This window comes from Trichomycterus rosablanca, chromosome 6 (assembly GCF_030014385.1).
Source record: "Trichomycterus rosablanca isolate fTriRos1 chromosome 6, fTriRos1.hap1, whole genome shotgun sequence".
Classification (NCBI taxonomy): domain Eukaryota; kingdom Metazoa; phylum Chordata; class Actinopteri; order Siluriformes; family Trichomycteridae; genus Trichomycterus; species Trichomycterus rosablanca.
In genome coordinates this window covers 3,945,368-4,017,456 of record NC_085993.1, presented here as the reverse complement: position 1 = coordinate 4,017,456, position 72,089 = coordinate 3,945,368, and the positions used below count along the sequence as shown (strand labels likewise).

At 38.7% G+C, this 72,089-nt stretch overlaps 4 protein-coding genes across 4 annotated transcripts in view; 1 reads left to right on the top strand and 3 right to left on the bottom strand.

Annotated features, from left to right (window-relative positions):
* lrrc41 (leucine rich repeat containing 41) overlaps positions 1-3,949 on the bottom strand; it is a 10,153-nt gene extending 6,204 nt beyond the window's left edge. The window contains exons 1-3 of the mRNA XM_062996529.1: positions 3,821-3,949; positions 2,558-2,644; positions 1,121-1,191 (exon numbers count right to left, since the gene is read on the bottom strand). Coding sequence (XP_062852599.1) covers positions 1,121-1,191; positions 2,558-2,644; positions 3,821-3,899 — 237 coding nt within the window. The 5' untranslated portion in view covers positions 3,900-3,949. The remainder of the gene's footprint in view (positions 1-1,120; positions 1,192-2,557; positions 2,645-3,820) is intronic.
* A 4,708-nt stretch (positions 3,950-8,657) lies between these two features.
* LOC134316205 (cytochrome b-c1 complex subunit 6, mitochondrial) lies at positions 8,658-13,300 on the bottom strand. The gene is made up of 4 exons (XM_062996528.1): positions 13,187-13,300; positions 10,876-10,902; positions 10,540-10,701; positions 8,658-8,873 (listed from the first exon to the last, which is right to left on the bottom strand). Exons 1-4 carry the CDS (start codon positions 13,229-13,231, stop codon positions 8,841-8,843), a joined length of 267 nt encoding a protein of 88 aa, XP_062852598.1. The 5' UTR covers positions 13,232-13,300; the 3' UTR covers positions 8,658-8,840.
* Positions 13,301-25,450: 12,150 nt separating this feature from the next.
* On the top strand, positions 25,451-55,830 carry faah (fatty acid amide hydrolase). The gene is made up of 15 exons (XM_062996527.1): positions 25,451-25,911; positions 35,545-35,658; positions 37,171-37,311; positions 40,325-40,458; positions 40,778-40,984; positions 42,502-42,542; positions 42,646-42,770; positions 42,854-42,979; positions 44,511-44,608; positions 44,691-44,790; positions 47,944-47,987; positions 49,270-49,309; positions 50,659-50,767; positions 51,466-51,611; positions 53,923-55,830. Exons 1-15 carry the CDS (start codon positions 25,723-25,725, stop codon positions 54,058-54,060), a joined length of 1,752 nt encoding a protein of 583 aa, XP_062852597.1. The 5' UTR covers positions 25,451-25,722; the 3' UTR covers positions 54,061-55,830.
* Positions 55,831-64,611: 8,781 nt separating this feature from the next.
* On the bottom strand, positions 64,612-68,575 carry dmbx1b (diencephalon/mesencephalon homeobox 1b). The gene is made up of 4 exons (XM_062996526.1): positions 68,413-68,575; positions 67,093-67,271; positions 65,947-66,313; positions 64,612-64,997 (listed from the first exon to the last, which is right to left on the bottom strand). Exons 1-4 carry the CDS (start codon positions 68,573-68,575, stop codon positions 64,612-64,614), a joined length of 1,095 nt encoding a protein of 364 aa, XP_062852596.1.
* Between the last annotated feature and the right edge of the window lie 3,514 nt (positions 68,576-72,089).

The following is a 72,089-nucleotide window of genomic DNA, read 5'->3' as shown; positions in this document are numbered from 1 at the left end:
TCAGCTCCACTTACCATATAGAAGCACTTTGTAGGTCTACAATTACTGACTGTAGTCCATCTGTTTCTCTACATACCTTTTTAACCTGTTTTCACCCTGTTCTTCAATGGTTAGGACCCACACAGGACCCCCACAGAGCAGGTATTATTTAGGTGGTGGATGATTCTCAGCACTGCAGTGACACTGACATCTTCTAGACCTTCATCAGTGGTCACAGGACGCTGCCCACGGGGCGCTGTTGGCTGGATATTTTTGGTTGGTGAGGGACTCCAGCAGTGACAGTGAGATGTTTAAAAACTCCATTAGCATTGCTGTGTCTTATCCACTCAAGCACAACCAGCACAACACACACTAACACACCACCACCATGTCAGTGTCACTGCAGGGCTAAAAAAGTATGTAGAGCAACAGATGGACTACAGTCAGTAATTGTAGAACTACAAAGTGCTTCTATATGGTAAGTGGAGCTGATGAAAATGGACAGCGAGTGTAGAAACAAGGAGGTGGTCATAATGTTAGTGTCACCCGAGCACCCTACATCTGACCATCTTGTCAAATTTCCTCTCAGCCTAAAGTGACCGTTTGGGTCTTGTTATTGACCTTATCTACAGACCACTGTTCCATGTAGTTTTTTTCATTTATGCCATCAAATAAGCCCTGTTAACAGTTTTTTTCCTGGCAATTCCTGTCTTTATCTCCCAGTCTAATCATTTCCCATTCCCAACTGTGAATCCGATGCTGCTTGAGCTACCTCGACCCACTCAGAGCTGTATTGCGTACAGAGAACCATTTTCTTCATGTCTTTATAGAGCTTGTTTTGTGCTAATGGACAAAGTCATGCTGGAGCAGGAAAGGGCCTTTCCTAAACTGTTGCTACAAAGGTATCATTTTCTTTATGGTAATTTAGTATGCATGTTAGCAACTGTTGCAGATAAAAAACATAAATTCAATAATTAGGGGTGTCCCAAAACTTTTGTCCATATAATGTATATTTATATCCCTCAAGTGATTTTAACAGTTTTATTGCTGTTTAATTTCAGTAAAATAAAGAAGAAGCAATTTTATAATAAAATGCTAGACACACCCAGCTCCAAACACACAAAATAAACATGTACTCTACCTTTAACCTGTAGCGCCACGTCACATTCAAATCCTTCCATCTCGATGCCCAAACAAATGCAGTGGAGACTCCTAAGAAAAGAGGGGATTCAATTTATTAGTCTGAATTTTGATAAGCTACGGCGTATTTAAGTATTTTAATAGTACTGTGGATAGAACTCTTTAACACAACTTATTTCATTTTCCTACTAAACTGAAGTGTTCCAAACTGCACCCCACCATACTGAACAGACACTTTGTATCACCTAATATGCAAAAAAATTATTTGTGTGTTCTTTGTGATCAGTTTCCACCGGACAGCATTTTAGTTAAAAAAAACTGTGTACAGAAAGTAAAAGTAAAATAATGTTTTTCTTTTATGACATTTGTGATGACACTAATGAATTTAAGAACACTAGGTTTGGCACTGAAGCTGAATAGTGTGTTGTTACTTATGAGAAATAAAACTACACAGTTACTTCAAATGCCTTAGTGGTAAAAGAATCAAATATATTAAGCCTATTTCCACAATTTTCTTTATTTAAAAAAAAAAAAAAAAAAAAAATTAATTGGAAAAAAAAAAATGCAATGAGATTGTCTTCGGCTTTCACAAACCCCATTTCACTACAATGGCGTGGCTTCACAGACACAGTGTGTGTGTGTGTGTGTGTATGACTGGTCTGTCTGCAGTCCAGATGTGTCTCCTATTGAAAATGAAGATACAGCATGAAGAGGAGAATCTGACGACAGCGACCACGGACTGCTGAGCAGCCAAAGCAAGAATTAAGACCAATTTCACTTGCAAAACTGCACCAACTTTCATTAGTGGGTCCTTTCTGTGTGGAGTTTGCATGTTCTCTCCATCTCCGCATGGGTTTCCTCCGGGTGCTCCGGTTTCCTCCCACAGTCCAAAGACGTGCAAGTGAGGTGAATTGGAGACACTAAATTGTCCATGACTGTGTTCAATATAACCTTGTGAACTGATGAATCTTGTGTGATGAGTAGCTACCGTTCCTGTCATGAATGTCACCATGTACAACATGACGTTAAAACCCTAATAAACAAACAAACAAACTTTCATCAGTGTCATCAGTTCCCAAACCATTAAAACATTTTATTAATAGGAAAGGTGATAGAACACTGTGGTAAACACACCTCTGTCCCAACTTTAAGTATGTTGCAAGCATGACATTTAGCAGATGCTTTCATTCAAAGTGACTTACAATTATGACTGTATAACCGGAGCAACTAAGGGTTAAGGGTCTTGCCCAACAGTGGCAACCTGGAGATGTTAAGGTTTGAACCAGCAACCTTCTGATTACTAGTCCAATACCTAACCTACTGTATATTTACAAACGTTAATAAGGTTGATCTGTGAAAACATTGGAAATCTTTTCTTTCTACTTTTTGCTGTGAATAATACTGAAGATATGAATTGATTTTATCCGCACGTGTTTACCTTTGAGACGAGCGACGGCTTCAATCCTGTCCAGGTAGGAAAAGTTTAGATGAGGCAGCAAATCCTTAAGAAGTGACGCTGGCAAATCTGCATTAGGAACAAACGTACTTTAGTATACTGTGCTTAATTATTTTTAAAAACTTTGCTTCACAAAACCCTCCTCCAGAATCAAGTTATTTAAATAGCTCTGTTTACAATGAACGCTGTCTCTACATAGCATTACAAATATCCAGGTCCAAAACCCTGACAATGACAACCGTGTTCTAGTAGCTTGTAATCCATGACAGGACTGTTTCTTGTGCTTCTTGGATACTTCTTCATCTTACCATTCGAACAAATTGTCTCTCTGCATTACTTGACAGTTTGGAGTGTTAGTTCAACCCTGACAGAGACCACTGTTCCACTTAGTTTAATACTTTAGCATAGCTGTTTGGCCAATCTGGTGAGATGATCTTGGGACCTAGCAAAGCTCACAAATATCATTATACTTCTTCCATGCAATGCTTGAGGCTCAGTCTAATAGGTACAATCAATCTAGCCTCATTTATATGGCCACAGAGAAGTCACCAGTTGTTCATAATGACTAATGGGAAATTAGAGATTAGATAGAAAGTTTACACAAAATCGCCATATGTTTCTTTTACTCACTCACTTTCATAACCACTTATGCAGTTAGGGTCGTGGGGGGTGCTGGAGCCTATCCCAGCTTTTCAATGGATGCAAGGCACACAGTAACACCCTGGACGCAGGGCAGACACACACACACATTCACCTACAGGGCAATTTAGTGTCTCCAATTAACCTGGCTGCATGTTTTTTGACTGTTGTCCAAAACCGGAGCTCCCAGAGGAAACCCACGCAGACACGGGGAGAACATGCAAACTCCGCAAAGAAAGGACCCGGACCGCCCTAACTGTGGATCGAACCCTCTTGCTGTGAGGTGACAATGCTACCCACCAAGCCACCGTGCCACCCTAGGCATCTTTTAGATCCAGCAAATTATCATGTTTGTGGAAAACTGTCTGCTAGGTTATGGACCTGCTGGACACTAAGTAAACCTTCTATTATTTAATCTACTCTCACAAATGAGTTCCAGAGCTTCATGCTACCACCACCATGCTTTATATCCATGATGCAAAAGTGCATGATCCTTACAAACTAAAACAAACTGTTTATTTTTATCAGTGGACTGTTGTTCGTGTTGAATAGCTATATAAACTCCTCACATTCATATATAAATTGTTATAAATGATTAATTCTCACCAGTGATGCGATTTTCCAGCAGGTTGATGTGCTGCACTACAGAACTGATGCACTTCTGTACCAGGGTCTGTTCAGCCATTATTCACTACAAAATGATCAACACTGCTCTATTATTCACAATAACACATCCACACGATATTATTCATTCTATAAAAAATAATAAATGCTGATTTAATACTCGAACTACAGTAAATATACAATAATAACGTGTTTGTTTACACTCTCCACCTCCGAGTACTGTGTGAAAGAAACAAACGACCGTTAACACCCTGACATAGGAAGAGACGTTTTTCCAAAATAAAAGCTAAATAAACCTAACTTTTTTGATGGAATTAAATTAACAAAACGTGAAATCCATGTTATTTAGAACAATTTAAACAAAGAAACGAAAATGAAAAGCGTACAATAAATAAACAAAAAACTACACGCCACCGATCAGCCATAACATTAAAACCACCTTCTTGTTTCTACACTCACTGTCCATTTTATCAGCTCCACTTACCATATAGAAGCACTTTGTAGTTCTACAATTACTGACAGTAGTCTATCTGTTTTTCTGCATGCTTTGTTAGCCCCCTTTCAAGCTGTTCTTCAGTGGTCAGGACCCCCACAGGACCACCACAGAGCAGGTATTATTTAGGTGGTGGATCATTCTCAGCACTGCAGTGACACTGACATGGTGGTGGTGTGTTAGTGTGTGTTGTGCTGGTATGAGTGGATCAGACACAGCAGCGCTGATGGAGTTCTTAAACACCTCACTGTCCCTGCTGGACTGAGAAGTGTCCACCAAACAAAAATATATCCAGCCAACAGCGCCCCGTGGGCAGCGTCCTGTGACCACTGATGACGGTCTAGAAGATGACCGACTCAAACAGCAGCAATAGATGAGCGATCGTCTCTGACTTAACATCTACAAAATGGACCAACTAGGTAGGAGTGTCTAATAGAGTGGACAGTGACTGGACACGGTATTTAAAAACTCTAGCAGCGCTGCTGTGTCTGATCCACTCATACACTTAGTTCCACTCAGTTTTTTGCAGTGCTGAAAATGATCTACCAGCTCTCCTCTGTGGGGGTCCTGATCATTGAAGAACAGGGTGAAATCAGGCAAAAAGTATGTAGAGAAACAGATGGACTACAGTCAGTAATTGTAGAACTACAAAGTGGTTCTATATGGTAAGTGGAGCTGATAAAATGGACAGTGAGTGTAGAAACAAGAAGGTGGTTTTAATGTTATAGCTGATCAGTGTACTTATCCAATGGGACAGTCACGTGGCAAATATACAGATGCTTTAATATTTATATCATTTTCATTCTTTACCAATGCTTTATGTTGATCAGGGTCACGGTGAGTCTGGATTCCTTGGAATCACCTGGCATAATGAAGTAACACCTCAGACAGGCTACTAATCCATCACAGGGCCCCTCAACCACCCCACCCTTGAACATAGCCCAACATGTCTCTAAGTTAATGCCTGACAAGCCAACAGCACTGGTGGGGATTCGAGCCCTGGATCCCTGCACCATCCGAGTGTCCTTCCTTGTCTCTAGCAATGGAGTCATCAATTAGAGCCGAATCACCACACCCCCCACGTTTTTAATCTTGGGCCGCTCCTTATCACTTGCCAGTGCTGGGTTCCCACACAGAGCCACATTTTGTTTAGCGAGCCACACTAAGCTCAATGCGACTTCCACCCCACTTGCCCTGACCAGTCCCAGAGATTGCATATTTCAGCAGCAGCAGGAGAAAACCCCATTCAACCTTCCCTCCCTCAAATGTGGTCAACTGTGTTAGTGTGGACAACCATTGTCATGTATTATGTCACTTCATACTGTTTCAAGTTTTCAGGTTTGGACTGCAGACAGGCCAGTCTATCAGTCAGTGACATTACATGCAGAATGAGGAACGGCATTGTCTTCCTCAAAAAGCAGGGACGTCTCTGGAAAAAACGTCACCTGCAGTCAATGGAGCAATATTTTGCTCATGTCTGTATGTTGATGCCTGACCAGCCAATAGCACTGGCAAAGATTTGAGCCCTGGATCCCAGATGTACAGGGGTTGGACAAAATAACTGAAACACCTGGTTTTAGACCACAATAATTTATTAGTATGGTGTAGGGCCTCCTTTTGCAGCCAATACAGCGTCAATTCGTCTTGGAAATGACATATACAAGTCCTGCACAGTGGTCAGAGGGATTTTAAGCCATTCTTCTTGCAGGATAGTGGCCAGGTCACTACGTGATGCTGGTGGAGGAAAACGTTTCCTGACTCGCTTCTCCAAAACACCCCAAAGTGGCTCAATAATATTTAGATCTGGTGACTGTGCAGGCCATGGGAGATGTTCAACTTCACTTTCATGTTCATCAAACCAATCTTTCACCAGTCTTGCTGTGTGTATTGGTGCATTGTCATCCTGATACACGGCACCGCCATTGGATGCACATGGTCCTCCAGAATGGTTCGGTAGTCCTTGGCAGTGACGCGCCCATCTAGCACAAGTATTGGGCCAAGGGAATGCCATGATATGGCAGCCCAAACCATCACTGATCCACCCCCATGCTTCACTCTGGGCATGCAACAGTCTGGGTGGTACGCTTCTTTGGGGCTTCTCCACACCGTAACTCTCCCGGATGTGGGGAAAACAGTAAAGGTGGACTAATCAGAGAACAATACATGTTTCACATTGTCCACAGCCCAAGATTTGCGCTTCTTGCACCATTGAAACCGACGTTTGGCATTGGCACGAGTGACCGAAGGTTTGGCTATAGCAGCCCGGCCGTGTATATTGACCCTGTGGAGCTCCCGACGGACAGTTCTGGTGGAAACAGGAGAGTTGAGGTGCACATTTAATTCTGCCGTGATTTGGGCAGCCGTGGTTTTATGTTTTTTGGATACAATCCGGGTTAGCACCCGAACATCCCTTTCAGACAGCTTCCTCTTGCGTCCACAGTTAATCCTGTTGGATGTGGTTTGTCCTTCTTGGTGGTATGCTGACATTACCCTGGATACCGTGGCTCTTGATACATCACAAAGACTTGCTATCTTGGTCACAGATGCGCCAGCAAGACGTGCACCAACAATTTATCCTCTTTTGAACTCTGGTATGTCACCCATAATGTTGTGTGCATTGCAATATTTTGAGCAAAACTGTGCTCTTACCCTGCTAATTGAACCTTCACACTCTGCTCTTACTGGTGCAATGTGCAATTAATGAAGATTGGCCACCAGACTGGTCCAATTTAGCCATGAAACCTCCCACACTAAAATGACAGGTGTTTCAGTTATTTTGTCCAACCCCTGTAGTGGGCTACAGTGATTTACTGCTGCGCCATCCGAGTGTCCTTCCTGTATCTTGAATTGTAGTCATTTCCAATTCCGTTTGCACAACCCCGATCTAATCAAGTAGAGCTGAATCACCACACCCCCCACGTTTCCAATCTCGAGGTGCTCCTTTTCACCTGCCAGTGTTGGTGACTCCTCCCTACTTGCCCAGCCCAGTCCCAAAGATTGCATGTTACAGTGGCATCCAACCTTCCCTCCCTCAAACGTGGTCAATTGTGTTAGTGTGGATGACCATTGTCACGTATTATGTCACTTCATAATGTTTCAAGTTTTCAGGTTTGGACTGCAGACAGGCCAGTCTATCAGTCTACAGTGACGTTACATGCAGAATGTGGAATGGCATTGTCTTTCTCAAAAAGCAGGGATGTCTTTGGAAAAACATCACCTACAGTCTATGAAAGAGTATGTTGCTCCAAAATTTGTATGTACCCCTCAGACGCCCTGTGACAGGATATTTTGTTCTCTTGAATTCTCTTTATTCTGAACTAAAAACAGCACAAAAAGAATCATAATTCACCACATATTTTTAATAGGAGAGAGAGGTCTGGACTGAAGACAGGCTGATCTAGCATCAAATAGCACTCTATGATTATGCAGCCATGTTGTACAGCTTTAAACCGAGCACTGTACAGCGGCTCATTTCCAGCTAGAGCCCAACCAGCCAGTTCTGACTGATGACAGTTTGTCAGGGTATTCACAAGCTTGTGCGCAATGCCAGCTAGAAGTTCAGAGTTTTTGGTTTTGTCTTTCGGGCAGAAGAGTTCTCAGGCTTCCTGTCAACTTTTAATAATATTCTGCATTGTAGAGGGCAAAATACCTATAACATTCTCACAACTCCAGTGAAACATGCTGTTTTAAATGTGTTTAATTATTCTCTGGTACCGACAAGCATTTTAATACATTCTTTGTCGGAACTCGTATATTCCCAACATTTTTTTAAATGTCTTTTAGGTATGTATTGTATAATGAGTTCAACTTTATTTTAAAATGAGCAGATCCAGAAAACCATTGCAGTTCACCCCCTTTAACAACATTTTAGAAATTGAGGTTGTTTTGCTGATCAGCACTGCCAGCTTTACCAAAACTACGGAAAAGCGGACCTGTTACTGAGCCCTGTGGGACTCCAGTTGAGAGTGGGCATTGTTTTTTTTGTGCTTGACATTGCAGATAAAAGCTCTTGATCTTTCAATAATTTGATTCTGATCACAAATCAGTTACAAAACCAAAATTTTTATGTGTGGTACTTTGGTTTCCTCTCACCCCACCCCAACAACATGTGGTATATGGATGTGGTGCTCCGAATCGGCCCTAGGTGTGGAAGGAACACCTTAATCTCTGGCACATATTCCTGTCTTTTTCCAAGCGTTTCCAGATGGCACCAGATCGACCAAGACACACACTGACTCCACATCTGGATTCTGCTCTGTACTGGAACCTGCTGACTTTTCCCCAAACAGACACTGATTACATAATGACTTTTATTACACAACATGATGATGTACACAACATTTTATTCACAATTCAGCAACATAAACAGACTGCTTTGGGTACAGAATGGTGTTTATATGTCAGTATGAAGAAATGTTCAACTGTCACAACACAGCACATAAACAACCACTGGATCACTGATACTGGCTGAGGAGTCATGCAGAAGCACTGATGATGATCTGATGAGCTTCATTTAACGGAGTGAAACAGTTTGTGTGACACCTAGAGGGAGAAAAGTGTGTAATTAGCAGTTTGCTGTATTAGTCAAGTTTTTATTAATTGAACATTGTGCTGGTGGTAGTTCCTCACATTTCATGTGTTGAATGCAGACTGGAGGGACTTTGATATGGACCAAACCATTACAGCCAAATGACAGGGACAAAATATCTCTAAAACACCCACCCACCCACAGTGGTCTGAGGAGGGACAAGTCCTGAGGTACAGACAGGTTATTTTAGGGGGGTCAAAACTTATTGATTCCAGAGAACGTGAAAGCTATGACATCTGATACAGACCAACAGAAGATCAAATACAAACCACCATTAAATACATTTACACATTCAGTATGTGAACCATGACTCCTGTAACTCCTGTAGCTTCTCCAAAGACGTAACCCCCCCCCCCCCCCCCCCCTGGTCATTTTTAAAAATTTTAATTCTTCTTCTGGATGTATGTAACATGAAGTGTAGTAGGTTGAGCCAAGCATAGGAGACCCAAGGAGGACAAAAGCTCAAGAGTCCCAGTTCCAACACCTTCAACTTTATTTGTTCACACACACCGGGGATATTTACAAACGCGTTTTCAATTTAAAAGAAAAAGAACCACAGCTGGTTGACATAGTAACTCCAGGCAGTTACTCGAGTTATTCACTTTAGGCCTCCCGCCATTCTTTTTCTCCCCTCCCCCCTTACTTCCTCCTGTTTTATCAAAAAAAGTCCCTCCCCTCTACGACCTGGCAGCCAATCCAGCTACAGCTAAAACTGGAGGGAACATTCTCAACACATACAATTCCGCTAGCTTACTTTACAATTTACTCTATGCTTTCTCTCTCTTCAGGCACCTTCTACCCGGCAACGTCATGTATCATTCCCGATACCCGGACCATCCCTACCACGACAGGTAAGTATTTATTTATTTATACTATTTACAACATTAACTGGTTTAGCCCCTTTGCTCATTCATCACACCAGACTTGGTGATGTGTAAGGTATCCTTACATCATCACAATGTATCACCCATATTTTGGCCCTTCAGACACATGCAGTCACCAGCCACTACTTATCACCAACCATTGGAAACCCACCACCCATCCACCCACCCACCCACAGCATTACCTTGATCATTACCAGAGAACATCCATTAGAGCAGAAACTAGGAGAGACACTATCTGACCTTCAGGAAACCTGGCCAGGTTGGTAGCACCACTGAGATTCTAATTTGCAAACTCCAAACACTTCCTTTTTTATTAAAAATACTTGTTTGTACACTTTTATGAGTGGAAATGTCAGTGCAAAAGAACGAATGCTTTTTAACTCTGGTGCTGAAGAAGACTTTGAAACCCCGGACAACAAAAACATACAAACGGGATCTTCAAACCAAACCAAACCTAACCTTTTACTCAAAGTCCAGATAGCCAAAATGAAGCTCTATTGCTGGAGACAATATGTAAAGAACCAATTCATTAGAAAAGAAAGAGGACGGCCAGCAACCAGATGGACAGATACTATTAGAGGACAAACAACCCATTAGAAGGACTAATGATCTGAACAGCAGACAGGATAGTCTGGAGAAACTCTATCCATACTGTCTGATTACCAGGAGTCAGAACCGACTTGGTGGCATTTAGCGATAAAAATAGAGATGTTAGAGATAAAGATGTTGTACTCACGCAATGATCTCGTGCATGCAGGAAGTCGAACAGCTCCTCGGTGCACTCCTCAGTGGTGTCTGGATGTGATCCCACCCTCGTCTCACACAACTCCAGTTTCTCCTTCGTGTGGACGCAGTGCTCTGCCTCCGTACACTTCTGTCTGATCGTTTCTAATGGGTCCTTCATACACACACACACACACACACACACACACACACACACACACACACACACACACACACACACACACACACACACACACACACACACACACACACACAAAATCTCATCCTCAGAATCATTTATACAGAATCATAAATAACAAAAAAATTCAATTATTTTTAGACAACATACCACCATTTCTTCTTCCTCTTCTTCCTCCTAAATGTAAACAATTAAAAAATATCACTTTTAATAATACATTTACATTTTCAGACATTTAGCAGACACTTTTAACCAAAGTGACTTACAGTACTGTGATAGTATTTTGACTAAGCAATTGAGGGTTAAGGGCCTTGCTCAAGGGCCCAACAGTGACAACTTGGCAGTGGTGGGGCTTGAACCAGTGACCTTTCGATTACTAGTCCAGTACCTTAACCGCTAGGCTACAACTGCCCTCGTATTACAATGACCTTCTGTAAAGCAAATCTCAATATATAGAGTTTCCTGACAGTGTCCTGGGATTTCAAAGTCTTCTGTGACTGAATGACTAAACGTTTCATACAGCTCAGATTTTAGTGGTGCTGCAGAAAGTTCTACAATGTTGTGAAACTTTGCTGTATCCTGATTGATTATTATTAATTATGATCATTTAGAGGAACCTGATTGTGATGATGATATCTGATCAGAAACACTCTTCAGTCGAGCTGCTTTGCACGGCAGCGCTTAAACACACGATGGTGAAATAAAGCTCGCTCGACTAGATTACAGTAAACACTGTCGTATGTGTTCCAGCAGCTTCAAGTTCAGGGCAGATCAGTTTTTATGTTCATGGATTACACTTAACCATCCGGACACGTTTAATCTCAGGTTAAGATGACTGTTTGAGTTCTCTTTCCGACCATGTGGGACAGTGGTGGCCTAGTGGGTAGAGCTTTGGGCTATCAACCAGAAGATTGGCGGTTCAAATCCAGGCTCTGCTATGCAGCCACTGTTGGGTCCTTGAGCAAGACCCTTAACCCTGTCTGCTCCAGGGGCGCCGTACGATGGCTGACCCTGCACTCTGACCCCAGCTTCCAAACAAGCAGGGATATGCGAAGAAAGAATTTCATTGTACTGTACATCTGTATATGTATATATGACAAATAAAGTCTATCTATATCTATGCTTCCTTTAAACAAGCAATACTCATAGCTGTAATAATCACTGTGTGCAATTTCTGGCATGTGAATATTATTATATGTACCTATTTCAGTCCTACAAATGTTTATATTTTTCATTACTGTTTCATATATACTCTCGATTCTAAATAGAAATGACAAAGTATTTAAAGGTGATGCTGGAACTGTTACGGACCTGTTACTGAGCCGTGTGGGACTCCAGTTGAGAGTGGGTATTGTTTTTTGTGCTTGACATTGCAGATAAAAGTTCATCTTGATCTTTCAATCAAATCAATTTTTATTTTGGTTTACTCTCATCCCACCAAAACAACATGTGGTATGTGGATGTGGTGCTCCGAATCGACCCTAGGTGTGGAAGGAAAACCTTAATCTCTGGCACATATTCCTGTCTTTTTCCAAGTGCACGTAATTTCGTTTTTCTATACACCTTGGTGTAAAGTGAAATTACAAAGTCTTAATAAATCTTGAATCTTGTATTTAAAGGTGATGCGGGAACTGTTACGGACCTGTTACTGAGCCCTGTGGGACTCCAGTTGAGAGTGGTTGTTTTTTGTGCTTGACATTGCAGATAAAAGCTCTTGATCATCTTGATCTTTCAATCATTTGATTCTTTCAATCAAAAATCAGTTACAAAACCAAAATGTTGATTTATGGTACTTTGGTTTACTCTCACCCCACCACAACAACATGTGGTATGTGGATGTGGTGCTCCGAATCGGCCCTAGGTGTGGAAGGAAAACCTTAATCTCTGGCACATATTCCTGTCTTTTTCCAAGTGCAAGTGATTTCGTATTTCTATACACCTTGGTGTAAAGTGAAATGACAATAAAGTCTTAATAAATCTTGAGTCTTGTGTTTAAAGGTGATGCTGGAACTTGAAATTGCTTAGAAATAGCTTTCTGGGGATGTTTACAGATCTTTTCAAATGTTCTCATTGTAATACTTCTGGTTCAGTCTAATGGGTGCAGTCATACTAGCCCTATTTATATGGGCACAGAGAAGTCAGCATCAATAAAGAGGAATTAAAGGACATGGCAGACAAATAAATGACATTACGTTTATTTTCTTTTTTTTAACCATTTATGCAGGGAACAATAAAGAGTTGCAGAAATAATTCATAAACAGATGAATAATGTGAATTATAATTAAATGATGAACTTGTTAATATGAACCTTTAGCGTGCTGGTAGAGGTGAGAGCTATTCCTGTTAGCATCACGGCTAACGGAGCTGAGCTACATTACACCGCGTTCTTATATAAAACTCGTATCTTTTCTATTATAAATGACATTGACAGTGTAAAACAGTATAAAACACGATTCCTCACCTCCTCGGGATCTCCGTTTTGGATCATTTTCTCCTCGAACACCATGATTACTCACCGCTGTGTCCTACAGATTACCTACAGCACACACACACACTGCACAGTGTAGGACAAGCACAAACTTCCGGTGTACCAAACTAATATGTCTAGTGAGGATTGCTGCATCTACAGGACCACTGTAGGTAGCTACTGCTTTCGCCTGATTTAAAATCTTCCTCGACATGCCTGAAGATCTATGCTGGAGTCCTACATGTCTAAAGATTTACATTATATAAAGTTTAAATACAACTTTATATATATATATAGAGGCTTTGTAAATAATTTTGTAATTAATTGATTGAGCTGTTTAGAGAATAAAAAAGCTTTTAGGTTGTTGCTGGGCTGGTTGGTACTCGGGTTGGTGCAGTGTCAGTATTTGGCCGCTAGATGGAAACATTTCATTTTTATTATTTTACCCTGGAACTTTTTGAGCTGTTAATGTAAACTTAATGTTTCGGTCAGTGATCCTGTGATATTTGCAACATAAAATAAAGAAATAAATACATTTATTAATTTATTAAGAATATATAAATGTATAAATATATAAATGTTTTGTTTTAGATTGAAAAAAACTTTTGTAAAGCAAAATTACATAATTTTCTCAAGAGTTCAAGTGAGGCTTTATTGTCATTTCAGCTCTATACAAGTACATATTGAAACGAAGCAACGTTCCTCCAGGACCAGGGTGCAACACAGAACAAAAAGTGCAGGACAATACAGTACACAGTGCAATAAATACAGAAAAGCCTACAATAAATACAAAAGACATTTTTAATCAAAAAAGTAATTAAAGGAGACAAGACTAGACACGAGGGTAGTGATGACCAGTACATGGTTCAGTAGACCCTTGACTTACGAATGTAATTGGTTCTGAAGGGCTGCTCTTAAGTCAAAATGTTCGTTAGTTAAACCTGTTTTAATCCGTGCCAGACCTCCCAAACCCCCCTTATATAACCTTTCTAATGTCTTAAATTGTCTTTTTTTGTTATAAATACACGTATATTTTCACTTAAATATTAAATAATAGAATAGATAATACTGTAATAAACAATAATAAACAACAATACACAGTAGTACTGTACATATAAACATACATCACATTTCAGTACAGTACGTGTGCTGTACCATACACCATAATAAATTTCCTTCTTTTTTTTATAAAAAAAATTCCTTCTTTTTTACATTTTTTTAAAATAAAATTTTATAAAATTGCACGAAAGAATAACTTCCTTCTTCTCTCTCACTCACTGTCCCCGCTGTCTGATACACAGTGACAGCTACTGGCAGGAGTAATTATACAACACAACAAATGTAATAGATTTGTTCATTTTCTCAGCACTGCGCTTCCTCTGCACATTCTTTGAGGCCATTTTAATATTGAATTTTACAAAATATAAAGAAAACACCAAAAAAACACCATCTGCTGTCCGAATGTTCGAGAGAGAGAGAGAGAGAGAGATAGTTAGAGTGAACGTGTTCGTGACGTCCCGTGTTTCGCGAATTTCTGTTTGTAATCCGAAATTTGTTTGTACATTAAGTTGAAAAAGATCGTTCGTAACCCGAAATGTTCGTATGGTAAACCGTTCATAACTCAAGGGTCCACTGTACTGAGTAAATGATAGGTGGGGTAAAAACATATTCTGATATAAAAACAGTAAGGTGCAGAAATGCAGTATTGTGCAAAGATGCAAGTTTGCTGTATTTGCTTTATGACAGAGCAAGTATGCTCTATTTGCTTTGCTCCTGTTCTTACTCAGATTGTTATGATTACGATTATGATGATTATTACTGCTTATTACAACTACTGTTTTTGTTAACATCATCGTTATTGTTATTACAGTAACAATTGCAGCAGCAGTATAAATTACAGTTAATAGTAAAAATATGAAATAAATAAATAATAATGTATTAACTAATAGCACCAAAATATAATAATAATAATAATAATAATAATAATAATAGTTAGTAATATAAAGATCCTAGGAAATGATAAAAGAATGTGTTTGATTTTACCATTAGAAATTGTTGCATTATAATTATTAATTTTATAAATATTACATTTCATTGTTTTGGTTTAGTTCATTTTAAACTATGTAAATATGTATTAGATTAGAATATCCTGATTAGATCAGAGATTAGATTAGATTAGAGTGGTGAGCTTTGTCTCCCCCTGCTGGTGAGTTGGAATCACTTCACTTTGTGGTTGAACATGGCTTGTGTTCTAATTCACTTAATGTTTACTATGAAGTGTACTAGTTAGTTAAGTTTGCTGGTTTGTATGTAAAGTGACCGAAATCCAGTGTATTGATATAATCCTATGGGTCAGTATAATGTATTAATGTACCTGCTATAGAGTATTAATAATAGCTTATGATGCCAGTAGGGCAGTTTGTATCCTAGTGGTTAAAGTACTGGACTAATAATCAGAAGGTTGCCGGTTCAAGCCTCACCACTGCCAGGTTGCAACTGTTGGGCCCTTGAGCAAGGCCCTTAACTCTCAATTGCTTAGACTGTATACTGTCACTGTACTGTAAGTCACTTTGGATAAATGCAGAACCGTAGATAGAGAGAGTTGCGACACTCCTTGATCTCGCCGCCACGCGGTCACGTGGTTCATGTAACCCTCCAATAGTTCCAAACAAACCCGGCGCTGTCATGTTCTCCTATGGGACAAGGCAGCAGTGAATGAAATATTAAACATTAAATAATAAACATTTGTACAATTTCTGGGTATTTTCACCTGCCTTTACATTTACTGCATCTGCTTTAATATCAATTTGGTATATGAAGTGGAAGATTGATGTTTATAATGACTTAATAGGTGGTTCTTGTTAACACACAGTACATTATATTAGCATACATTACATAATGCGATATCATTAAGTAGTAGAGACAATATACAGTACAGAGATTAGACAGTTTTTTATGTTTTGTTTTTTACATAAACTAATCTCCCTTCACTTTCCCGAGGATTCATAATAATAATCATTTTGGTTAAACACTAAACCATGTGGCTGGATTCATAAGGTTTACCTGCACTGAATGAACAGATTCATAAACACACTACCGTACCAAAACCTTTAACATTATAGTGCAGGTACATGAAATAGCATTAATTCATGTCTTATTTCATGAGTAAGTAATAATTTATTCCTACATGTAATACATGAATTAATTCATAATTAATATGCACTAGTTCATTTTGTCAAATGTAAGTGGTGTAGTTGAGTTGAAGTAGAGATATCCAAGGTGAAATATTACTCCAGTAAAAGTAGTAATAAAAGTAAAATACTCTTTACCTCCACTAAAGTACTAAACTAAATTTACCTTCAAATGTACTTAAGAATGAAAGTAAAAGTAGCATGATTTATTATGGCTCTGATGTTGTATTATCATTTCTGTAACAAGACTCTTGATTAATCAACTTTTAATTAATCAATTTTAGGTGAAAAGACTCTAGTGTCAATAATTTAGCTTAGCTGACTAAGCTAAATTCAGTTATACCTATTAATTAAGATAAACATGTAACATTTAGTGCTGAGCAAATGCTAAACAATAACAGTATTAAGTATATTAATGACATCAAATTCATTATTTTTTTAAAACAAAGCAACAAACAGCTAAAAATGCTTGATAAGTAGTGAAAATGAATGGGGCTCTATGGGATGTTTGGAACTATACAGAGCTCTAGTGATGTCACCCTTGACACTGAAGCTTCGAGGCATGTGCCAAAAAAACGACACTCAGTGCTTCGAATCACTGAGTCGATGCTTGATTCGTTCTGAAATGATCACGTGACTATGACGTCCGAAGCTTCACTTCGGCTCACACCCACGTGACTGTTTCAGAGGCCGGTTCAAAAAGAGTAAGTCATAGCTCGCGCTTCGAGGGTTGCGTAAGGAGTGAGAGCGTTAGAGTGAGATAGTGATGGCAATTCCGGCTCTTTTTAGAGAGCCGGTTCTTTTGGCTCGGCTCACTGAAAAGAGCCGGCTCTTTCGGCTCCCAAGTGGCTCCTTAGATTTTTTTGTTCCTTAAATTAATTTATTACCAAATTACATGTAAAATTAATTACTAATGTAAAAAAACATTGTATCAAATGTTTATTATTTAAACTGTTTCATTTATATACTCAACATGGAAGAGTGCTACAACAATAAATTATAAAATACAAAAACAAGATAGATAGATAGATAGATAGATAGATAGATAGATAGATAGATAGATAGATAGATAGATAGATAGATAGATACTTTATTGATCCCGAAGGAAATTAGAGTCCCAGTAGCATTGTACATTAAATCAAATCAAATACACACTATAAAGAAAACAAATTACAAAGACCCATCTCAATTAAACAAAAAGGTCTGATTGTGTATATTACTTGTAAATTTGCATCTAGAGTGAAAGAACACATCAACAAAGCATCACTCAACAAAATATAAATGAAAATGTGCAAAACAAAAAAAAGAGCAGCATCCAGGTGACAGTATTTGTAAGTCTTTGGTGAAGATCCTGTTTCTCCCTCTGTTTTCATCTGCCCTGTTTTTTTTTAAAAGATTCTCTCTGAGGGGACAGATGTTGCTACATTACAGTCTATGTGCCATCACATGTATAAGATGTGGGTAGACTGAACACTGAATACACCAGTTCAGTGGGTCTTGTAAAAGGGGCTCCTCGTGTCCAAACTTTACTATTTCTTTAACTTTACTATACTTCATGAAGTTCTCTCTCTCTCTCTCTCTCTCTCTCTCTCTCTCTCTCTCTCCCTCCTGTTCGTGTGCACGTCGCTACGCATCTTGACCAATCATGTGCGGCTTTAACAGAAAATAAAACCGAATCGGCTCCCGATCAGGAGCCGGATCCCGTCGTTCACTTTAAGGAACCGGCTCTTAGAGCCGGATCGTTCGCGACCGACCCATCACTAGAGTGAGATCAAACTTGTTTTTCCACAAGCACTTTTGTTATTTTTACATTCATACACTAACATTCACATGATATACATGGATATTCATACAGAAAGCCTATATGAGCATTGCCTATAAAAAACAGGCAATAAACTACGGCTATGAAAAATGTAAAATTCACATCAAACGTAATTTTGGGAAGATTGCATAATTTATAGAAATGTAATTTATTAGAAAAACGCAAAAATAAGAACCCAGACCTAGATAAGACACAACAAATCACAACAAACCAAACAGATTTCCTTTATTGACTTACTGACCAAAATAATTTTTTAATGAAATGAAATGGGGTTAAAAACTGAAGGGGATTAATACAAGACACTGTTTTCTCTGTCCATCAGAGGGCGGTAATGTCCAATGGTTCATGAGGCTTCATGAAGTGAACCTTTTTTCGGGACAATTGGATGGAAAGCTTCAGTGCTTCAGAAAGCTTCGGATTCCCATCACTATCGGATTCCCATCACTACAGCTCCACAACCCGGAAGCTGCACAGAAAATATGTCATGCCCCCTTTCCAACAGTTCCCTATGGGAGTGTCGCCACTCTGTTCTCTCTACCGCTCTGGATAAATGTAAATGTAAAACGCCAGTAGTGAATAGGGAGCAGGGTGGTATTTGGAACAGATCCACTGCTGGTTCCGGGTGTGTATGAAGGCGTAACAGGGCTGTAGAAGGTCAGTGTGAGCAGCACAGTGCATATAAAGTGAAGCAGAGACACTTGTTGGTTGTTGTACAGAAACACACGCGAGACAGATCCTGTGGTGCCTGTGGTGCTGACAGTGCTGTGCGGTGCCAGTGTGGGTGTGCTGGCACTCAGATGGATGGTAAAGAATGAGAAGCTTAAGAAGAAATTAGAGAAATCGAGAGAGAAGAGACAGAAGGAACTAGAGCAGGCTGAACGAGCTGTCCGCACCTACAAATCACAGGTAAACCCCCGCAACTGGGTTGCCAGGTCCACTTTTTTTTGACTGAGTTTATTGTTGTTTTGTTTTATTTTGAACATTTGATCAGTTTTGTGCAGCATGTCAAACAAAAACAGTACATAGGTGTGGTCTTATTGTGACACTTTTCAACTGTGAGCTTTAAAGCACACACACACACACACACACACACACACACACACACACACACACACACAAACAAACAAGCGAAAAACAGAGACAGTGACAGTTTGGCTGTTATAATGAATTAGGAGTCCATACCCAAAATTTCATTACAGGTCCTGGGTTCGATCCACAGGTGGGGCGTCCGGGTCCTTTCTGTGTGGAGTTTGCATGTTCCCCCCGTGTCTGCATGAGTTTCCTCCGGGTGCTCCGGTTTCCTCCCACAGTCCAAAAACATGCAAGTGAGGGGAATTGGAGACACTAAATGTCCATGACTGTGTTTGATATAAACTCGTGAACTGATGAATCTTGTGTAATGAGTAACTACCGTTCCTGTCATGAATGTAACCAAAGTGTAAAACATGACGTTAAAATCCTAATAAACAAACAGACCTTTCTACACTGTCAAACAATCATTTACACAACACTCACAGTAAATGTACTGTATATTTAAAAAACAAATGCCATAAATATATGGACATTACAAGTGTATGCAAACCTTTCACTTTATCTGAAGATTCTATGCATCTTTTTTAATCTATTTACACTATATGGTCAAAATAATGTGGACACTATCTAATTATTGAGTTGTTTACCACTACTGTTGCTAAGAATAGCTAAGGGTGTGACTGCACCCCCTGGCACAAAGCGAGGATTATTGGTAAACTGCAAAAAGCTGGACTACAGTGGCTGCTACCAGTGTTAATTCGTTGACGAATGATTTTCGTCATAGTTTTCGTCAACAAACCTTTTTTTCATGACGAAAACGAGACGATGACTAAATAAAAACGACATAAAAAGATAAAAACAATGACGAAATGAATCGACACTTTCGTCAACGAATAAAAACGAGACGAAAATGTTTGGCAGGGACGACATCCAATCAGAACTGATGAAGTTAGGAAGAGATCCAATCAGAACTACTTTAGTGTATGTGGAGGGGCGGGACAAGCCGGGTAGCCATCCAATCAGTACTAATCTTTTGCAGTACTGCGGCAAGCCCACACTTGCACAAATTTGATTTAAACCCGGGAAGACCAGACTAGTAAAGGTGGGCGATACCGGGAATTTTGGTATCGATCCGATACCAAGTAAATGCAGGGCCAGTATCGCCGATATCGATACCGATACCGATACTTTTTAATATTTAAGCTTCATAGATCCAAAGGATCCAAAAGACCTAGGATACAATTTCGCCAAACATTGTACGTGACAACAAAATACTTTATAATCACAATCAACATTTTTGTTTAGAAACAATGGAACAGTAACAAAACAAAGTTTGCCTTAACATTAGGAAAATAAATCTTTTTTGAGGTAGAGGGGGGGAGAGGGTGCGCTGCTCCGTGCTGTGTGTAGTGATGGGAATTCCGGCTCTTTTTAGAGAGCCGGTTCTTTTGGCTCGACTCACTGAAAAGAGCCGGCTCTTTCGGCTCCCAAGTGGCTCCTTAGATTTTTTTGTTCCTTAAATAAATTTTTTACCAAATTACATGTAAAATTAATTACTAATGTAAAAACATTGTATTAAATGTTTATTATTTAAATGGCTTTATCTATATACTCAACATGAAACTACAACAATAAATTATAAAATACAAAACAAAGACCCATCTCAATTAGACCAAAAGGTCTGATTGTGTATATTACTTGTAAATTTGCATCTAGAGTGAAAGAACACATCAACAAAGCATCACTCAACAAAATATAAATGAAAATGTGCAAAACAAAAAAAAGAGCAGCATCCAGATGACAGTATTTGTAAGTCTTTGGTGAAGATCCTGTTTCTCCCTCTGTTTTCATCTGCCCTGTTTTTTTTTTAAAAGATTCTCTCTGAGGGGACAGATGTTGCTACATTACAGTCTATGTGCCATCACATGTATAAGATGTGGGTAGACTGAATACTGAATACACCAGTTCAGTGGGTCTTGTAAAAGGGGCTCCTCGTGTCCAAACTTTACTGTTTCTTTAACTTTACTATACTTCATGAAGTTCTCTCTCTCTCTCTCTCTCTCTCTCTCTCTCTCTCTCTCTCTCTCTCTCTCTCTCTCTCTCTCTCTCTCTCTCTCTCTCTCTCTCTCTCTCTCTCTCTCTCTCTCTCTCTCTCTCTCTCTCTCTCTCTCTCTCTCTCTCTCTCTCTCTCTCTCTCTCTCTCTCTCTCTCTCTCTCCCTCCTGTTCGTGTGCACGTCGCTACGCATCTTGACCAATCATGTGCGGCTTTAACAGAAAATAAAACCGAATCGGCTCCCGATCAGGAGCCGGATCCCGTCGTTCACTTTAAGGAACCGGCTCTTAGAGCCGGATCGTTCGCGACCGACCCATCACTAGAGTGAGATCAAACTTGTTTTTCCACAAGCACTTTTGTTATTTTTACATTCATACACTAACATTCACATGATATACATGGATATTCATACAGAAAGCCTATATGAGCATTGCCTATAAAAAACAGGCAATAAACTACGGCTATGAAAAATGTAAAATTCACATCAAACGTAATTTTGGGAAGATTGCATAATTTATAGAAATGTAATTTATTAGAAAAACGCAAAAATAAGAACCCAGACCTAGATAAGACACAACAAATCACAACAAACCAAACAGATTTCCTTTATTGACTTACTGACCAAAATAATTTTTTAATGAAATGAAATGGGGTTAAAAACTGAAGGGGATTAATACAAGACACTGTTTTCTCTGTCCATCAGAGGGCGGTAATGTCCAATGGTTCATGAGGCTTCATGAAGTGAACCTTTTTTCGGGACAATTGGATGGAAAGCTTCAGTGCTTCAGAAAGCTTCGGATTCCCATCACTATCGGATTCCCATCACTACAGCTCCACAACCCGGAAGCTGCACAGAAAATATGTCATGCCCCCTTTCCAACAGTTCCCTATGGGAGTGTCGCCACTCTGTTCTCTCTACCGCTCTGGATAAATGTAAATGTAAAACGCCAGTAGTGAATAGGGAGCAGGGTGGTATTTGGAACAGATCCACTGCTGGTTCCGGGTGTGTATGAAGGCGTAACAGGGCTGTAGAAGGTCAGTGTGAGCAGCACAGTGCATATAAAGTGAAGCAGAGACACTTGTTGGTTGTTGTACAGAATGGATGCTGAATGGAAGCCTGTGGTGCCTGTGGTGCTGACAGTGCTGTGCGGTGCCAGTGTGGGTGTGCTGGCACTCAGATGGATGGTAAAGAATGAGAAGCTTAAGAAGAAATTAGAGAAATCGAGAGAGAAGAGACAGAAGGAACTAGAGCAGGCTGAACGAGCTGTCCGCACCTACAAATCACAGGTAAACCCCCGCAACTGGGTTGCCAGGTCCACTTTTTTTTGACTGAGTTTATTGTTGTTTTGTTTTATTTTTGAACATTTGATCAGTTTTGTGCAGCATGTCAAACAAAAACAGTACATAGGTGTGGTCTTATTGTGACACTTTTCAACTGTGAGCTTTAAAGCACACACACACACACACACACACACACACACACACACACACACAAACAAACAAGCGAAAAACAGAGACAGTGACAGTTTGGCTGTTATAATGAATTAGGAGTCCATACCCAAAATTTCATTACAGGTCCTGGGTTCGATCCACAGGTGGGGCGGTCCGGGTCCTTTCTGTGTGGAGTTTGCATGTTCCCCCCGTGTCTGCATGAGTTTCCTCCGGGTGCTCCGGTTTCCTCCCACAGTCCAAAAACATGCAAGTGAGGGGAATTGGAGACACTAAATTGTCCATGACTGTGTTTGATATAAACTCGTGAACTGATGAATCTTGTGTAATGAGTAACTACCGTTCCTGTCATGAATGTAACCAAAGTGTAAAACATGACGTTAAAATCCTAATAAACAAACAGACCTTTCTACACTGTCAAACAATCATTTACACAACACTCACAGTAAATGTACTGTATATTTAAAAAACAAATGCCATAAATATATGGACATTACAAGTGTATGCAAACCTTTCACTTTATCTGAAGATTCTATGCATCTTTTTTAATCTATTTACACTATATGGTCAAAATAATGTGGACACTATCTAATTATTGAGTTGTTTACCACTACTGTTGCTAAGAATAGCTAAGGGTGTGACTGCACCCCCTGGCACAAAGCGAGGATTATTGGTAAACTGCAAAAAGCTGGACTACAGTGGCTGCTACCAGTGTTAATTTCGTTGACGAATGATTTTCGTCATAGTTTTCGTCAACAAACCTTTTTTTCATGACGAAAACGAGACGATGACTAAATAAAAACGACATAAAAAGATAAAAACAATGACGAAATGAATCGACACTTTCGTCAACGAATAAAAACGAGACGAAAATGTTTGGCAGGGACGACATCCAATCAGAACTGATGAAGTTAGGAAGAGATCCAATCAGAACTACTTTAGTGTATGTGGAGGGGCGGGACAAGCCGGGTAGCCATCCAATCAGTACTAATCTTTTGCAGTACTGCGGCAAGCCCACACTTGCACAAATTTGATTTAAACCCGGGAAGACCAGACTAGTAAAGGTGGGCGATACCGGGAATTTTGGTATCGATCCGATACCAAGTAAATGCAGGGCCAGTATCGCCGATATCGATACCGATACCGATACTTTTTAATATTTAAGCTTCATAGATCCAAAGGATCCAAAAGACCTAGGATACAATTTCGCCAAACATTGTACGTGACAACAAAATACTTTATAATCACAATCAACATTTTTGTTTAGAAACAATGGAACAGTAACAAAACAAAGTTTGCCTTAACATTAGGAAAATAAATCTTTTTTGAGGTAGAGGGGGGGAGAGGGTGCGCTGCTCCGTGCTGTGTGTAGTGATGGGAATTCCGGCTCTTTTTAGAGAGCCGGTTCTTTTGGCTCGACTCACTGAAAAGAGCCGGCTCTTTCGGCTCCCAAGTGGCTCCTTAGATTTTTTTGTTCCTTAAATAAATTTTTTACCAAATTACATGTAAAATTAATTACTAATGTAAAAACATTGTATTAAATGTTTATTATTTAAATGGCTTTATCTATATACTCAACATGAAACTACAACAATAAATTATAAAATACAAAACAAAGACCCATCTCAATTAGACCAAAAGGTCTGATTGTGTATATTACTTGTAAATTTGCATCTAGAGTGAAAGAACACATCAACAAAGCATCACTCAACAAAATATAAATGAAAATGTGCAAAACAAAAAAAAGAGCAGCATCCAGATGACAGTATTTGTAAGTCTTTGGTGAAGATCCTGTTTCTCCCTCTGTTTTCATCTGCCCTGTTTTTTTTTTAAAAGATTCTCTCTGAGGGGACAGATGTTGCTACATTACAGTCTATGTGCCATCACATGTATAAGATGTGGGTAGACTGAATACTGAATACACCAGTTCAGTGGGTCTTGTAAAAGGGGCTCCTCGTGTCCAAACTTTACTGTTTCTTTAACTTTACTATACTTCATGAAGTTCTCTCTCTCTCTCTCTCTCTCTCTCTCTCTCTCTCTCTCTCTCCCTCCTGTTCGTGTGCACGTCGCTACGCATCTTGACCAATCATGTGCGGCTTTAACAGAAAATAAAACCGAATCGGCTCCCGATCAGGAGCCGGATCCCGTCGTTCACTTTAAGGAACCGGCTCTTAGAGCCGGATCGTTCGCGACCGACCCATCACTAGAGTGAGATCAAACTTGTTTTTCCACAAGCACTTTTGTTATTTTTACATTCATACACTAACATTCACATGATATACATGGATATTCATACAGAAAGCCTATATGAGCATTGCCTATAAAAAACAGGCAATAAACTACGGCTATGAAAAATGTAAAATTCACATCAAACGTAATTTTGGGAAGATTGCATAATTTATAGAAATGTAATTTATTAGAAAAACGCAAAAATAAGAACCCAGACCTAGATAAGACACAACAAATCACAACAAACCAAACAGATTTCCTTTATTGACTTACTGACCAAAATAATTTTTTAATGAAATGAAATGGGGTTAAAAACTGAAGGGGATTAATACAAGACACTGTTTTCTCTGTCCATCAGAGGGCGGTAATGTCCAATGGTTCATGAGGCTTCATGAAGTGAACCTTTTTTCGGGACAATTGGATGGAAAGCTTCAGTGCTTCAGAAAGCTTCGGATTCCCATCACTATCGGATTCCCATCACTACAGCTCCACAACCCGGAAGCTGCACAGAAAATATGTCATGCCCCCTTTCCAACAGTTCCCTATGGGAGTGTCGCCACTCTGTTCTCTCTACCGCTCTGGATAAATGTAAATGTAAAACGCCAGTAGTGAATAGGGAGCAGGGTGGTATTTGGAACAGATCCACTGCTGGTTCCGGGTGTGTATGAAGGCGTAACAGGGCTGTAGAAGGTCAGTGTGAGCAGCACAGTGCATATAAAGTGAAGCAGAGACACTTGTTGGTTGTTGTACAGAATGGATGCTGAATGGAAGCCTGTGGTGCCTGTGGTGCTGACAGTGCTGTGCGGTGCCAGTGTGGGTGTGCTGGCACTCAGATGGATGGTAAAGAATGAGAAGCTTAAGAAGAAATTAGAGAAATCGAGAGAGAAGAGACAGAAGGAACTAGAGCAGGCTGAACGAGCTGTCCGCACCTACAAATCACAGGTAAACCCCCGCAACTGGGTTGCCAGGTCCACTTTTTTTTGACTGAGTTTATTGTTGTTTTGTTTTATTTTTGAACATTTGATCAGTTTTGTGCAGCATGTCAAACAAAAACAGTACATAGGTGTGGTCTTATTGTGACACTTTTCAACTGTGAGCTTTAAAGCACACACACACACACACACACACACACACACACACACACACACACACAAACAAACAAGCGAAAAACAGAGACAGTGACAGTTTGGCTGTTATAATGAATTAGGAGTCCATACCCAAAATTTCATTACAGGTCCTGGGTTCGATCCACAGGTGGGGCGGTCCGGGTCCTTTCTGTGTGGAGTTTGCATGTTCCCCCCGTGTCTGCATGAGTTTCCTCCGGGTGCTCCGGTTTCCTCCCACAGTCCAAAAACATGCAAGTGAGGGGAATTGGAGACACTAAATTGTCCATGACTGTGTTTGATATAAACTCGTGAACTGATGAATCTTGTGTAATGAGTAACTACCGTTCCTGTCATGAATGTAACCAAAGTGTAAAACATGACGTTAAAATCCTAATAAACAAACAGACCTTTCTACACTGTCAAACAATCATTTACACAACACTCACAGTAAATGTACTGTATATTTAAAAAACAAATGCCATAAATATATGGACATTACAAGTGTATGCAAACCTTTCACTTTATCTGAAGATTCTATGCATCTTTTTTAATCTATTTACACTATATGGTCAAAATAATGTGGACACTATCTAATTATTGAGTTGTTTACCACTACTGTTGCTAAGAATAGCTAAGGGTGTGACTGCACCCCCTGGCACAAAGCGAGGATTATTGGTAAGCTGCAAAAAGCTGGACTACAGTGGCTGCTACCAGTGTTAATTTCGTTGACGAATGATTTTCGTCATAGTTTTCGTCAACAAACCTTTTTTTCATGACGAAAACGAGACGATGACTAAATAAAAACGACATAAAAAGATAAAAACAATGACGAAATGAATCGACACTTTCGTCAACGAATAAAAACGAGACGAAAATGTTTGGCAGGGACGACATCCAATCAGAACTGATGAAGTTAGGAAGAGATCCAATCAGAACTACTTTAGTGTATGTGGAGGGGCGGGACAAGCCGGGTAGCCATCCAATCAGTACTAATCTTTTGCAGTACTGCGGCAAGCCCACACTTGCACAAATTTGATTTAAACCCGGGAAGACCAGACTAGTAAAGGTGGGCGATACCGGGAATTTTGGTATCGATCCGATACCAAGTAAATGCAGGGCCAGTATCGCCGATATCGATACCGATACCGATACTTTTTAATATTTAAGCTTCATAGATCCAAAGGATCCAAAAGACCTAGGATACAATTTCGCCAAACATTGTACGTGACAACAAAATACTTTATAATCACAATCAACATTTTTGTTTAGAAACAATGGAACAGTAACAAAACAAAGTTTGCCTTAACATTAGGAAAATAAATCTTTTTTGAGGTAGAGGGGGGGAGAGGGTGCGCTGCTCCGTGCTGTGTGTAGTGATGGGAATTCCGGCTCTTTTTAGAGAGCCGGTTCTTTTGGCTCGACTCACTGAAAAGAGCCGGCTCTTTCGGCTCCCAAGTGGCTCCTTAGATTTTTTTGTTCCTTAAATAAATTTTTTACCAAATTACATGTAAAATTAATTACTAATGTAAAAACATTGTATTAAATGTTTATTATTTAAATGGCTTTATCTATATACTCAACATGAAACTACAACAATAAATTATAAAATACAAAACAAAGACCCATCTCAATTAGACCAAAAGGTCTGATTGTGTATATTACTTGTAAATTTGCATCTAGAGTGAAAGAACACATCAACAAAGCATCACTCAACAAAATATAAATGAAAATGTGCAAAACAAAAAAAAGAGCAGCATCCAGGTGACAGTATTTGTAAGTTTTTAGTGAAGATCCTGTTTCTCCCTCTGTTTTCATCTGCCCTGTTTTTTTAAAAGATTCTCTCTGAGGGGACAGATGTTGCTACATTACACAGTCTATGTGCCATCACATGTAAAAGATGTGGGTAGACTGAACACTTGGTCTTGTTAGGATGAATCTTTTGTCGAGAGGTCCTGAAGAAAGCAGTCGGGAAGTCCAGAAAGTACTCTTTAAAACACTTTATTAAGTGTAAAAATGATCTGTGAATATATGCCAGAGCTAGGCCGATCGGCGCTCTTTTCTCCTGCAGTCTAGACACACAACCACCAAAGCAAGAGCGACCGCTTCTGTCCGCGCCGTCCTTTTTAAACTAGTCTAGGCTCCTCCTCCGCTGCTGCTGTTGGAGCCAATGAAATGTGCTAAAAGCTCAGGGCTCCGCCCCCCCCCCCCTTCGGTAGGAGTCAGGGAGGGAGCATGCGCAGCGCCATTTTGAACAAAGGGAGCACGTGAATGAATACCGGAACACTTCCCATATTGACTATGTTTAATAATGATGTTATGTTCCAGAAATCCTAACAGTCTCCCACAAGTTCAGTGGGTCTGAACTTCTCTGTAAAAGAGGTTCCTCGTGTCCAAACTTTACTATGTCTCCTCTCACTCATTTTCCTCACCTCTCCAGCGTGTAATGTCTGACTATGTAAAGCGCTGAGTTCTCTCTCTCTCTCTCTCTCTCTCTCTCTCTCTCTCTCCTGTTCGTGTGCACGCTGTCTGTGCATGCCATCTTGACCAATCACGTGCGGCTTTAACAGAAAAAAAACCGGGGAAAAAACCCCGGAAAAAAACGAATCGGCTCCCAATCAGGAGCCGGATCCCATCGTTCACTTTAAAGAGCCGGCTCTTAGAGCCGGATCGTTTGCGACCGACCCATCACTAGCTGTGTGACACAGCGCAGCGCTACTCTTACAGACAGAGAAACTTTGATGAATCCGCGTGCGCAGCAGTCAGTGCGTGCGGGAGAGAAAAAAAGCTTGAGTATCGATCTTTTTACACGAGTATTGCTCAATATCAATACCAGCGTTGGTATCGATATTATCGATATTTGGATCGATCCGCCCACCTCTACAGACTAGCCTGTGAACTTTCTTTACTCATGGAACTAAGTTAACTCCACAATGTCAACAGGGAGAAAGAGGAGAGCCGATATATGGACACATTTCTCATTTGACGACGTGAAAAACAAGACGATGTGTAAACCATGTGTGGCACAGCTGCTTTTACAGTACCCAGTTTTATAATAAAGAATGTAATATGCAATTTGTTATGAACAATGCATATACTTTTCAGGCAGAGCAGGCCTACTGGTCATTAATCTTTTGTTATTGTTATGCTCAATAAGCAAGGTCAGTTAAATAAAGATGTTGTTTGAAATAAGTTAAATTTTAAACTGTTTTTGTGTGTATTGCACATTCAAACATTAATAATATTCCATAACTGGTTAAAAATGTTTCATTTTGTGTAAGTGTATATAATGACTTAAATAATTTAAGGGAACTGATGAAAAAGCATTTACATTTTACACCCTTTATATGTATTTTAGGGCGGCACGGTGGCTAAGTGGGTAGCACTGCCGCCTCACAGCAAGAAGGTCCTGAGTTCGAACCCCAGGTGGGGCGGTCCGGGTCCTTTCTGTGTGGAGTTTGCATGTTCTCCCCGTGTCAGCGTGAGTTTCCTCCAGGTGCTCCGGTTTCCTCCCACAGTCCAAAGACACCGCGGTCACGCCATCTGCACTTAAAAAAATCTCGGTCACGCTATCTGCACTTCGCTTTTTACTGCGCGTCTAAACCCGTATTATACGGTAATACAGCTGCGAAGATGAAATAATCTCTTTACAGCTTAATATTCTTTACTACCGAGCTCTGATGCACATAAAGTGTAGCAGAAACAAAAGTGTGTTACAATCTATGTATAGAGCAATCTAAAAAGTTAGAAATTCAGACCTCTTTTATGAAAAAAGTGTGTATTTCTTTGTGTACAGACTGCTATTTTAAGATCAATACAATGAAATTAACAAATCAAATTGTTATCAAGTGCCACCTATACTGTCATAAAGAACACTTACTCTAGTACTCATAGTGTGATTTTGGGGCAATTTTACTGTAGGAATTTGAAATAATGGGATGTCAAACTTAAGAAAAATGTCGATTTGGTTGTGTTTACACTACATTTAAAGTCCAATAAAATTAACAATTCAAATTGTTATCAAGTTCTACCCTTACTGTCATGAAGAACACTTACTATAGTACCCATGGTGTGATTTTGGGACAATTTTACTGTCGGAATTTGAATTAATGGCATGGCAAACTTAAGAAAAATGTCGATTTGGTTGTATTTACACTACATTTAAAGTCCAATAAAGTTAACAATTCAAGTTATTATCAAGTTCCACCCTTGCTGTCATGAAGAACCCTTAGTCTAGTACCCATGGTGTGATTTTGGGACAATTTACTGTAATAATTTAAAATAATGGGATTACAAACATATGTAAAATGTCAATTCGGTTGTGATTAGACCACTATTTGAGGATCAATAAAATCAACAAATCAAATTGTTATCAGTTTTCACCCATACTGTCATTAAGTACACTTACTCTAGTACACATAGTGTGAGTTTGGGGCAATCTTACTGTAGTACACATAGTGTGAGTGTGGGAAGATTTTACTGTAGGAATTTAAAATAATAGGATGTCAAACTTAAGAAAAATGTCGATTTGGTTGTGTTTACACTACATTTAAAGTCCAATAAAATTAACAATTGAAATTGTTATCAAGAGCCACCCATACTGTCATTAAGTACACTTACTGTAGTACACATAGTGTGAGTTTGGGACAATTTTACTGTAGGAATTTGAAATAATGACATGACAAACTTATGTAAAATGTCAATTCAGTTCAATTTACACCATATTTAAAATACAATGAAATTAACAAATTAAATTGTTATCAAGTTCCACCCATACTGTCATGAAGAACACTTACTATAGTACCCATGGTGTGATTTTGGGACATTTGTACTGTAGGAATTTGCAGTAATATGATAACAAACTTGAGTCAAGTGTCTATTTGGTTGAATACAGACCCCTCTTTAAAGATCAATAAAATTAACTAATCAAATTGTTATCAGGTTTCACCCATACTGGCATTAAGTACACTTACTCTAGTACACATAGTGTGATTTTGGGACGTTTTTACTGTGGGAATTTGAAATAATGGCATGGCAAACTAATGTAAAGTGTCAATTCAGTTTAGTTTACACAATTTTTAAAGTCCAATAAAATTAACAAATCAAATTGTTATGAAATTCCACCCATACAGTCATAAAGAACACTTACTCTAGTACTCATGGTGTCATTTTGGGAAATTTTTACTGTAGAAATTTGGAGTAATGTGATAACAAACTTGAGTAAAGTGTTTATTTGGTAGTGTACAGACCACGTTTTGAAGATCAATAAAAATAATAAATCAAATTGTTATCAAGTGCCACCCATACAATCATGAAGAACCCTTACTGTAGTACTCATGGTGTGATTTGGGGAAATTTTTACTGTAGGAATTTGAAATAATGGCATTGCAAACTTATGTAAAATGTCAATTTGGTAGTGTTTACATTATATTTAAAGTCCAATAAAATAAACAAATCAAATTGTTATCAAGTTCCACCCATTCAGTCATAAAAAACACTTACCCTAGTACACACAGTGTGATTTTGGGACATTTTTACTTTAGGAATTTGAAATAATGGCATGGCAAACTTATGTATAGTGTCAATTCGGTTGTGTTTAGACCACTTTTTAAAAATCAATAAAATTAACAAATCAAATTGTTATCAAGTGCCACCCATACAGTCATTAAGAACATTTACTGTAGTACTCATGGTGTGATTTGGGGACATTTTTACTGTAAGAATTTAAAATAATGGCATCGCAAACTTATGTAAAATGTCAATTCAGTTCAGTTTACACCACATTTAAAGTACAATAAAATTAACAAATCAAATTGTTATCAAGTGCCACCCATACTGTCATGAACAACACTTACTCTAGTACTCATGGTGTAATTTTTATTCATTGCAAACTTAATTAAAATGTCAATTCGGTTGTGTTTACATTACATTTAAAGTCCAATAAAATTAACAAATCAAATTGTTATCAAGTGCCACCCATAGGAATTTAAAATAATGGCATGACAAACTTTTGTAAAATGTCAATTTGGTTGTGTTTACACTATATTTAAAGTCCAATAAAATAAACAAATCAAATTGTTATCAAGTACCACTCATACAGTCATGAATAACACTTACTCTAGTACTTATGGTGTGATTTGTGGACATTTTTACTCTAGGAATTTGAAATAATGGCATTGCAAACTTGAGGAAAGTGTCTATTTGGTAGTGTACAGACCATTCTTTGAAGATCAATAACATTAACAAATCAAATTGTTATCAAGTGCCACCTATACTGTCATGAAGAACACTTACTCTAGTACTCATGGTGTGATTTTGGGACATTTTTACTGTAGGAATTTGAAATAATGGCATCGCAAACTTATGTAAAGTGTCAATTCAGTTCAGTTTACACCACATTTAAAGTACAATACAATTAACAAATCAAATTGTTATCAAGTTCCACCCATACTGTCATGAAGATCACTTACTCTAGTACTCGGTGTAATTTTGGGACAATTTTACTGTAGGAATTTGGAGTTATGTAATAACAAACTTGAGTAAAGTGTCTATTTGGTTGTGTACAGACCAATTTTTGAAGATCAATACAATTTTTGGGACTATTTTATTGTAGGAATCTGGTTTAATGTGATGGCAAACTTATGTAAAGTGTAAAATTACACCAAAAGAACCACGATGAACACCTATTGTAGAGAAATCGGATGGCAAACCTATGTAAAGTGTCTTTTTGTGTTAACACCACATTTTGAAGTACAATTAAATAAGCAAATCAAATTATTATTAAAAGCCACCATTACATTCATAAAGAACATTTACTCTTGTATTCATGTTGTGATATTGAGACAATTTACTGTAGGAATTTAGAGTGACAGGATGGCAAATCCACATAAAGTGTATATTCGGTGTTGTTAAAACCACCTTCTGAAATCCAATTAAAAGCAAATCAAATTGTTATCAAATGAGACCACTATGATAATAAAGAGCACTTACTCTAGTAAGATCAATAAAATAAGCAAATCAAATTGTTATTAAATACCACCCTTACATTCATCAAGAACACTTACTCTAGTACTCATGTTGTGATTTTAAGACAATTTTACTGCTGAAATTTGGATAATGGCATCACAAATTTGCATAATTGGTCCAAAGTGTTAATTATCTGAACATGGTGATCAAGCATTAACAAATAATGAAATAATTTTAATACGACATGCTTTTAATAATATATTACTTAAAATAGTATGTGTGTAAATAATAAATAAATAATTTATTCTTGTAACAAAAAAAAGCCATTGACATTCAAGGATTAATGTAATATTGTCAGTTACTAATTACAAGTTTGCCATCCCATTATATCAAATTTCTACAGTAAAATTATCCCAAAGTCAAAACATATAAGTGCTGGACTAAGTGTACTTCATGAATCTAGAGGTCGCATTTGATAAACATTTGATTTTCTTTTTTTATTGATCTTCAAAAAGTGGTTTAAAAACAACCGAATAGACACATTACATAAGTTTGCCATTCCATTATTTTAAATTCCTACAGTAAAATTGTCCCAAAATCACACCATGAGTACTAGACTAAGTGTTCTTCATGGTCATTGGGGTGGAATTCAATAAAAATTTGATTTGCTTATTTTATTAGACTTTAAAATGTGGTCTGAACACAACCAAATAGACACTTTACTTTAAATTCCTACAGTAAAATTGTCTTATAAATATAATAATAGTACAAGAGTAAGTGTTCTTCATGATTAGAGTGGATTTGCTAAATGTATTGATCTTCAAATAATGGTCTTAGCACAACTGAATAGACATTTACAAGTTTGCCATTCCATTACTCCAAATTCCTACAGTTAAATTGTCTCAAAATTACAACCTGTATACTAGAGTAATTACTCTTTATTACCATAGTAGTGCCATTTGATAACAATTTAATTACATTATTTTATTGGACTTATACCGAATAAACACTTTACACAAGTTTATCATCACATTACTGCAAATTTCTACAGTAAAATTGTCCCAGAATAACGTGGTGAGTACAAAAATATATGTTCTTCATAGCTATATGGGTTGCATTTAATAATAATTTAATTTGCACATTTTATTGGACTTTAAAAATTGTCTAAACACAACCGAATTGACATTTTACATAAGTTTTCCATTCCATTATTTTAAGTTTCTACAGTGAAAATGTCCCAAAATCACACCATGAGTACTAGAGTAAGTGTTCTTCATGACACTATGGATGGAAGTTGATAACATTTTGATTTGTTAATTTTATTGGACTTTAAATGTAGTGTAAACACAACCGAATTGACATTTTACATAAGTTTGCCATGCCATTATTTCAAATTCCTACAGTAAAAATGTCCCACAATCACACCATGAGTACTAGAGTAAGTGTTCTTCATGACACTATGGATGGAAGTTGATAACATTTTGATTTGTTAATTTTATTTGATTTTAAATGTAGTGTAAACACAACCAAATTGACATTTTACATAATTTGCCATGCCATTATTTCAAATTCCTACAGTAAAAATGTCCCAAAATCACACCATAGGTACTAAATCAAGTGTTCTTCATGACAGTATGGGTGGAACTTGATAACAATTTGATTTGGTAATGGTATTGATCTTCAAAATGGGGTCTGTATTCAACCAAATAGACACTTTACTCACAGTAAAAACATATGTAATGTATGTCATTAATAACAGAATAAATGCTTGTGTTTAATGTAGTGGATTTCGTGTATCAGAATACGGTAGATTATGTTTATTAATCTGTAAACAGCAGCTCTACTCTCATTAACGCTTCGGCTACCGTAAAATACTGTTTAAACGCGCAGTAAAACTTTAAGTGCAGATAGCGCGACCGAGCTTTTTTAAAGTGCAGATGGCGTGACCGCGGTCCAAAGACGTGCAAGTGAGGTGAATTGAAGATACTAAATTTGTCCATGACTGTGTTCGATATAACCTTGAGAATCAAATAAACTTGTGTAAATGAATAACTACCGTTCCTGTCATGAATGTAACCAATGTGTAAAAACATGACGTTAAAATCCTAATAAACAAACAAACAAATGTGTATTTTAGTCGACTGAATCGACTGTAGATTTAGTCGACTATATTCTTATGATAATTAGTCGACTAAAACTAGACTAAAACTAAAACAATTCAGATGACTAAATTATGACTAAAGCTAAATTACATTTTAGTCAAAAGACTATGACTAAAACTAAATCAAAATTTGCTGTCAAAATTAACACTGGCTGCTACTAATGACTGCTGACTACTAATGAGCTGTTATGTCCAACAAGCTCAGGGTCAGGTGTCCACACTGAATGGACACGTTGTGTATTAAGCTATTTAAATAATATTTAAAAACATAACAGACAGTGGTGAGAAATTTGGAATCCTTGTAAAATATTAACTTTTTGTAACTTTATCTTACATTTTTTTCAGAATCCTGGTGTGGATTTGAGCTCTATTGTGGATCTGTCATTGGCAGAACTGAGGCGACGTATACAAGCTGGATCGCTGGAGCCTGACGCTGTCCTCCATGCCTACATGGACAAGGTTCAATCCACACTGATCACAAACTTACACCGTCTATAAACCGTTCAGTTCTACAGTACTCTGCAATTCATTAACATGGAACCTTTGTCCCCTATTAAAGTTTGTGTACTGTACATTTATTTCCTATTCTTGCATTCTTCGTATGAAATTATTGGACAAACAAATGTTAGGGCTTTGTAACCAGACAGGGAATTAAGTACAGTACTGCGAAAAAGTATTTACCCCACACTCGATTTTTTGCTCTTTTGTTATCACCCGTGTGAAACCTAATTAACTGGTTGTGCCACCCTTGGTGGTACCAACTGCAATCAAACATCAATCAATATCAATCAATATTTTGGATTTTAGATATGTACTGTTCTGCATAATCTCTATCCGCTGTCTGTTACATTATATGGCCAAAAGTATGTGGACACCTGAATATGAGCTTATACACCAATCAGCCATAACATTAAAACCACCTCCTGGTTTCTACACACACTGTTATCAGCTCCACTTACCATATAGAAACACTTTGTAGTTCTACAATTACTGACTGTAGTCCATCTGTTTCTTTACATACCTTTTAGCCTGCTTTCACCCTGTTCTTCAATGGTCAGGACCCCCACAGAGCAGGTATTATTTAGGTGGTGGATCATTCTCAGCACTGCAGTGACACTGACATGGTGGTGGTGTGTTAGTGTGTGTTGTGCTGGTATGAGTGGATCAGACACAGCAGCGCTGCTGGAGTTTTTAAATACCGTGTCCACTCACTGTCCACTCCATTAGACACTCCTACCTAGTTGGTTCACCCTGTAGATGTGAAGTCAGAGACGATCGCTCATCTATTGCTGCTGTTTGAGTCGGTCATCTTCTAGACCTTCATCAGTGGTCAGAGGACGCTGCCCACGGGGCGCTGTTGGCTAGATATTTTTGGTTGGTGGACTATTCTCAGTCCAGCAGTGACAGTGAGGTGTTTAAAAACTCCATCAGCGCTGCTGTGTCTGATTCACTCATACCAGCACAACACACACTAACACACCAGCACCATGTCAGTGTCACTGCAGTGCTGAAAATGATCCACAACTTAAATAATACCTGCTCTGTGGGGGTCCTGTGAGAGTCCTGACCATTAAAGAACAGGGTGAAAGCAGGTTAAAAAAGCATGCAGAGAAACAGATGGACTACAGTCCGTAATTGTAGAACTACAAAGTGCTTCTATATGGTAAGTGGAGCTGATAAAATGGACAGTGAGTGTAAAAACAAGGAGGTGGTTTTAATGTTATGGCTGATTGGTGGAGCTTATCCTGTACATACGTAAAACCAAGTAATTTTGATTTTATACGTTTGTCTGCAATGTGTGTGGCTGAAACACCTGTACTCTGTTATTAACAGGGGTGTACATACTTTTGGCCACAGTTGATTTATGCTCTAAATTCCATCTCAGACGTAGTTTATCAGCTTGATTTGTGACATCAGTCTGAACAGCTGAGGTTCCAGAACTGCTTCTGATCATGTGTTTGGGATGTGCAGGCTCTGGAGGTGAACAGGAAACTGAACTGTTGTACCGCGTTTCTCACCGAGTGTTTGTACCAGCTGGAGAACATTGATTCACACAAAGACGGCCTTCTGTACGGCATTCCCATCAGCATCAAGGAGAACATTGATTATCAGGTACTGGTGAAAGTAATGTTCCACACACACAGAACATTATCCTGATTACACCGACCAGGCATAATATTATGAGCACTGACAGGTGAAGTGAATAACACTGATTATCTCTTCATCACGGCACCTGTTAGTGGGTGGGATATATTATATTAGGCAGCAAGTGAACATTTTATCCTCAAAGTTGATGTTAGAAGAAAAATGGACCAAATTGTGATGGCTAGACAACTAGGTCAGAGCATCTCCAAAACTGCAGCTCCTGTGGGGTGTTCCCGGTCTGCAGTGGTCAGTATCTACCAAAAGTGGTCCAAGAAAGGAACAGTGGTAAACCAACGACAGAGTCATGGGCGGCCAAGACTCACTGATGCACGTGGGGAGCGAAGGCTGGCCCGTGTGGTCCGATCCAACAGACGAGCTACTGTAGCTCAAACTGCTCAAGAAGTTAATGCTGGTTCTGATAAAAAGGTGTCAGAATACACAGTACATCACAGTTTGTTGCATATGGGGCAGCAAAAAGGGGACCAACACAATATTAGGAAGGTGGTCATAATGTTATTCCTGATCGGTGTATATGCACTACAGTATCAGGCTGCAGAACTCGAATTTGGTCTTGTGAGGTTTTCCTGTTTTCTTATTTTCCATCTATCGTGCTACCGGCCGTCCTCTTCCTTATTTACCTTTAGCTCGTCCATGCATAACTGTCTTTTCCAATGAACTGGTTCCTCTTATTAATGGTTACAAACTTTGGGCTTTAAAAGCATCTAGCATAAAGGAACTGGAGCCCGGACGTGTAACTAAATTAGTAACGACTGCTTGTTTTAATACACAGTACATTAACAGTGTTTACGCATTTCACGGTCTGTTTAATTTAAATCCAGTGCACTCAAGTGTAAAGGGTGTATTTGTTTATATAGTGATCAGAAGGAAATAATGAATCAGCACTTTAGGAAAAAGCGCACACACACACACACTCACAAAAATACACACACACTAAGATACACACACACACTCTCAAACTCACATACACACACACTGTATTTACACACTCATACACATACACTCACAAACTTACATACATACACTCACACATACAAATTCACATACATACACTCACACTAACATACACACACACTAACATACACAAACTTACACACTCACACACACATACATACACTCACACTAACACATACACACATACTCACTCACAAACTCACATACTTACACATATTTGCACACTCATACACTCACAAACTCACATATATACTCACACACTAACATACACAAACTTACTCACACACTCACATACATACACTAACACACACATACACACACACACACACACACACACACACACATATACAAACTTATACTCATACATGCTCACTCACACACTCACATACATACACTCACACTAACACACACACACACACACATACAAACTTATACTCATACACGCTCACTCACAAACTCACATACATACTTTCATACACACACTTTTACACCCACACACAAACTTACACAAACACCCACACACACACCCACACACACACCCATACAGTCCTGCAGCTGCTATTTAAACCCTACACTGCTCCTTGTATATCAGGGTGTTTTTCCTCACTTAATATTTACTCAGGCAAACACTACACTTGCCTTCGGCCCCGCCCACTCACTTTCTTTTTTTTATAGATAAGACAATGTCTGTTGTATTTATTGTACTGTTTTGTACAATATATGTACTATGTACTTGTACACGGCAAAAATGATAATAAAGACTCTTGAAAAACTTGCACTAAAGAAGTCGGCAAGAGATAAAAGAGAAAACAAAGATTAACGCAGCACTAAAAATGATAGAGGCGCCTGGCATCCGTTTAGGGTTTTATCTTGATAGGATCAGTTGTTAGTGCAGAACAGATTTCTAGTGCTGATACAGTAAAAAAGCTATTAGTCTAACCACATTTACCATGTACCATTTACTGAGGTGAGTATTACTACTGTTGTCAGTAATCATTTTTTAACTTTAAAAGAAAGAGAAAAGTTGGGGAAGCTTAGCACTTAATCTACTGAACTTTACATCAGGAAGTCACTGTTTCAAGCCCTACCTCTGCCATGTTACCACTGTAGGGCCCCTGAGCAAGGTCCTTAATTGCTTGCATTTTATTTGGTCTAAAATGCTTTGATTTATTTGGTCACAAATGCTTTGATTATAGCATCCGCTAAATGTTTTTGCTAAAGATTATCTTTAGGCAAGAGCTCAAAGGTAAAATCTCTGGACTAAAGGTTAGAAGATTGCTGGTTCAAGCCCAACCAGTAGCAAGTCACCACTGTTGGGCAACTGAGAAAGGACCTTACCAATGCGGGCAAGATGTGTTGTGGTCGCTAAATGTCATAAAGGTCATTTGTCAAGCCAGCTTGCACTTTTATTTCAGTACTTACTGATCGGTGTGACCTAAAAAAATGATCTGATCATTATCAGAATAAAGAAATTCAGACTTTTTTCTAATGATAACCTGAAATATCTGCAATAATTCGGGTTCCCTCTTTGTGGATCTAGGAGTCTGTGCCTTTGGTTAAAATAGCATTTAGAGGTCAGTGGTAGATCAGAGGTTAAAGTTCTGGAATACAAATCAGAAGTTTGCTGGTTGAAGCACCAAATATGCCAGGTTGCCACTTTTGGGCACTTGAGCAAGGCCCTTAACCCTCAATTGTCTGAATTGTATGCACAACCATAAGTCACTTTAGATAACAGCATCTGCTGAATGGGGTTGAGTCAGGGCTTTGTGACTGGAGTCCACTGGAGTTCCTCCATACCAAACTAGTGTGTTTTGCTTTGTACACAAAGGTGCTGCTCACAGATGTACTTCTGAGGAAACATCACAGCCTGAGAAGTTAACTGATTAAATAACATGGATAATCATTGTCTTATTTTTAAGAAGAGTCTTAATTAAGAGAAATTAATTTTTCTTTCAGCTGGATAATAGCTGACTTACTCAAGTGTGTGTGTGTGTGTGTGTGTGTGTAGGGATATGACTCTACCTGCGGTGTTTTATCAAAGCTGGATGCCCCTGCCGCGATGGACAGCGTGGTGGTGACCGTACTGAAGAGACAGGGCGCGATCCCCTTTATTAAAACCAACGTCCCACAGGGTCTCCTCAAGTAAGAAACACCCTACAAATAAACTATGCCTTAAAAACTTATTCAGCCCCTGAATTACATTATCTTAATTGCAAAACTTGCAATCTTCTCCAGAAGCTGCATGATAAAGCAATATTTGTCTCACAGGTTAGTTGAGAAATGTTGGTGCTTTGGGTAGTAGGCAAACGACCACAATCCTAGACCTTCACTGCGCACAGAGACAATGTGTATTCCTGGATTAAGATCATAATAAAAGTTTTTGGCCTAACTGGGGGTGGTAACTGTGTTAGAAAGTGCTAGCAAATCTTTAAGTGTGTATTGTATTGGGTGTGTATTGTAGTTATGAATGCAGCAACCCAATCTACGGTACAACATTAAACCCCTGTAACCTGGAGAAGACTTGTGGAGGTTCCTCAGGAGGTGAAGGTGCTCTGATCGGAGGAGGTGGCTCCATTCTGGGTTTGGGAACCGACATTGGTGGAAGCATTCGCATCCCGGCGTCCTTCTGTGGCATCTGTGGCTTTAAACCTACAAACAACAGGATAAGGTATTTTATTCCTACTTAAGAACAATAGCAAGAGCTATAGATCAGGTCAAATTTATTTGTATTTGTACAATAAACATAGTCTCAAAGCAACTTTACAGAATCCAGGACTGATTGAGCAAGCCGAGGGTGACAGTGGCAAGAAGAAGAACTCCCTTACAATTACAATAAGAAACCTTGAGAGGAACCAGGCTCAGCAGGGACCCCCATCCTTCTTGGGTGGCCTGGATGATAATAATAATGAATGAATAAGAAATCATACATACACAAAATTAATTTAAACCAAAAGTTATACAGTAATCCCTCGCTATATCGCGCTTCGACTTTTGCGGCTTCACTCTATCGCGGATTTTATTTGCAAGCATGTCTAAATATAAATCACGTATTTTTCGCTGGTTCACGGATTTCTGCAGACAAGCTAGCTCTCTCTCTGTACATAGATGCATTTTACGTCATTGCGCTCCCGATTAGGATGCTGTTCCAAATCCTAGATGCCTTAAAATCCTCACTTCTTAACGTTTCAACGTTATTTTCACTCAAAAATGAGTGAGCATCCGACGCTGCCTTAGTGATCAAGACAATCCCAGAATTCATTGCGGGTCAGGTGCTCCTCTCTCGCAGAAAAATAAACATGGCTGAAGGTACTGACAAACGAATGGAGTTCTTTTCCAACGTAAATAAAATATTACTGATTTTTAACTTGTATAAACTTGTACCGAGTGTTTTTATTTGCAAGTTCGGGCTTGTCAGGAAATGTAACCGTTATCGTTACATGAAGAGAGATGTTATATTGACATGTTAGCGTGCTGTGCTACCTCAATCCATTGGTTTTAATGACAAGATGCTAAATGCTACAGCCGATGGAATCGGGTTATAAAAATAACCATATAAACACGTTTTTACTTTGCGGATTTTCACCTTTCGCGGAGGGTTCTGGAACGCAACCCCCGCGATCGAGGAGGGATTACTGTAACTAGCAACAAGAATAAACAATTAAAAAATAAAGCAAATGGAGTTCTTCATTATTCAGTCCAGTCGGTAAAAAAGTCCATAGTGAGATCTGGACATTCTTGGTGCAACACGCCAGGTTTCCGTCACATCTAGCAGGGGCAGCATTATTGGCACAGCAGTCTTGACTTGCAGTCCTCAGGTGGGAGGTTTCTGTGAAAAAACACCTTGGGATAAACAACAGAAAATGTAGTTAAAATGTGAAATATTAAATCATTAAATCATTAAGAGTAAACAGTCAGTTCGGCAGAGATTAAGTTTCTTATGAACCCCCAGCAGTGTTCAACTTAAACTCCAAGGACAGTGATTTTCAACCCTTGACACGGGACCCCATGTGAGTTTGCCCGAGATGCAGATGGGGTTGTTAAAGCTCTTTGTACAAATTCACCGCTGGAGGGTAAAAATAAGCGGTCCATGGCTTGACACGTGTGAGAGGAAGCGAGTGCTAAAGGTTTCTGACGTAAGCTTGTAAACTTTTTAGAACTAATTTCTTCTCTCTCTTTTTCACGTAGCTTGCGTGGAATTACCTCGTGTGTTAAAGGTATAAAGTCAGGTAAAAAAAAACAGCAGTCAGAAAATACCAATACCTTATTGATTTTTCAAGGGACAAAATATCATCGTCTCTGTGGGATAAATATATTTATATTTATTTACAGTTCTTTCGTCTATTGGTCCGATTGCAAGAGATGTGGAGAGTCTGGCTCTGTGTATGAGAGCTTTACTGACCGATGACATGTTCTCTCTGGACTCTACAGTTCCTCCAATACCGTTCAACCAACAGGTACTGCACACGTTCCACTCCAGCACCGAAGATGATGTGCTTCAGGATGAAGTCAAATTAACATTTTTTTGTTGTTGGAACAGATCTACGAGAGCTCGAAGAGGCTGAGGATTGGTTACTGTGAGAACGATGGATACCTGATGCCATCTCCTAGCATGAGCAGAGCTCTACTAGAAACCAAGGAACTTCTGGAACGAGCGGGGCACACGGTATCAGAGCTCCGGGAGTTTAAACTTTAAACATGAAAAATAATCAATTCAGCAGGTTGCCACAGCATGTACCTGATTTGGCTTGGACCATAACAAGCCAATTCTGCCAAAAATACTTTAAACCTGGCAACTCTGCCAAACCCTATTTGCATCCAATTACATTTACATTTTCGGCATTTAGCAGACACCTTTATCCAAAGCAACTTAAAGTAGAGTGACATTATACGTTCTGAGCAATTGAGGGTTAAGGGCCTTGCTCAAGGGACCAACAGCAGCAACCTGGCAGTGATGGGGCTTGAACCAGTGACCTTCTGATTACTAGTCTAGTACCTTAACTGCTAGGCTACAACTGCCCTTTTGGGCACAAGCATCCAGGCTTGTGACAGGCACTAAGAGTGCACTGATGGAAAAAGTGCACCTCCCAATGGCTATGCTGTTCAGCCATCCGCCAGACATACAGAGATCTAGGGACCACTGATACCCCTTTTCCACCGACGCGGCACGGAGCCCGTTCCGGTTCCCGAACTTGATTTTGAACCGGTTCCGCGTGTTTCCACCGGAAAACAGAGGTTCCAGACAGTGAACTAGCGGGCCAATCTGGCACCACAGAATACTCGGTTTTTCAGCCCGAACCGTTACGTCCGTCAGTGGGCGCGTCATGTTGTACAGCATAGCGCGTTAGCAACAATGCCGTCTGCTGGAGTCTCATATGGAGCTTAATGCTGCATTTTTATCTTTTAAACTTCACCTGATCACATTTTGAGCTAGTTTGCCGCTGATATTTTAAAAGCGCCTTTAAAAAGGTGAACTGTGTGATATTACGTGATATAAGTGACCCGGACAGAACGAAACTCGCTTAACGTGAAAAATAAAGCATGAAGCTTTTTCAACTCCCCGAGCTGCAGCAACACCACACATGAAGTGAATACAGTTAAACACAGATACACGTGGTATTTTAGAGTGGATTTGATGTTTACTTCACACAGATTAATGTTCATGTTGTGGAACTTTAATGACGTTTCACCGCTCGAGTCGAGTGCTGAGCAAATCGGCTATTTGCGCCGAGAGTCGCGGTGAAAGCGAAGCGCAAAACTCCTCTCACGTCAATAAACTAAAGAAAACAACAACTGAGACAAACAAGTCACGTGTTCTTATCACCGATAGTTAGATAGCTGCTTTTTACATAAAAACAAACATCTGTAACAGCAGCACAAATGCTCGCACATAATCTACACACTCCGCCATGTTATTACTTCTCTTAACTCTTAGTAAGTAACACCCACCGCTGATGACTCTGCTTGGTTCTCAAAAACTGGTGGAAACGCGTGTCGGTTCTCTACAGAACACCAAGGTTCAGAGAAACCTGAACAGAACCGGTTCAAGAACCATGGTTTTTTTGGTGGAAAAGGGGTATGAGATTTAAACCTGCTGCACCACTGGAGCACCATGTGTAATAATCCGAAATCATTTATTGATGAGCAGTAAAGCTCGTACCATTTCCTGTGTGATTGTTTCTCTCTCTCTGTTGTAGCTGATTCCGTTCACACCGCCGCGTGTGCTTAATGCTATGAATGAGTATATGTTGAAGGGAAGTCTAGCAGATGGAGGTGCTACACTTCTCAGTTACTTGTGAGTCAGATCTTTATTCATCAGTTGTCAGTGTTTCATGCCGTCAGTCCCTCGTTCTAAACCTGTAACCTGTGTGTTTCAGTAAGAACGGTCCTGTTGATCCGAGTTTACGGCATCAGTACTTACTGTGTGCATCTCCACTTCTACAGAGGAAGTTCATGTCACTTCTGCTCAGACCCATCGTGAGTTCAGCTAACTTTAAATTCCAGCGTACAGTAAGATTTAGCATTACTGGCACTTTGATAGTGACAAACACATAATATTGATGAGTGAAAAATATACTTCCATAAACACTGTATTTAAATATAGAAATTAAGTTATAGACATTAATGCTGGGTTCATTATAAAAGCTGTTGCCATTGTTTGGGAAGATTTCACATAGTTGCTGTTAAGATTGGTGGAAGAAAATATTTTGCTCTCTACCATTAAATCACCATAAAATGTTCACATGTCATCAGACCACTGCAACTGATTTAAAATGCAGCTGTATGCCTGGTTTCTAATCAGCCCAAATGCTGCCTTGTCAATAATAATAATAGAGATATTATAATAATTAGGGATGCATCGATACCATTTTTTCCCAACCGAGTACAAGTACATGTATTTTTGTACTCGCCGATACCGATACCTATTTAGAATGATGCAATCTGGAGCATTGTGGAATAGTGTAGTTTTTAGTGTAAAATAGTGCAGTGGAACAGTTGCTTGGGTTGCCATCACTAATTGTAAAAAAAAAAAACACCACACAGCCATCATTGAGAAAGCTTCTGACAAGCTAACGTTAACGTTCATTAATAAACGCACGTAATTAACGTTGTGCACATCATACATACGATGCGATTCTGCTGATTGAAATATTTACTTTAAAAGGATAATACAGTCCGATCCCATCTGAGCCGATTCTATCAGCACATACAGTACATTCGTGGTTCACCTCGGTAAATCGTAAACGACTCTGAGTCGGCTCCCGCTCTGTGGTAATAACCAGTATAATTAAGCCTGAGCTTTATAATGTACGCGAGTCACACAGAATGTTCTGTAGTATTTGGTGTTTATTTACAACCGCAACATTCATTATAACAGTAAACACGGAGAGATGACTGAGAAAAGAAACTGCTCTTAAAATGAGTCGACTCCTGAATCACTTGTATCGACACTGTGAACAGAGTATTAAAGACACACACACGTCCTATAACAGCGGCCGCTGCTTTTGTAACCGGTTTATCTTCGCTGTTAGCTCTATTTTGAAGTTTTTTTTTCAAACGGAACTAAATAACATTAAATGTGCGTGTGAGCGTGGTCAGTGAGAATAATTCAGTCTGTCCCCCGTGGGTGAAAAATGAATTACTTTAGTTTTAGAAGTAAAAAAATCTCGTAATGTCACACACACACACTCTCTCACACACACACACACACACACACACCCTCGTCAGGCACTTGCGCCCCCCTAGACAAGCACTCGCGCCCCACAGGTTGAAAATCCCTGCGTTAACGTAGCAACATGCACTAGGCACAAGGTATCGGATGTTTAGTATCGGAGCCTCGTTTGCGAGTACGAGTACGAGTTAATGAGCGCGGTATCGGGCTAATACCCGATACTAGTATCGGTACTCATGCATCTCTAATAATAATAATAGAGATATTATTTTTTGGTGGATAAACACCGTCTAACGTCTATAATCTTAGTAAGGCTGCCACGATTGGTCGACGCATTTTCAAGACGCATTTTCAAGATGCATTTTCAATTTTCATTATTTTAAGACGATGCATCGTTTTTAAAACTATGTTTATAAATGATCCTTTTTAATTTCTACAATGATTCCATTCATATAAGTTCTCATATGATTCCCTCAGCACTACTTGCTGCGTGCAGGACCTCAGTCGTATCTGGTCCAGTCACTGGTTGGCAGCATTAAGCGCAGTCTTAAAAAATGCCGTCTGCAGCAGTCAGGACGATTGTAGAGCTTTCAAAGCTAAAAGTTTTCCATGACCCAAATGATCAAAAGTTTGGTGATACTTAAAACACAACAATATGGTTTGTTCACTGTGCAGAGCTTTGATGGTACCACAGCAGCACTAGCGCAGTGTTGCACGTATATATTGTTTCATTACGCTTCTTAATCGCGGAGATCCTAGAATACCGTATTTCTTAGTGAGTTCAGTTAGGGCGCATGTTTATTGCTATTTTTTAATTACGCTTCTTAATTGCAGAGATCTTGGAATACCGTATTACTTAGCGAGTACAGTTAGGGCGCATTCACACGAGCTGCGCACTTGCTGCTTTGAGCTCGTGATTTTTGCGGTAGCCGCAGCGATCAAAGCTCAAAAAACTTCTCATGTGAAACACTTACCACTGTGTTTACATCACTTAGAATGTGAAGTAAGTTTTGAGTGAATGTGCAGGATAGAATCTGGGCTCATTCTGTCTTTACTGTACGTTGGACTTAATGAGACGTGCCCACCTCTCACTATTTTATTTCTGCTATAAGTTTAAGCACTTTGCTTTGTGTACGGAACACCATAAACACGTTTCACTTTGTTTGATATGGAGCACTTGAGAATTTGATAATATGGACATAAACCCTGTTTACATTTAGTTTTGTGCCATATTATTATGTCATACAGTTTGTTGTTAAAATAAAAGAAGCTTAAATGAGATTCTGAATGACATTTTTGATGAAAAATTAATCGTTAGATTAATCGATCAATCGTTAAAATAGTCTATAGATTAATCGATAGAAAAATAGTCGTTAGTGGCAGCCCTAAATCTTAGTAATTTAATTAAAAACAAACTGAGATCTTTTAGAGCACAACAAAATGCATCATGAGTTTTCAGAACAAGTGTAAATCAGCCACAGTTATGTTGGTTGCCAGTTCCAGCCTCCACAGACACAGTCCAAATTAAATTATTAATAGTTGCTGCAAAGGAAAAGAGAGGATGCCCGCATATTCTGGCCAAATAGTGTATATTTTGTATGATTTATCAGGCTTAGGGTAATTAGTGTTACAGCATTCAGTCTTTTGGGTAGCAGTCTATTACCATGGTACATTCTGACTTGGCAATCATTGCCTCATCAAGAAGAAGCTTGGTCTCAGGGACCAAATTAACTTTAATGAAACATTCCCGTCGGCATAGTTCGACACCATAAGTTGTCCCTGGACAGGTGCACCAAAAATTTACAGAACACACAGTTAAACTAACGATGAGGAAGATACAAGATAAGCCAGCTGTCACTCTCAGTATGTTTATAAGAATTTTCCTCAAATGTGCCAGTAATTCTAAACCTTAAATATTTCATGCAACAAAGAATTAGACATCCTTCTTTCCCTCTCAGTATCCACGTATGTCCTCAGCTGCATGGGCGACCTGCGGAGTCAGGTGAGTGTGTTTGTTACATGACCTCAGTTTCACCTGTAAAAAGCATTTTTTATTAATCCACTTTCCTTTACAACTCTTATGTGACTTTACAGCCTGTTTATGATGTGATATCTATGCAGGGATTGGAACACAAGTTATAACACAGCTTTAGCCCAATAGAGGAATTGTAATCCATAAATGATTATCAACCTTTACAGCACTTTTATGTTGATAAAGTGCTCCGAGGTGCATATCAAAAGCAGAGCTGAATCTGTGCACCTTCATTGAGTAGACTCAGTCAGGTCAGACCCTGATGTTGGAAGCAAAGACCTGGCTCACAATCCAGGTTTAATTAATCCCAAAAGTGTTGAGTTGGGTTGAGACCAGGTCTCTGTGTTGGCAACTGGAGCTGCTTTGCATGCAGCTAGTCAAACCAGGCCTCTATAGAGCTTGCTTTGTGCTCGGGGGCATCAAGCTGAAAGAGAAGGGGGACTTCCCCAAACTGTTTCCACAATGTTAAAAGCATATCATTTACCTTATATTATTTTTTATACATCTATACATACATTGTCATGTGTCACATACATTTATACATACAAGTTTAGTGTAGGTTTCTTTGTTGGTGCATATTTTATCTGTTTATTGGTTATTAATCTGATTTCATTTTTATCAACCACTTTATTCTGCTCAGGGTTACTGCATGGCAAACTGGGCACAAGGCAGGAACACCCTGGACAGGGCAGAAATCCATCACATTACGCGGCGAATCATGTCTGTATAGACGCCAAGCCCAGCTGAGCACCACTGAGATTCAAACCCAGCGGTGTTGGGCCAGCATAACAGATCTGCGCCACCCGACATGTTAAAGATTTGTCATGTCATATAGATGAAAAGCTCTGAGGGATTTTCTAAATATTGGGACACTGCATTAAGTGCTTTTTGTTCCATCTTTTCCGAACCAAACCTGGTCAAGTTCAAAACACTGGAAATTTAAATGATAGACATTATTAAGAAAAGAAAAACTCTATTAAAACATATGCAGTTTTTAACATTTACAGTTACAGACACGTACACAGATGTTTTGTTCATCTGGTAATAAGGTTTATTTGTTGCTGCTATCTGTATTTGTTACAGATGTCCTGCTTAAAACAGATACAGAGCAAATACAAAATGTTATCTAATGTTATCAGAAAATATTATCTATAAAATTGTTTCTTATAGATCTTAGAACTTCATACACAAGTTTAGGTCTGATTTCCATATATTACAGAAGACAAATGATACTGTATCCTTTGCTTTGCAGCTCTGTTGGAGATCTGTGGAAACAGCACAAAGATGTTGAGGTAATTTACACACCATGTACATGGCAATATGCCTACTGAGTCTCTAACCCTCACATTTTGGAGCTCATCATAAAAAAGAGTAAAGAAATTGGTAAAGAAGTGCAGCTCACTTTATAATTTTAGTTAATTTTGACTCTGGATTCCACCACCATGTAGAAAAAACCATGTGTTTGTATTGGTTATTTTTATATATTTTAAGCCCTTATAAACCCTCCCACACTCTTATAAACATTTCCCGCACAGTTATACAGCACAGAGCGGTAGAGAATCTATCTACGGCTCTGGCGGAATCTAATGCGTCTCTCCTTCGCTGAGCCAATCAGCACCCAGGATACTTAACCGCATGCTCTGATTGGGTAGCTTCTCAGCCATCCGCCAATAGCGTCCCGTGTATGAAATCAACTGGGCAAATCAACTGAGGAAGCATGTATCAGAAATAAAAAGACTCCTTGTCCGCAGAAATCCACGAACCAGCGAAAAATCCACGATTTATATTTAGATATGTTTGCATATAAAATCCGCGATAGAGTGAAGCCGCGAAAGTCGAAGCGCGATATAGCGAGGGATTACTGTATTAATAGTTGCTGCAAAGGAAAAGAGAGGATGCCCGCATATTCTAGCCAAATAGTGTATTTTTGGTACGATTTATCGGGCTTAGTGTAATTAGCATTAGCTGGTTTTAAGGGTAATTTCTTCTGACTCTTAAAAACTAATTTAAATCAGCCACGCTTGTCTTGCTTGCTGGTTGCCATGTCCATATTTATCCTGCTGAATTTGGTTTTCTTGAAACCGCATGTACAGATAGATTTCTTTATACACATGATCCAGAGCTAATCTAGGGATAATCAGACACCTGAATCTGTCACATAGACTTTAAAACCTGTGGTTCACCCCCACCAGGTCCCAAAAATCATAAAGTATCAGAAGCAATGTGTGTGATGAGCTACAACTTTAGTACATTGAAAACTAGCGTCAGATCCAATGTGAGCGCAGACTGTGTTGAGTACAGGCGTGATTTTTATTGCACCTCACTTATCAAGTATGGTTAGTTTGATAAGGTTTGGGCGATTATCATCTGTTGATGCTGGATTCCTTTTTTCCCACCTCTCTAAAAACAGGGGTTGGGTGTGGTTGCCAGGAGCCTGTAATTGCACTAAATTCCACTAACTTCTATAGACACAGTCCAAAATCTAAAATTTGGAAAGCCTTTCAAGAAATCATGCATATATCGCTGCAAAGGGGCAGAGAGGAGGTCCATATTAATGCTTGTTTTTACTTAAGATATTCCACACATATTTGGCCAAATAGTGTATATTTTGTAATCGTTAATCTCTATGTTATGTGTGTAGGATTATACCAGTGAGATGATAGCTGAATGGAAGAAGCTGGAACTGGACGTGCTGCTCTACCCCATGCTGGGACCAGCTTACAACCACAACTACACTGGAAAACTTAATAGTAATGTGTCACCAGTAACTACTATATATGGACTTGTATTAAGACACCTTTTCTTATTTTTTAATTTATGTGTTTCAGCCACAACAATTGCTGAAAAGTGTAATACTATAATTATATAAAGGAAATGACATGCTTCCAACTTTGCCCTGAAAAGATCATATAGAGGTCACTCTATTTCAATACATTTTGTTTTTTATAATGGTCAAGAACTGAACTTAGGTATCCTACTATACTGGATACCTGATCTTAAGCTTGTTGGACATGGGTATTAATGTGAGTGTGTCAGTGGAAATTTGTGCATTCAGTTCACGAATTATTTCTAGGATCATGGAGTAAGTTGGATGAAAATACTCGGCTTCTAACAGGCATTCGAGTTGGGTTGCTATTGCAGTTTCTCCACACTAAACTCATCAAACAACAGCTTTATGCAGCTCACTTTGTGGACCTTTTCACAGATCTTGCCACAAAGTTGGAAGATTATCATTTATTATGAGATCTTTACCTTTATACACCTTTTAGCAATGGGTGTGGTTAAAACACCTAAAGTGAATTATGGGTGTCCACATACTTTTGATCATAGTGTTCACGTTTTGGTATAATAATGACTGAATATTAGTTTAGTTATTTTCATATTCTGCGGTAAATGCTGTGTGGTTTGAGCTCATTGCTGATGGAACGTGTGTGTTTTGTTGTTGTAGGTGCTCTGAGTTGTACAGCTCTGTACAATGTGCTGAACTTTCCAGTGGGATCCGTCCCTGTGACTGAGGTCACAGTCGAGGATGAAGAACAGCTCGATCACTACAAAGGAAACTTCGGAGACATCTGGGACAAAGTCTTCGTCAAGGTAAATGTTTTAATGAGAAATAAAAAAACAAAGGGAGGCACTAAGAGGGATTAAAGTAGCCAAGTAAAGTCCACCTACCTGACCTGCCCACCCATCTGCCCACCATCTAATGCAGTCCAACACATACACACACCGGTGACAAATTCAACTCACCCATCAGGATGCAAATGCTTAATCATGTCAATCATGTAATCAGTCAGAATGACCTTGAATTGACTGTGGTCATCCTTCCCTCTAAGGGGACAAATGGACCCAAACAGTGCCGGTAATTTTCTCTCCACCCTACCACACACTTGCCTGCAAATATTGTTCCATTTTATTTAAATGTTCATTTTCACTAACTGCTTTTTCCTGATCTGGGTCTCGGTGGGGCCTGTACCATCCAGAAACACTAGTCACAAAGGAGGAATACACCCTGGACAGGGAGCCAATCTATCACAGAGTAACACAAATCCTGTTGCTTACTATTAAGCAATTTAGAGCAGTCTGTTTACTGTGTGCATGGTTTAGAAAGGTGTAGAAACCAGGGGGGAAACAAGCAAGAACATGCCAAACGTCTCAACAAAAAGCAAATGTAAGGATTGAAATTGAACTCCCTGGACCCAAAGGGAATATTGTATTGTGCAATCATTAATTTCACCACCAGAAGGCAGCAGAGCTACGTTATAAGTTCAAAAGTATGTGGACGCTTCTCCTAATTAATATGTTTAGACAGTTTAGCCACATCCATTGCCAACACATGTATGAATCAATTATATAAAGTACTTTAGTCTTTGTGGCAACAGCATGACTGTGTCGTCACAAAGTGAGGTCTATAAAACATGCTTCGACAGGTTTGATATGGATGAACCCCAGTGGCCTGCACAGAACCCTGACCTCAAACTTGACAAACATCTTTAGGGTAGGGCTGCAACTAACGATTATTTTAGTAGTCGACTAATCTGACGATTATTATTATTTTTTTTATGTTTTATTTTTTTCAATTAGTCGACTAGTCAACGATTATTTATGTCATACCCTCCATCTCTGCCTTAACATAACAAAACTCTGTTATGTTATTTAAGTTCCAATATCAAATTAAAATAATGACCCATGAAACATGAATATGAAACTTAAGCTTGATAGTTTAATTAAATATACTGTATTTGAAACATTAATACACAATCACAATAAAACAATTCAATTAAATAAGAAAGCTTTGGACAGCATTAGAAACTGTTATGTTTTAGAAGTTATCACTCTGGAAGTCAAAAACATTTATAACGTGGTTGAGAAACATGTGAATGCTGTCTGTGAAGACCTCAGCCATCTGAGAGGTGCATGACCCTCTTCTCATCCACACACCATTGCTTAGTGCTATTAATAGAAAGAGCAAAAGAGAAAGCTGTATTAATTATCACAAACTGAAGGCTATGTATCATAGTTTATTACAAATAGTGTACTGGCTATGCCAACTAAACCATAACAGGTTAAATATCTTAACTGAATTATCTGCTGAGCTAACTAGCTATCATTAAGTGGAGGAGGCTTATTATTTAGAATGAATGCTCTCATTAACGAGAGCAAAAAATATGGAAGACGAGACAGGGTAACGTTAGGCTATAATGTTAAGTTATATAACGTTACTCATATAAATGACTGATTAACTATTGCACTTAATGTGTTAGCTAGCTAACAAACCTGAAAATAGCGAACTCTTAGCAAGTTTTCCGACAAGTACTCTAGCATTAACAAACATTAACTACGTTGGTTAAAGCACAAATGTCATCACGGCTGCAGGGTGCTGGCGTTTCACCGTGTTGCTGGTGTGAAACCATAACTCTGCTCTGCAGTGTCTGCGTTCAGCTCGTTTCTTTGGGTTATTTTGGCTGAAATGCTCCTGAAATACTTTAAAAATTTCGGTCTCTCTATCTTTGCCTCTCTGTCTTCATAAACTCCCCGCTGCACCATGGAAGCGATGCTGCGCCCCCTTGCAGTTCTTTTAGTGCGTTGCAATAATAACGACGCGTCAACAATGAAATTCCACGTCGACAAATTTTTAGAGTCGCCGTTATCGATTATGTCGACTAATTGTTGCAGCCCTACTTTAGAGTGAATTGAAACATCAGGTGCAAGCCAGGTCTTCATGTCCAACATTAGTACATGACGCACTACAAAATCTTGATGAAAGCCTTACTAGAAGACTGAGCCGTTATAGCCACAAAAAAGCTATGGTTTTGGAATGAGACATCAGGTGTCCACAAGTTTTGGCAATATTGATGTTACTACAGTATTTTGACCGTGTGTGTGTGTGTGTGTGTGTGTTTTGCAGGCAGTGCGTGGTGGTGTAGGTTTACCAGTAGCGGTGCAGTGTGTAGCTCTACCATGGAGGGATGAGATGTGTTTACGCTTCATGAGAGAAGTGGAGGAGCTCTGTGCCAAGAGCAAACTCTCCAACACACACCAATAAAAAGCATGCACACACACACACACTTGATCTGCACTGTACTGTATGGATGGGGGGAAAAATATTTTTTAAATAATCTCATTAATGCAACGATCCTTATAGTCAAATGTGTGAGTATTTGTTAGGTTTGAGGCTGATCCTTCCTCTGGTTGAAATGATATTGCAAGTAACTAATGCAACTCCAAGTGTTCATTAATGATTAGAAAATGTGTCTACTATGTTATCAATATTTAGCAAAATAGTGACAAAGTGCAAATTAATCAAACTAATTACTGTAACGTGTGATTTAGGACACAGCGTATCTTTCAGCATGCAAACTGCGGCTTATATCGACGTATCCACTGTATTACAGTTTTGATAAACTTCATGGTGCACATGAAGACACTGTACTGAAGAAAATTAGCAAACACACTCCTTCAACAAGAGTTCTTTGCAGCAGCAATGTGAGACGAGTTTTCCACCACTTTTATATCCCGCTCACATTTGCACACATTTTGATTTTGGACTCATGACTGGACTCATAATAATCATTACTGGCATACACACAATACATAAGAAAAATGGATCTTTGTGGTGATAATTAAGCTAGTCATGTTTAAAGAACTGATCATCTGATGCCAAGAACAACCCCAGAGTGAAATACAGTAGGGGGGTTTGAGAGAAATGTGAACATTTACATTTCATCCAAATTATGTTTGAGCAATTGAGGGTTCAACAGGTCCAGCTTGGCAGTAATGAGGCTTGAACCTGCAGCCTTCTGATTACTAGTCCAGTACCATAGCAACTGAGCTACCACTGTCCTAGAACTACCAGTAATATCTAAAAGTCTAAACATGAAGCCTAAATAATCTGGTTTCTGAGAATGAAGGTAACAGTGCTTGGATGACCAATCCAATCCTCTATACTCAATCTTATTGAAGATCTGGACAGGAATTTAACACAGCAAGACCACATGAGAGCTACCTCAATAATCTTGGGAAGCTAAGAGGAATGGGTACGAATGTGGACATATCTGAGGGAGTGCAGCTTCGGCTTTCCTCAGTCAAGAGTTAGGGTGGCGGTAGTGACAGAAGAGAGTGAATAGGGTCAAGGGTTTTGGAAGGGTCCAACAGTGGCAACTTGGCGGTGGTGAGGCTTGAACCTATATACTGGGACAAATGGAGGAATCCAGCGACCATTAAAATAAATCTGGATGTTTTGACCAGATGACAAGTCCTGATTTCTAAAAATGAAGGTAACAATGCTTGGATGGCCAAGCCAATCTTCTAAACCCAATCCTATTGAAAATCTAGACAGGTTTTCAATATAGCAAGAACATACTCAAGAACAAGAGGGACCTTCATAACCTTGGAAAGCAAAGAGGAATGGGTACGAATGCGCACATGTCGGAGAGGGGTGTGCAGCTTTAGCTTTTCTCATTCGAGAGTGGGTGGCGGTAGTGACGGGTGAGAGTGAATAGGGTGAAAATGACTTTTTAGAGTTTGTCTGTGGGAATTTGGTTTGTAATTAATGTTTCAATTTATCTCAAACATGTTAAGTAGGTTTGAGGTCAGAGCTTTGTGTAGGTGGTGACGTTTCCTCCTGACCAAAACGGCCTCTTTGTGCATAATGGTACAGACATGCTAGAATAGGAGCAGAAACTTACAGATTTACCTGTTATAATGCAACAAATACCTGAATATTAATGCAATGATTGAATGTAATAGGACCTTTCCACCTCTCTAAAATCACCTATATATTAAATTATAATAAAGTTCTAATCATTCATATGAATTGCTTCTGAATTCTGTATTTTTCTTGTATTGTGTAATGTTGCATGAAAATGTGTCGTGACATTAAGAAATGCAAAAGCATCTCGTCATTTAAACAGAATGACACTTGGCCCTCACTTTACCGCTTCATTGGAAATCGACCTGGTAAATATTTCTCCAGGTTTTTTTCTCTCTCCCATTTTCTCTCAGGTTCATCGTCAGCGCTGAGAATGGTCTCAGTGTTTCGGAGGAGCATTTGAAGGTGCTGCAGATGGACTTAATGATACGTGACGTTTTCATTTCCTGACACTCGGGATGTAAATATGTGTTTGTGTTGGGCTTTATATACATTTATATGTTTTAACTCTTCTGCAATGGGAGCCCTAAATGGAAAACCTGCTTCGATTTTATTCTAATGTTTCTGTTCCTGACGAGACCTTTGTAATGAAGCGTGTGGTTTTATGAAGCATTCTATTTCTATAAGGCTGTATTTTCCTCCAGCATTGGCCCTGTACAGGAGCAACTCCTGAAGTCTTCAGTTTTAGGGCACCTGTATAAATAATTCCCGTCTTTGTTCTCTGTAAAATATCTAAATTACAAAGACTTCTTATGCTGTTCATTCAGGTCCAACATTTACATACATTAATAAGGGTCATACCCTGCGTGTCAAGGCAGTCCTGTGATTTTTTAATTATTTATTTTATTAGGATTTTAACGTCATATTTTACACACATATAGGCTACGTACATTCATGACAGGACTGTGGAAGAATGGAGCTCCTAGAGGAAAACCACACAGACACAGCAAGAACATGCAAACTTCACACAGAAAGGACCTGGAAATTATATTTGAAGCTTTTGCTAAAAGCCCAAGATCTGTACACATGTCTGTTCTGGGGAAGGGAGGGAGGTTAAGAAATAAAAAACAAGGGAGTAAACATTGTGAAAATGAAGAAACAAACAAAGATAAAATAAAAAAGTAGAAATGTACTGATTAAACAATATGGAAAGAAATAATGAATAATGTGAGGAGGAGGGAAACGTAAATAAAGAGTGAAGAAAAAAGTAAGAAGTAGAGATTTAAAAAAGAATAGTTTAAGGTTAAGTAATAAAACTAGGATAAAACTAAAGAACAATAAATAATGTGATGTGAAGGGAAAGTGAAAAATGTGAAAAATTTAAAGAACCACTTAGTGAAGAAAATAACATGAAAAAGGAGCAGAAATTAAGTAAGGCAAACGAAAATAAAAGATATGGAAAAAATAAAGAAAGGGTGAGTGAAGCATATGTATGATATTGTGAAAACAGTGAACATGGTGGTTATGACTAAGCAAAACAGAAGGAATAAAAAAGGGAAAAGAAAGATGCATAATAAATAAAGTATTATAGAAAAGAAAAAGTGATAGACGAAATTAAAAGCAAGTGAAGGCAGTAGAGAAAAACAGTAGGGAAAACGAAAAATGTTACATTTTTGTACAACTTGGGACAGAAGCAAGTTAAACAATGAAAAAACAATAAACTAAGAGAAAATGATAAAAGATTAATAAATAATTAAAGAAAAGAAGAAAAAATGTAAGCATTAAAATTTATTAACACTCACAGTCGATTTCAAATGAAGCGGTAAAGTGGGGGCTAAGTGTCATTCTGTGAAATTAGAGAAACAAGCAAAGATAAGATAGTAGAAATGTACTAATAAAACAATGTGGAAAGAAGTAATGAATACTGTAAGGAGGAGGAAAGAGTAAATAAGAAAGAGTGAAGAAAAAAGTAAAAAGTAGAGATTTTTAAAAGAATAGTTTAAGGTTGAGCAATAAAACTAGGATAAAAATTAAAGAACAATAAATAATGTGATGAAAGAACAAGAAAAGAGCTGGATGTAAAGGACCACTAAAATAAAAAGAGGGTAAAATAGGGCCAGGAATTGAGAAAGACAAGAGAAGATTTAAAATAATGAAGAAAGTAAAATAAAAAGCAGCAGAAATTAAGTAAGACAAATAAAAATAAAAGATATGGACGAAATAAAGATGATATTGTGAAAACAGTGAACATGGTGGTTAGGACTAAGCATAACAGGAGAGATAAAAAAGGGAAAAGAAAGATGCATAATGAAGAAAGTATTATAGAAAAGAAAAAGTGCCAGACGAAATTAAAAGCAAGTGAAGGTAATAAAAAAGAACAGTAGGGAAAACAAAATTACAAAGGAAGGAAGCAAGTTAAACAATGAAAAAAAAAACAAGAAACTAAGAGAAAATGATAAAAGATTAATAAATAAAGAAAGAAAGAAAGAAAGAAAAAGAAAAAAAATCACAAGTAGTCAATTACAAAAATAATAAAAATAAGAAACACTGATTCACATACAAGTAAAAAATAGTGGATCAGCGATTAAGGTCCTAGACTAGGTCACTGGTTCAAGCCCCTCCACCGCCAAGTTCTCACTGCTTGGCCCCTGAGCAAGGCCCTTATACCACAATGGTAACTAAATACAGTTTAAGTCACTTTGTATAAAAGCATCTACTAAATGCTGTAAATGTAATTATAAAAAAGTATATGAAAGGCAAATAAAATTGACTATACAGGGAAAAAGGATAAAAAAGAAACAAGGGAAGAAATAAAAGCAAGAAAAAAAGATTAATAACTCACAGTTAAGGCTAACTGCAGAAAATCCACTGCATAGAATAAATGAAATGCTTTAAACTTTGTGGCATCCATTTGGGAGTGGAAGCTGTTATAGATTTAAAGGGTGAAGGGAGAAACTAGAGATGTCCATGGGATGTCCAACTAGCTCTTTTTGTCATTGTTCACAAGTACAACAAGATTAAGTGTGCAGCCTCACATTAGAAAGTGTCTGACAGTTTTAAATAGTATAACAGCTTAGATGTGCGAGTAGCAGCAACAGAACAGTATAGAGTCTGATGTCCACATACTTTAGGCCATATAGAGTACAAGTCCATTACAAGTGTGTGTAAACTTTTGACTTAAGCTCAGTCCTATCAGTAGATTTCATTAAAAACTCTGTCCACACTGATGCCTCAGCCAAGACCTGGATAGACCTGGATACAAACGACATTTCACGTCTCATTGAGAAAGAAAACACCTCATTCTGAGCTGGGGAGAGAAGACATGAGCGCATCAAGACACCCTGAAAGCCATTTCCTCCTGGGATGAGAGCACAACTCGGATCATTCCGCCCTAATGTCCCATTCAGGAGTCGTCAAGAGCCGCGAGGTCCTCTTACGGTCCTGATGTTGGAGGTAATGACATTGGTCACGGCAAGTGTGTTTTTGGATGACAAAAGATACATAGTTTTAGAGAAGATCATTGGAGGACGCTTATCTTTATATCTTTATATCTTATGTTAGTACGCTGATAGAGGAAAACCACGTCGGCCAATCCGTGTACGCCAGGATTTACTCGCTAAGTACAATTGTAAAGATTCGCTGAGTCGACAGTTTTGCGTTTGATGTGTTCTGCAAAACAGAAGCATAGCCTCTGGACACGATTCTCTTTTTACATTCAGTACCACTGAGCTTCTGCTACATCTGGGCTTTTCTTGCTGCAGCTTGGCGCCCCGCCGTCCTCACAGCCAAATTGGTTTACGCAGGCGAGATAAATGCACTGCAAATGTGCTTAAACGTGTTGGGTAAAGGCAGAAAAATGCAGACGGTGCGTGTCAGGATTAGCACCCAAAGTCTTCCAGACAGGATAGGAGCTCCGTACAGCCAAAGTCCGTCTCATCCACTTCTCAGAGAGAGTTAGGGAGGGATTTATCCTCTGAGTTTTCGAGTCTCGGTCAGTAACTCCTAAAATGATGTAACGGTGCAAAATGCACTATATGGACAAAACTATTGGGACACCCCTTCTACAACTTTGCAGGAACAGTTTAGGAGGCCCTTTCCTATTTGTGCTCTTTGTGTTATTCTATTCAGAAGTGGATGACATGCTGAAAATTCCTCAGGTGCTCAGCAACAACTGATCCATGAAATAACAAATCTACCTAAAAACTTTTATAAGACGGCAGATGGACCAGTGTAATTCTGCTGCACCAAGAGCTTAACTATCCCAAATCATCAGAGCCAAACAAGAACAACCAGAACACACCTTTTAATCTGCCACTAACCTTACCCTTACACACACACTTTCTCTGTACAGTGGTACTACAGGTTTAGTAAAAGATAAAGGTGAGCTGTGTGAGGAACCGGAGATCACTGATGAGGTGACAGGAGCAGCTAGAATATGATCCTAATCCTGTTCCAGTATTGTTCAACACCACAGTCAGTGCAATTCCTCCAAACACACACATTCACCTGCTGTCAGTCCTCCAAATCCTACACACCTACTGCCCTGATACACATCAAAGAACTGCTTCACACACACACAAAACATAGACAAAAGCACACCACACACACAAACATGTACTTGCACACCACACACTCCAAACATAGGTACAAGCACACCACAAACAACAAAAACTCACATACACACTTGCACACCACACACACCAAACATAGGCACAAACACATTACACACAAACAGTAACACACTTGCACACCAAATATAGGCACAAACACATTACACACAAACAGTAACACACTTGCACACCAAATATAGGCACAAGCACAGTACACAAACACACACACTTGCACACCACACACACCAAACATAGGCACAGGCACACTACACACACAAACAAAACACACACTTGCACACTTTACACACACAACAAAAACACACACACTTGCAAGCACTCCAAACAGGCACAAACACACTACTCACAAACAAAAACACACATTTGCACACCACACATACACACGCACACATCAAAAACACACGCGCTGGCACTGCACACCACACACACAAGCACACCATACATACACACACACACACACACACACACCACACAAACATGGTAAAGATTGGGGAACATTGTCAAAATTGAATCAATTGGCATTTTTCATTTGGTTTTACTTCATTTTCCAAAAATATGCAGAAAATAATTTGCTGCTCTCAATGTTCCTAAATGTAAGTATGTGAATGTGTAAGTGTGTTGATCTGTGTGTGATTGATGTTCACTCCTGCTGTGCACCCAGTATTTACAGTAAAACCACTCGGATTAAACCAATGCAATTCAAAACTCTCATGTACTCCAGTGTAGCTCCTGTGTACCAGTGTGTTTGTTCTAGGGGTTCCTGGGCTGGTGTTCTAATATTTTTAAGTTTGTCAGCCTCAGATTAAAAACTCCTAGTTTGCTTTCTAAAGTTTGCTTCAGTTTTGCTTACTGATATTATAAATCATCACTCCTTAAAGGAAAAAAGTACAAGGACATTTAACATGTTTATATTTTAAAATTTATGATGAACTTCAGGGGTGTTTGTTTGTTGACTGAAACTGGCAGCCATTGTGGCTCCGGTAGCAGTTAAGTCACGTTAGCTTGACTAAAAATGACAAAATAACTGTTTTTCTCCACTGAGTTAATAAGGTTTAGAGTGACCATAACACTGTATATATGTGACTGAAAGCAAATGTTTACATTAAAATCAAAGACTGTATGTATGCATTTTTTAGATCACTGTTATCACTTCTATTTACCATTGTATAATCTTAACATTGTGTACACTCCCCTTGTCCTAAGGGTCAAAAATGACCTCTCTTCACTAAACCTTTAAAATAAGGCAGCTTCATTAAAATTTAAACCTCAAACATGATTTGAATAAAGAAACAACCTCTTATTTAGCATAACCTCTGTGAACACTTGGGGTCACTCTAGGAAAAGTAAAGTCTCAATTTCAAATTCGATCGAGAGGATCTTATCTGCTGATAATCATATTGGTGGGTCTTTTTTTTAACTGATTTTTTATTCAACACACAAAACAATACATACAAACTTCCAACATGTATGAGATGCATTCACAATCACAAAAGAAAAAAAAAGTGGTAAAAAATAATTAAGAAAAGAGGTAGTTACAGTTCTTGCATTTCAAGCGTTATTGGTAAACATTTTTTGTTAAACGTATCTGATCTTAGCTGTAATCTTGCTGTAATTTTCTCCATAATAAAAACCTTTTTAACCATATCTTTCCATTGCACAATGTTGGGGGGTTGAGGTTTTAACCAACACACTGTTATAGCTTTCTTTGCTACTAAAAGCAAAATTCTCAATAAATATATCAAGTCCCCGTTGGTCACGTTATCAGGTGGTATACCTAATATATACAGTGCAGGATCTAATGTAAATCTTATTCCTAATATTTGATTAATCTCTTTTTGAACACTTCTCCAAAATTCGGATAATTTAGGGCAGTCCCAAAATGTATGGGTCAAGTCCCCCACTTGTCCACAGTTCCTCCAACATAGCTCAGATGTATTACTATATTTTGAGGTAACAGAAGGTGTATTGAAGTATCTCATTTTTATTTTCCAGTCAAATTCCCTCCATGTTGGACTATTAGTTTGGCCTGCCATTAATGTTTCTTCCCATTTGTCATCTGTTACTATAATATTTGCCTCCAACTCCCAATTTTCTTTGACCTCTATATTATTATCTTCAGAATACGCCTGTAATGCTTTATACAGTTGAGATATTATGCCTTTTTTAGTCTCTTCTTCTGCATATGTCATTAATAATTCCTCTATTTTTGGTGGGTCATTTTTGACTCAAGGCAGCACAAGGGTAAATATTGATTAAGCGGCTGGTGATAGTGGTTTCACATGGGACAGTCTGTCAGCACTACAGGATGTTGATTTGTAAACTTTGTACATATTTAAAACATTATTAGAGAATGACTTTTTAGGATCAGCCTGAAATCACAACATCTTGTGTGATTGGAAGAGACAAACCAGTCTCAAAATTGCTTTAATTATTCTGTAGTGTGGGATAGGAATTAATGAATGCAAATTTACTCAGTTCTTTACTTTTATTCCATCATGTCATGTCACTATGTCATCATGGCTTTGTGATGGTTGGCTGCAAGGATGAGTCAGCTTTCTCCAATGCCCTCTGTCCAATGCCCCTAATAATGCAATCCACATTGTGATGTCAATCCAGTTTATTCTTGGTCTTCCTCGTCCCCTGAATCCTGCCATAACACTGCCATTATGTTGTCATGTGGGACCCTCATCATCACACGCCCAAACTAACAGAACTTTTGGAACTTCTCCATGAGAGTTTCAGCAATTTTCTGATGCACTTGTTCTAAAAGCCTAAATGTGACTTTCTTTCCTTTTCTTCAGTGTCCAGGCTTTCACTGGATACTGGCCAGACCAAGACTTTCATCAATTAACATTTTAAATAAGCTCTTCATTCCAGTAGCATCTTCAGTGTAAGTGCTGAAAATGTAACTTGTTTGTTTATTAGGATTTTAACGTCATGTTTTACACTATTTTGGTTACATTCATGACAGGAACGGTAGTTACTCATTACACAAGATTCATCAATTCACAAGGTTATATCGAACACAGTCATGGACAATTTCGTATCTCCAGTTCACCTCACTTGCATGTCTTTGGACTGTGGGAGGAAACCGGAGAACCTGGAGGAAACCCACACGGACATGGGGAGAACATGCAAACTCCACACAGAAAGGACCCAGACCGCCCCACCTGGGGATCAAACCCAGGACTTTGCTGTGAGGTGACAGTGCCACCCGAAAATGTAACTAGCATGGTGTAAATTTCAAAATGTGCTCACACACAAATATAAAGTATTTCATATGTTTGAAGTTTATTTTCATATATTTCACATAAGTTATTCACATTTAACGTAAACAATTCAGGGGTCAAAGTGTTTTAAACAGCAACATTTACATAACACCACAGCAAAATGTTTAACCAAAGCATCTTCATATATCGTGATTCCTTTGGAGAAGTGAGCATTGTTATAATCTTTAAGATCTTCTTCAGACTATCAGGACTTCAGGTTTTTATTTACACAGGTCAGTTGGTAGAGGTTGGTAACATGGTCTCTGAAAGGTCCGCCCTCCTTCTTAAGTTTGTGTAAATTGGCAGAAAAAATGTCCTCTAATTATTTATAAGCTTTCATTACATTTGCCACTTTTTACAGTCAGGCCATACCCAGACTTATTCCTGGTTTAAATTACAGAAACCCATCTCAGAGACCTAGAGGAACTATACGGCCTAAAGTATTGGACACCTTACCATGAGCTTGTTGGACATCCCAATTCAAAAACAAATGCTATTAAATCGAATGACCTTGATATGATCTTTTTAGCTATAACAATATCCACTTTTGTGAGAAGGCTTCTCAAAGGATTTGGAAGTATGTATGTGGGAATTAGTCCCTATTCAGTCAAAAGAGCTTTTGTATGGCTGGGCACTGATGTTAGTCAAAAAAGCCTCAGCTGATGTTCTAGTTCATTCCAAAGCTGTTAAGTGGAGCTGGGGTCAGGGCTCTGTGCAGGCCACAAGCTCTTTATAGAACTTGCTTTGTGCACAGGTGACAGTCATGTTGGAACAGGAAAGGAATTCCCTAAACTGTTGCTGTCATTGATTTATTACGCCTGTTCTTAATTGTTGTGGCTGAAACACATGAATTTAATGATTAAAAGAGGTGTCCCAATACTTTTTCCATATAGTGTGAGTGTGTGTTTCCATCCATGTGTGTGTGTGTGTGCATACATGCATGAATGTGCGTTTGGAGAGGGGCCAATAAATATTTTAGCATTAAAATAGGGTCGCATTCAAAAACAAGGTTGGGAACCCCTGGCTGAGAAGAATGCTGTACAAAGCTAATTTTTCCACCATGGTGAAGATGCTGAGAAGACTTTGCGTATATCTGGCCTGGACTGAGGTCAGTTGGGCAGCGTGTCCAGACCCAGTGATGCTGCGTGCTGCTTGGCTCTGAAGCGCAGGTTTTCAATGCTGCTGGTTTTGCTGCTCAGACTGCTCCATACCTGCTGAGACAGTGACTGGTAGTAAGACTGGCACTGCAGAGGCCCGAGGGGCGCTGGCATGTTTACATTCATGCCTAGGTAAGGTAAAGGGGAGGTGGAGGAAGATGGGGCGGCCATGTCAAAGGGTGCATAGTGCATTAGGTTGTTGGTGGCGGCCATGTGCTGGCGGAACTGCTCCTGCAGACGGAACAGACTCAAAGGAGACGAAGCGTACGAGTTTGTCTGGACTAATCCAGAGCTGAGAACACCAGAAGGGGGTTGAGATGGAGAGCCGAGTGAAGAGTCTGTAGAAACAAGAATGAAGGGTTAGGACTATAGAAAACTTAGATGTTCCTAATGAAGTTGGCATTCACACAGGGTTCACACAAAAATCACAAGACCAGATCACAAAAACCACACCAGTTAAAGCTTCCCATGTTTATCTTGGTCAGGATCATGGCAGGAACGGTTCCACCAGGAAGCACTGAGTGCAAGACAGGAATATCATACACAAAGCGCCAATCCATTGCAGGACTTACTTCCCTCCAGACAGAGCCAGTCATGTCTGTGTAGACACACGGCTGGTCGATAGCACGACTGAGATTCGAACCTGAATCTCAGAGTGGTGGTCGGTAAAAAATAAAAGAGGAATAGCCGCTCGGGTGGTGCAGCGGTAAAATATGCTAGCACACCAGAGCTGGGTTTTCGAATACATCGTATCGAATCTCAGCTTTGCCATGTGCCTGGGCTGGGCGGCTGCATGAACACTGATTGACTGTTGTTCATAGGGTTAGGGGCAAGTCGGATCATGGGTCCTCATAGCTGGTCCAATTACAACCCCTGCTGGCTGATTGATGGCACCTGCACAGGGCTAGGGAATAATGCTGATCGGAGTGAGGCTCTCCGTGCACAGTGCTGATCGTATATATGAACTTGACCCGTGAAAAATGCAGTCTGTACTGAGCACGTGCCGGAGGGGGCGTGTGTCAGTTGAGAAGCGTCCTCAGTCAGCGGTGGAGGGTTGAATCAGTGGAGGATGCAATCAGGGTAATTGGACACGACTAGATTAGGGGGAGAAAATTGGGGGGAAAAGGTAAAAGGGGGAAAATAAATAAATAAATAAATAAATAAATAAATAAATAAATAAATAAAAGAGGAATAATACCAGATGATGGACAAATATCAGACTTCTGATTTTTTACCTTCAATTGATTTACACTGTGCACTTCGTGGCCTGTTGTCTGAATGGCTCACCTGATTTTGGACTGGTTGGCTTGCAGGATGGTGACGTGTCGCCTGTCATCAGTGGCCCCACCTCTTTCTCCTCCCCTCTAAAAGATGGCAGCTCGTCCTCCCTGTCAGTCAAATCCTCCACTCCTGACTCCACCCCTGAGTGCTCAGGTGAGGTCACGTTCACTTCCTCGTTCACCTCCTCGAGTGTGGGTCGACTCTCCTCTGGTAGGTACGATGGCGTATGGGAGGTTAAAGTGAGTGGAGCTTCTTCTTTCTTCTCCTCTTTCTTCTCCTCATCGGGCTCTCCCTCCTTCGGCTTCTGTAGCTGCTCCTTCTGAAGACTGCGCTGCTTCTTACGAAACTTTGCCCGTCTGTTCTTAAACCAAACCTGCCAAAAGCAAAATGTCTAATGAGGACTTACAAGGTTTTATATGGTGGTACATGTAAAAAATCAATCTAGGATGGTGATACAGGGAATCCACTATTGCCAAGATTAGGTTAAATACTACAAACAGCGTTCACAGCTGAATACATTATCCAGAATGAAAAAATGATTTAGCAACAGTTAAATTATTGGCAGTTTTTGATTAATAATCAAAAGGTCACAGGTTCAAGCCCCACCACTGCCAGGTTGCTACTGTTGGGCCCTTGAGTAAGGCCCTTAACCCTCAATTGCTCAGAATGTGTACTGTCACGGTACTGTAAATCAGTTTGCATTTTTTACTGTAAAAGGCGGCTGCTAAGTACTGAAAATGTAAAATAACATATAATTGCAATGCATTGTGGGATCTGTAGTTATTCTACTGTGAGCTAGTGGCTCAGCAGTTTATTTTTGCCAATGCATTTTTTTTAGATTGCACAAACACAAGCAGAGATCCCAAGTCGAATTTTTGGGTACTTTCAGTTTCATTATGCAGCAGTGAAGCATGTGTGTGTCTGTTCTGCAAATAGCCTTTAAGGTACTGGACTAGTAATCAAAAGGTCACTGGTTCAAGCCCCACCGCTGCCAGGTTGCAAACTGTTGGGCCCTTGAGCATGGCCCTTAACCCTCAATTGCTTAGATAATATACTGTGTCACTTTGAATACAAGCATCTGCTAAATGCCAAAAATGTAAATGTTTTATGTTAACCCAGTGACCATCATTCTCAGTACTAATAAATTTGTACCTGCACTCGAGCCTCAGGCAGGTTGGTGCACATGGCGAGCCGTTCTCTCATCACTACGTCAGGGTAGTGTGTTTTCTGGAAGGTTTTCTCAAGAGCTTCCAGTTGCTGGGCGCTGAAAGCGGTTCGACTGCGGCGCTGCTTCCTGTGCTGAGAGCCATACCGAGCCTCCAGGATGATGTCTGCAAAAAAACCCACAACATTGCTGTTATATCCACAGTATATAAATAAATTAGTCTGGGATAAAATAATCTATGTGAAAACCCAGTACTATGACCAACATGGACTGCCCCAGTGGATTGTTTTGATACAGCTGGTTTGGGTCATTCTAGCAAGCCGGGGTTGTTTTAAATATCATTGTAGACTAAAATATCTACATTTTCTACCCAAGCTGAGTTAAATATTTCTTCATACAGCATTTTTTTTTGTAATCCAATAGTTTCATATTCAATTATTCAATTGAGTTTTTTAACAGTTAACACCAACACAAATGAGCTGGTAAAATTATGCAACAATATTGAGCACCTGTAATCTGTTCATATTTGTCATTTATAATCTGGTATACCATTCTGAAATTATATTTCTGTTATTTTCCAACACAAAGTTAAAGTGTAGAGTTTACACTAGCTAAAGTCTTGTATTCCTGGTGGGCTTGTGTGAATACACTAATAATTCCAAAAAATTCCATTGACAAACATTTAACCTAACCATTAACCTTAGTGTTTTAACCCAGTTTGGGTGAAAAATGTAGATTCTGTTTACACACAGTTTGGGTTAAAAATGAATCCCAACAGGCTGGATCACCCCCCTAACCCAACTCTGCTAAGATAAAACAACCCTATTAATGGTGGTACCAAATTGACCAGATTTGACCATTTATTTTTATACACAGTATGTTGGCTCTGGAGGTGCATCAGTGCAATCATTATTTATTTATTTATATTTATTTTTTGCAGCTCAGTTTTGAAATTCAGTCATTGTGAGCTCAGTCCTAAAAACTATTATTAGTCCTAAATAACTATTAACTATTGTATTGGGTTGTGCAATTACACTTTTGGGCAAACGTTTGCACACCCACTGAGAAATTTTATGTTTTGTTATCTAGAAACTTCAATTTATTTAAGAAAGAAAATTCTAACTGTTAAATTAAACTTTTGCATAACTTTTACGTTTGCATTGTAGTTTTATGTCTATCCAATGTGTTACATTTAGAAAAATAAACACTTGCAGTTATTTCCTGTGGAGACCTAGTTTCACTAACCTTTACCAAGGTTTTCAAACCCTTGCACAAGACTGTATATGTACAGCATATTTAACTCTTACCTGCCAGTCTTTCGGCGAGTGTGAGTGCATGCACGGAGGGTCGGTAGTCAGGAGCGCGCTGTGCACTCTGGGCGGTGTGCTGGTGGAGGTTGTACATGGCGTTGAGTGAGTTCATGGCTTGTAGAGAGTATCCTCCATTCACATTCACCCCATAATGCTGCATAATGAAGATCAACCAAGCTGCATAAGAGACAGGGAGAGAGAGAGAGACCATGTAATAATTATAAATAGCACCAAATAATTATTATATCATATAATAATATCATATAATTAATATACAAAATCATGTCATTATGATAACATTCTATTATAAACACGAGTAAACAATTATAATCAACATAAAACCTCATCCTGATCCCAACTTGAACAGAAATCCTAAAGTCTGTGTGTTCATTTAAAAAAAGTGAACTCAATTCTCAGTCAACATCACATTAGCACTCATTTTCTGTCCCCATTTTCTCTTTAGCCAGACCACTAGCTTTGCTTTACCCAGTATAAAACTGATCAGACAGATTCAAATCTCTTCTGCATCTCTCTTTTAAGGCGGTCTTGTGGTTCCGGAGTGATGAACTTGTACCACAACATGGACGCAGTCAGGTTGTTGGTGATGAGAACTCGCCCCCTCTCACCATGTAGCCAAACTCTCATAATTCCCATTAAATAATTAAGTTTAAAATGTTTGCAGCAATAGTCATTGTACATCAAAGTAGCATACAGGTTTGTGTTTCACCCCACCTAACAGCACTAGTCTAGTCTAGTCACTAGCTTATGATCAGAAAAGCCACTGAATGCAGATGTTTGAAAACTCATTTCCTGTCTGTTTTATCAATATAAAAACAATACAGTCTTATTCTATTTTCTGTTATGGGCAGTGGTAGCACAGTGGTTACAGGACTAGTAATCAGAAGGTTGCTTGTTCAAGCCCCGCATCAGCCAGCTTGCCACTGTTGGGCCCCTGAGCAAGGCCCTTAACCCTCAATTGCTTGAGATGTATACTGTCTCAATTGTAAGTCACTTTGGATAAAGGTGTCTGCTAAATGCTGAAAATGTAAATGTGTTATTTTTATGCATATTTACTGTTTAACACCAGGGTTCTGTTCACTCCATGGATCTATGATTCCCCAAGCTTTAACAAATGGGGATCACAACTTATTTGGTGTGGAAAATCTTAATAAGTGACCAAAATGTATTACGATTTTTTTTGGCTCTGACATTGAGTTAATACCAATACTAATACTGTTCTAGGTCAGGAGCAGTCTGCAATACATTCAGATTAAACCCAGGCTCTAAAACCACAGTACAGAGTAAAGAAGAACCTGAGCACAGTAACACAGAACCATGATGACAAAGTTCAGACTCAGTCAGGATTCCTAAAGATCAGAGATTACCAGCAGTGCAACAATGTGGAGACAGAGCTGCACTTTCTCACAGAATGTAAAAATATGAACAATTACGAAAAAAACATATAAAATTACACTGTTTGTAAACACATTTGCACCTGTATTTGTTTAAATATTAATTATATAATAATAATAATTTTCCGAACTGCTATTCTTACTGTTCTCGCTTCTCTTTATTGTTCCCTTTTGTCCTCTTGTTGTTCTTCTTGTTGCTTTGGCAATACTGTAACTGATCATGGTCATGCCATTAAAGCTTACTTGATTAAATAAAGTGAAAACACTGTGTCTGTATGAGATGTGTGGTTTAGTAAAAAGTCAGTGTAGGGAATAAACTTTCCTCGCAAACACAGTAATACAATTCAGATTAGCCTGAATTTTCCTAAACGTGTCTAAATAAAAGTAAAAGTAATTTCAACTTTTTTTTAAAGCTTTAACATTGCTTGAAGGCAAGACATTTGATTTAATCTTACCTAATTTGCATTTCTCCATTAAAAATCTACAAAAAACAACAACAATGAGTAATAATAATACTAATAATAATAATTTAAATAAATGTTTATGCTGTTTAATGTCCGGTTTAAAATTAATTTTGAATATTTTGATAATGCTGTTAATATATATGAAATACATTCTGTCTATTCTGTCTTATTAAACTGCTTTACGTTTTATAATAAAAATAGTTTTAACTTAATCAGTGAATGATTTAATTAAATGAATTTTATTGTAGCAGTTCAGATTTACAGTTTCTCAGGCTGTTTATCGCCCTGTGTGGGTTTAAATTGTCCTTGGAGGATTTAATTCTCCTCACATTCTCCTCACACCCCCTTACACACCCCCTTACACCCCTTACACCTTTAACCCAGTTTAAATGTGTACATAAGGCTGAAGCCGCAGGGTGAAATACACTCAGATATTATTCTTTTATTATTGTTATTCTTTTATTGTTGCTGTTACAATAATTATTGGCACTATGATAATAATAATAATAATAATAATAATCATAATAACAATTATTGTTGTTATTATGATGATGATTATAATGATTAACGATTAATTAAACAACGACAATAATAATACCAATAATAATAATATTAATAAAGGGATACAAACATTAACATTCGCATTGCACTTGCCACAAAACTGCTCATGTTACGGATTAAACTCCAAACCGCATTATATATACAGCTAAAATACAAATAAAATACAAATAAATTGCAACTAAAATAGAATTACAAATAAATATTAATATAACTAAAATATAACAACTGTAGTACACACTGTGTAATTTAAAGTAAGTGCATCTTAAGTAAAGAACAAAATAAAGCCAGTTTGTTTCTGTTTTGGGTTCGATTTTTTGTTTCGGCTTAAATGATTTCAACACATTAAAAACAGCCCGGTTACATAAAAATACTAAAATTAAGTCAGATCAGTCAAATCTAAGCTGTGGAAAACTGTAGTTAGAAAAATTAGCTGTAAACTCTCCAGCTTTAAAACATCCAAGTATTTACATTATTTATGCAGATAAATGAGCAGAAAAACAATAATCTCTAATACTGAAGTAAAAAATAACAATTAAATGTTAACTTTGTAATTTCTATCAGAAAACAGTGTTGAGGCAGAAAAGGAACTGTTTTAGATACTTAAATACTGTTCACAACAGGCACATTTCATTGCATTTTGAATAATCTAACTTCTCTCATCATTACACATTATTATAAATAAATATATGAGCATTTAAAACACAGCACTAACGAAAATGTTTGACTGCACGAACGAACAAATATTACATTAGATTTATTTCATTTAAATGTCTTTGCTTGAAAGGTTTTAACATGAATTATAAAACATCCCGAATGTTGCCAAAAATTAAACTACACAGTGCAGTAATAAACTTTATTTATTCATCCATTCATTGTCTGTTTTACCACCGCTTTAACTTGGTCAGGGTCGCAGTTCGATTTAGTGGTCGCTATGGGCAATTTTCAGTACCTCCAATTGGCCTGACTTCATGTATTTTGAGTTGTGGGAGAAAACCCACGTGGACACAGAGAGAACATGCAAACTTCATAAAGGACCCAGGGCGGCCGACTAGGAAATCGAACCCAGAGCCTTCTACCTGTGAGATGACAGCGCTACTCACTGCGCCACCGTGCCGATTTAGTCAAGACAAAATGATGTTAAGACTAAACATTTAACATTCAGTAAATTGAGTGTTTTAAGTGTTTCGTCATTACAGCTTAATAACAGACACGATTGCATTTTTGCATATTTTATAAA

What these genes read in the sequence shown, in the direction of transcription:
- LOC134316205 (XM_062996528.1), bottom strand. Translation starts at nt 13,231, where the DNA reads ATGGTGTTCGAGGAGAAAATGATCCAAAACGGAGATCCCGAGGAG. An exon ending in AAAACGGAGATCCCGAGGAG is followed by an intron (nt 10,903 to 13,186) that starts GTGAGGAATCGT and finishes GTTTACATTTAG; the next exon opens with GAGGAAGAAGAGGAAGAAGA. An exon ending in TGCATGCACGAGATCATTGC is followed by an intron (nt 8,874 to 10,539) that starts GTGAGTACAACA and finishes TTCTCCCTCTAG; the next exon opens with GTGTCACACAAACTGTTTCA.
- dmbx1b (XM_062996526.1), bottom strand. Translation starts at nt 68,575, where the DNA reads ATGCAGCATTATGGGGTGAATGTGAATGGAGGATACTCTCTACAAGCC. An exon ending in TGCCTGAGGCTCGAGTGCAG is followed by an intron (nt 66,314 to 67,092) that starts GTACAAATTTAT and finishes TGCTTTTGGCAG; the next exon opens with GTTTGGTTTAAGAACAGACG. An exon ending in GCCAACCAGTCCAAAATCAG is followed by an intron (nt 64,998 to 65,946) that starts GTGAGCCATTCA and finishes TTGTTTCTACAG; the next exon opens with ACTCTTCACTCGGCTCTCCA.
- faah (XM_062996527.1), top strand. Translation starts at nt 25,723, where the DNA reads ATGGATGCTGAATGGAAGCCTGTGGTGCCTGTGGTGCTGACAGTGCTG. An exon ending in CCTACAAACAACAGGATAAG is followed by an intron (nt 40,985 to 42,501) that starts GTATTTTATTCC and finishes TTTTTCACGTAG; the next exon opens with CTTGCGTGGAATTACCTCGT. An exon ending in GGGACAAAGTCTTCGTCAAG is followed by an intron (nt 51,612 to 53,922) that starts GTAAATGTTTTA and finishes TGTGTTTTGCAG; the next exon opens with GCAGTGCGTGGTGGTGTAGG.